Raw genomic sequence first — 72,089 nt, 5'->3', positions numbered from 1 at the left:
AAGGAACAATGGATGATTCTGCGAGGAATGGGGCTTCCTCCTCCCTGCTGTCAGGGTCTGGGGTGCAGGTGAACGGGATTTGGGGCTGTCAAGGCACCAACAGCAAGTTGACCAAGGCCAATTCCGTGAGGAATGAGGCTCCCGCCTCCCTGCTGTCAGGGTCTAGGGTGTGGGTATCTGGCTCCGCCTCCCTGCTGTCAGGGTCTGGGGTGCAGGAATCCAGCTCCCTCCTCTTTCCTGTCAGGGTCAGGGGTGTGGGTGAACAGGATTCAGGGCTGTCAGGGTGCTGACAGCAAGGTCTGGGTCAGTGCTGTTGGTCTGGTGGTCTGGTCATTGGTTATCTGATTGTTATGCCATAATGGTCACTGGGCTTTTATTATATAGGATAGTTAGCAAAATAAAAGGTATCTAGGAATAAATTGCACCAAAGATATGTGGAACCTTCATGGAGAGAATCATAAAACTTTATTGAAAGACATTTAAAAAATGGAGAGTCATATCATTTTCAATGATAGGAATACTCAATAGCATTAAGAAGTAATTTGTCCCCAAATTGATCAATAGATTCAATAAAATTCTGCTAAAAACCCTTAAAGAAGTTTTTGTGAACCTTGAAAAACTTACTATAAAATTAAAATTGAGAAGCAAAGAGCCAAGAATGGCCAATGCATTCCTGAAGAGCAATATGTTGGGGAACGGACCCTCCTGTAAAACTTATTGTACAGTGTATAGTTTTTAGACAGTGTGGCATTGGTGCAGGTAAACAGGTCAATGCAACAGAATGGAGAGTACAGAAACAGATCCATCCACATATGAAAAGATATGATAGGAAGGTATATTTCAGAACAGTGGTGAAAAATGGGGCATTCAATAAAAAGTGCTGGGAAAATTGGCTGTTTTATAGCAAAAAAAAAAAAGATTACTACTCATACTATACACAAAAATCAACTCTAGAAAGATTAAAGACTGAAATGTTAAAGGTGAAAGCTTACAACTTCAAGAAGAACCTATTGGAGAATATCTCTATGACAGCTCTGGAGGGGGTGGGTGTTGGGTGGGAGTGGAGTGACAAAAAAGGAAAGACTTTTAAAACAAGAGACAAAGATAAAGCCTGATAAATTCAACTACTTTAAAAATAACTTCTGTTCATCAAAAGGGATACAATTAACAAGAATAGATAATCCACAACCTGGCAGAAGATAATATCAACTCTATATACCTGACATAGGCTGAATTTCCAGAATATACACAGAATATCTAAAGCCAATAAGAAAAAGATAAACATACAGTCCAGCTCATTTGGTGGCTTTGGCAGTGTCTGTGGCAGGGCCCTATAGACAAACACTAGTGCAGGCCTTCAGGCTTTCGAGCAAAGCTCTGCCTCCTCTCCAGGAAACCATTCCCTTGATAATGACTTTCTGGATTGCTAATGGACCTTAAAAGAAATTGAACATTGACCATAGGCCACCAAGTTACCATGTGACCTGAGGTGCCAGCATGGACACTATGAGGAAGAGGGCACACTTCTGTTGCTTCCGTTATTTTTTCCTGGCAAGCATGGTCTTGTGGATGTTGTTCCCCCTCAAGGCAGCTGTGGTAGAGACCTCAGTGTCTCTTCCAAACTGTGGGTGTTGGGAAGTAGGTCGTGGTGGCTCAGGTAGGATCAGAGGTACTGTGTTCCTTGAACCCAGCCATTGAGATGATGGCTACCCAAGTCCCTAACTTCCTGAATGTGGCAACTGTGCGCTCTTTGGTGCACAGTTTCATCGTATTGTTCCGGGAGTTGTAATTGGAGGCAACAACGGAGTGAGTCAGTTCAGGTCATCTAGGAAGCAGATGTTAAAATGGAATTAGATGTGTAAGAGATTTTTTTTGGGGGAGGCGGGGGGGAAATGCCAAGAGGGAGGCAGCAGGTGTGGGCAGAGAGAGCTTCAGACCATGATGGAGTTCTGACATCTGGAGGGAAGGAAGGAGAACTGGGTCGGAAGAGCCCTAGACTGCAGTGTGGGTCTGAGAAAATGTTGGCCAGGCTGATGGGACGCTCTGAGCAAACACTTTGTTAGAGGCACCTGGCACCAGGCAGGAGCAGCGCGGTCTAGAACCCTGCTGTGCTCCGGCCCTGGAATGCGTGGCCTCGTGTCCATGCTGCGGTGGACACTGACCGTGGCAGCTGGAGGCTGTCAGCCAACTAACGTTCCTTGGAGCAGTTTCTTTCTCAAGAGAGATCTGAGCAGCACACTCCTGTGGCTGCCTTGTTCAGCCGGGAGGCATCTCCTCCTATGTTTTTCAATGACTTTTTAAATAGAGCATCTAAATTCCGTTTTAAATCACTCTCTACTTAAACTAGCTGGTATGGTTTCTGTTGTCTGCAGTTTAACCCTGACCAATATAACATTCAGAGGTTATATTGGTCAGGATTAAAGCTTAGCAGAGTATTTGGCACATTTTAGATGACCAGTACATATTTCGTGTATGAATGGATTTAAGTGGAGTGGCTAAAAGCCTTTTAAAAATATTTCATCGATTTTTAGAGTGAGAGGATGGGAGAGAGATAGAGAGATAGAAACATTGATGAGAGAGAAAGTCATCAGTTGGCTGCCTTCTGCACCCCACCCCTGCACTAGGGATCGAGCCTGCAACCTGGGCATACGCCCTGATCAGGAATCAACCAGGGGCCTCTTGGTTCCTGGGTCGACACTCAACTGCTGAGCCACATCAGCCGTGTGTAAAAGCCTTTTAAGAACAGGATATTTAATGTTTAATTGCTGATGGTTTGCTTTGCTGAAAATAATCCTTTGAGCAAAATCTCGTAGTCTCTCTGTACTAGGTTTAGGGATGATGTGAGGAAATAAAGGAGTGGGTAGCAAAGGGAAATGGTGCTGTGTTGAGGCAGCAGGAGGGGTCCCGGTCCCAGGGTTCCAGGCCGTGGTGGCAGTGAACAACAATCTGCCTTGGTGCAGAGAAGCAGCTGCGGCTTGAGTTCCATGCAGGGGCTGATCAAAGGAAAATACGCCGGAAGGAAGTCACCTTACAATGGGTTATGGGTGGCAGGCAGACGCTGATATCTGGGCTTATATGCAAACCCATGAATTCTATATATGTCTGTATAGCTCTTCTTAAAAAACCAACCATAGCAGACACCTCCTTTTTTCTCTTTTGCTGTCGTCCCAAGGGATCTTCAGTTATTTTTTTTTCAGTTGAGCAGTCCCCTAAAACGGAAGGATTAGGGCAAACACCCCAATTCAGTCCACCCTTGGGGAGGCTTGGTGTGTTTATAAAATCTCAGCTGTTTTCTGAGAACTATGTCTAAAACACTATGAACTCTACTCTCAAATTTCAAAGGACATTGAATATAATAAAGACAAATATTCCTGAAAGAGGCAGATCTCAATGAAGTTTTGCTGAACAATTCCAGAGCAAAGGTGAAAACACACTTAACATATCAAGACTTCTAAAATTAAAATTTAGTCAGCTCTTCTCTGAAAAACACTCTTCTGTTTGCTGAGAAAACTGCCGGAAAAGTAGGTGGAAGTGGTCATTTGTCCAGATAACAAACACTTAAGAACAAGTGCAGTACTCAAAGGTTCTCCTCCACGTATCCCAGGCTAATGCAGCCGTGTTTCCTAGTCAGGCATTCGTCACTCCGGGTGAGGAACCACCCAGGCCGAAGAAACGGATCTAGTGTTTACCTTTGCCAAGCAGTGTTTAATATGTCAACTGAAGGGCTGTGGAATCTCACTTGAAAAGGAGGACAAATTTAAACCAGTGTCTAATTCTCAACCTTCCTTTTTTCTTTCCCTCACAGTGGACCGGTATTTCCTGCAGGCCAGTGCTTTGGTTCATTATCATGTCTAATTACAACTAATTCTGACAATGAATGGAGGGACTGCAGCCTCCATATATATATAATTTAGGCTAAATTATTTATTTGTTATAAAGTTAATTCTTTAATATTTAATATAGCCAATGAGTGTTAAAATTCCAATTATCTCTTAAATGTTATAGGACTTTTTTAGCCATACAGTTTGTTCGAAACAAGATCTAAACAAGGTCCTTGCATTATAGTTGGTATGTATACAGGGTGTCCCCCCAAAATACATACACACTTTGAATAATTTATTAAGGCAGTGTTCATTAAAAATATATTTCATTTTCAAAATGTAATAGAAACCAGCTGTTAAAGTGAGTATACATTCTTTTGGACAACCTGTATATATTTAATCCTCTTTTTATCTACAGATTCTTCTATATCCATTTGTCTCTGTCTCTGTCCCTCTTCCTCTGTGTCTCTTTGCAGTTTATTTGTTTAAGAAGTGAAACAATTTGTTCTGTAGAGTTTTCATAGTCTTGCTGATGGCATCCTTGCAAGGTCTCTTAACACATCCTTCTGCTCTTTGTATTGCCTATAAATTGGTCAGTGGTTGGAGGGTTGATTACACTCACATTTGCCTTTTGGCGAAACGCCTTCATGGATGGTGCTATGTGCTTCCAGCAGGAGGAGCATCCTATCTAGTTGCCTCTTTTTCTTGTCAGCTATTGGGGGTCACTGACTAGATTCAACAATTTATGAGATGGCCTCTGATTTTTTTATTTTAAAATAATTATGAACTCATAGGAAGTTACAAAAATAGTACAGAGAGTCACATGTACCCTTCATCCAGCTTCCCTCTGCTATCAAAGTAACTTCTTATATAACCCCAGTTCAATATCAAAACTAGGAAATTGACACCAGTACCATAGTAATTGGTTTTTAAAAGTTTTCTGATAAGAACCCTTTTCCTTTACAAGTCCAGTGAAAGAATTAAAATAAAAACTGTTCATGATTTGATTAATTAGATGTGAGTTTCACAATTCGGTTCCACCTCAAAATAAAGATTTTTCTCTGAAAGTTAAAGTATGAAGCTAGGTTAAAAATACATCAAAGCTAGCTTTACTGTGGTCTGAAGACAGCATTGGCACCGTGTGATCCTGTCCCAGTAGATTTATTTGTAAGTCAATGGCATGAATTTGGGTCCTGGGTGTCCAGAAAAAACATGCCCAAGGCCCGCTTTCTCTTTGTCAGATGCCAAAGAAACAGCCTTTCAGCGGCGAGGTCACCTCTCCTTTCCTTGAAATCCAGGGAATGCACTTATATCATGACATCATGGAGAAGCAGCACATCTACAGTTACAGGAAGGACAGGAGCATTTTTAGTGCTTTCTAAATTACCAAATACCGTAGTTAAATACAACTACACCTGCAATAGGGTGTTGGAGCTTAAGTCAATGGAGGGCATATTTTTCTTGGAATGTAAATCCTTTCTTTTGTTGTAGAAGAAAACTTGGCAGTTTGGACATGTTAATAGTGCTGCTTGTGGTAGTTTAAACATCACTACTTGCTGAGACATGTATGGAGACTCTTTCTTGTCTAGTTTTAAAATTTAAACTTATTCTTTAAGATTTATAAGTTGCAAAAGTCAGAAGAAATTATAGGGATGATGTGGGCTACCTAGTCAGAAGGACTGAAGCTCGGAGAGGTGAAGTGATTTGCTCAGGGCCATTCAGCGACCAGTGGCTGGGCCAGTGAGGTTGTGGTTCTGACAAGCCAGGACTGGGGGCAGGTGAGGCAGCAAGTGGCAAGGTCCTGAGGCCCAAGAGACTATGCTATCTTCAATGACCTGCCAGGGCCCTCTATGTTCCAGGAGGGCCGGAGCCGTGTCTTCCTGTTCACTGTTGTATCTCTAGTGCTTACTGTATACAGCATGTGACCCAGAGAAGGCGTGTGGGGCATTCATGAGTTGACGAATGTGGCTAGGATAGGATTTGTATGGAGGAGTGACAGGAGAGGAGACTGAAATTGCTGGTAGGGACAGATCATCACGTACTTTGTACACCATGTTAAAAAGGGTTTGAACTTTGTGATGGTGAATGATAGCCCTGAGGAATTTTAATGCAGCATAATCAAATGACCATTTTAGAAAGGTCAGTTGACAACAGTAGAAAGATGAGCAGCTAGAGGCTGATGAGACTGGAGCAGAGATCCCACATAGAGAGCTATTGATGGGAGGAAGGAGCAACGATAGAATCTGAACTAAGGCAGTGACATGGAGCATGGAGCTTACAGAGTTGCATTTGGAAGGTGCTTGGTAGGTAGAATTGGTCCAAGAGTGACTCACTGTAGAGGGGGAGGCTGAGAGGAGAGAAGGCTGGTGCCTGTTTCTGGTTTGGGTGTGGCTGATGGTGTTTGACCTGCTAAGATAAGGAAGGCAGGCTTGCTGGGGGAAGATGAGGAGTTTAAATGTGGAGGTGACGGATGTAGGTCTGGAGCTCAGGGAAATGCCAGCCTCTCAGGGATGAGATAGTAGAGTGGAAGTTTATATATTTAAATGCATTTTAAAAGAATTTCCTCTACACAATATAGATTTCAGTATGCTTCGCACATTGCCAACAAACTCAACCACGAGCCACGCCGGCTGGGCTCTCTCTCCCTCTTTATAAAAACTCTGCCTGCACTAAGGAGGGGAGATGGGCTTTGGACAAGAGTCCCCCATCTTCTCAGGTGGTTGACATGTGAATAAACCTCTTTCCTTTTTTTTTTTTTTTTTAAACCAGCACCTGTGTCACGAGGTTGGCTTTTGTGGTGGCAGGCAGTTGAACCTTGGTTTAGGTTACAAAAGTTCTCAGAAAGGCTTCTGGGAAATCTCTTTATTCCTTGATAAAAAAGAGTCACAAGGAAGTTTTTCTCCACCTTGGTTGCTCTCCTCACATCCCCAACTTTCTGCCTTTGAAGACAATTACTGATTTTTGGAGCTTGTGACCACTTTGAGACCATAAGGCTACAGGCATAAGGATGGGAAGTCAACATGCAAAGTATATCAGTCAATTTTTCTTTCTAAGAAACCTTGAAATCTCAGTGCATTACAACAATAAACATTTATTTTCTTGCTCAAAAGTGTGCAAGTCATCTCTGGCTCTGCTGGACTTGGCTCCAAGCTGTGAGTTTCGGCTCAAGTCTATTCTATGCATTTCCTCAGTCTTCTGTGTCAGCGGCTTCCAAGTTCTTCTTATGATGGATCACAGTAGTGCGTGAGATATCTCTTAAGACCTTGGCTTAGAACTAGTACACACAGTTCCTCCCACATACATTCAATTGACTAATGTATATTGCAAGTCCAAGTCCAACATCAACCCATTCTAGCACGCTGCAAGGTTACACTGCAGAGAGTGAACCGCTGAGAACAATAATCCACGATAAAGGAGCAGAAGGATAAACAGACCCTGGGTCCTTGATGACAACGTGGAACAGCTGAACCAACACTGGCACCAGTCTTATCCAGACTTTAGTTCAGTGGTTCTCAACCTTGGCTGCACACTAGAATCACCTGGGAATCTTTTTAAAATCCTGATTTCTGGGCCTCATCCTCTGGAAATTATTTCTTTGTTACTATTGTTGTGGCCCCACCCCATAACAAAGAAATAGAATTCCCGGAGGATGAGGCCCAGAAATCAGGATTTTAAAAAGATTCCCAGGTGATTCTAATGTGCAGCCAAGGTTGAGAACCACTGCTTTAGTTACTGGTATGTGATAAAAATGAGGCCCTATTTATTTAAGGCACAATTTCTACTTGCAGCTGAAAACATTTCAAATGAAACAATGCAGCTGTGTTCCAATTTAACTACTTATTGATGGGCATTTAAGTGGTTTCTAATTTCCCATTATTACAAATAATGCTACAATAAACATTTGACATAAAACTTGACCAAATGTGTTTGTATTTCTGTCAGATAGATCCCTAGATATGGAACTGCTTGGTGAAAGCATATTTACATCTTAAATTTTGGTAGATAATATCAAATTGCTCACTAGAGGATTTTGTCAGTTCATTCTTTATACCCTTACTAATCCTGATAGCATCACATTAAAAAAATAGTTACAATCTGATGGGTGAAATACACTTCTGATTCATTTGCATTATTATGCCTGGTGAAGTTGAATGGCTTTTCATATATTTATTGGCCAATTGTATTTCTTATTGTGTGACCTGCATGTTTATATTCTTTGCTCATTTTTCTATTGTGTTTTTTGTCTCTTAGTAATTGATAGGGGATATTTTTATTTTATACCTTTAATCCTTTGTTTTAAATATGTGATAAACATTTTCTGTCTTTTATTTGTCTTTCCTTTAAACATTTATAAATTAAATATTACAGCTACAAAAGAGTATATATGAAATGTGATTAAGTGCTGAAGAATGACAATACAATAAATTCCCAGGAATTCATGACCCTGCTAAAGAACTTGTACTTTCTCATTACCTTTGAAGTCCCCTGTGTGTCCCTCCTGTCACAACCTCTTCTCTCCACATTCAGAGTAATATGAATTACTCTGTGTGTGTAATGAATTTTGACTTTCTTATGTCCTTGCTTTTCTTTATAGTTTTACTACATGTATCTGTCTCCACAAACAATATATTATTTTATTTACATGTTTTTGACCTTTATAGTAATGGAATCATATTATAAGTATTCTTTGGTGAGTTGTTTGACATAAAACTTGCTTCTAAGATTCATCCACTTTGTTGCATGTAGCTATAATTCACAGCAGCAAAGAATTCCATGATATGAAATAGCATAATTGATTTATCCAGTTCTCTATTAATGACCATTGAGTTAGTTCTGCTTTTCTCCCCTAGAAAACAGTGGTGCTCTGCACACTCTCATACTTGGTTCCCATGGGTAGGCAGTTCTCTAGTTTGTCTAGGAGTGGAGCTAACACACACCTTCAGCCTCACTACATGATGACAAAGTGAATCTACCAGTTTACACTCCTTCCAGCAGATAGAACTGTTTCTGTTATTCCACATCCTAGCCAGTGCTTGATAATGTGATTAAACATTTTTTTTTTTTTTTTTTTTTGCAAATCTGGCCAGAGTACAGTCATATCTTACTATGGCTTTAAAAAAATCCTCACATGAGGATGTATTCTTTAATATTTTTTAGAGAGGGAGGGAGGGAAAGAAAGAGAGAGAGACATTGATGTGAAAGTTGCCTCCCATACATGCCCCGACTGGGGATCGAACCTGTAACCTAAGTTTGTGCCCTGACCGGTGTTTATTGTACGCCAGGAACTTTTGTGCGTTGTTAACTCTGACCTTCATGACAATCTACTAGAAATACATTGTGTAAAAGTATATATCGGTAAGATGGCGGTCACCACTGTTGTGATCTCCATTTTACAGATAAGAAAGTTGAGGCAGAGTCAGGTTACGTAATTCCTCACAACAGTGGTGAGACAAGATTTGAACCCAGGAGGACTGTCTCTAGGTCCGTGGTCTTAAGTTTTACTGCCTCAACTTTGCTTTTCAATCACAACAGTAGGAACATCCACACTTCCCATCTTGTCTTCCATAATATTTTTGCTCTACTTATGCACTTAGCAAATCTTTTTTCATAGAGACTGAAAATGCCACCCAACACACTGCCCAACATATCAAAAGTTGAGATCAGTGGCATCTAAATTTACAAATTGAAAGACAGGCTTGTTTGTTATTGATGGTGGTTTGAATCCTGAAATAGTTATATGTATGCATATATCTAAAAAGTATTATTTAAAAAAGCAAGCGAGAGAGATAGAGGGCCTCACATATACATAAACTCCGCAGTGATAAACTGGAAAATTCACAGTGATGTCTAATTCTCTTAAGGAATGGATTATGTTCTTTAGTCTTTGAATGTTCATACTGATATTTAGAGTAGTGTATCCTCATGAACCTGTTCTATTAGATGCTGGTTTACAATTATGCTTCCGTTGTGCTTCTGTCCTCCCTGGGGAAGGGAGAGATGATGGATTCAGCATAAAGCTGGACCTCACTGTATAAGTAAGTAGTCTGACCGCTGTGCACATCAGGATAGCTTTCATGATACACAGAGGTAACACAATGGAAATCACAGTTCAGAAATCCAATTTATCTCGCTGTGAATAGAATTGCCTCCAATACAGACAACAATTAGTTTTGTTCCATAACACTGTTATAGAAATGTGACATTGAAAAACTGCTTGCCATCTATTAAAGCATTCATCTACCACGAGTTCATGCCACGAAGGGGAAAATGTTAATTCTACTTAAGTGAACACACATAAAAGCGTTTTTGTACAAAGAGCAGCCAAAAGGTCAGGATACAACTGCTGAGGTAATGAAGTGAAGGCTTCCCTGAAACTTCTAGTTGCTTATACATTCTATTAAAATTACAAAATTCTGCTGATTCTTGTTTCTCAAAACCCCTGGGGTTGCGGCTCAGTCGCATTATGGATTGAGCAGGGAGTGAATGCCAGCCTTTAATGTTCCCTCGAATTGCACCAGAGCCTGCCTGCCGCTGGCGCTCCTGCCAGCCTTGGCTCTCCTTTTTGGCTCCAGCATCCTCTTCTACTTCTCTCGACCTCACCAGTCAAGTCACTTCACTGCTGACACTATAATATAGAAAGTGCCTGACATGCACCTTCACATTCATGTGAGAATAAAAAGAGCCTCTGCTCTGGAGTACTTTAGGAAATTAAAAACAAAACAAAACAAAAACCAGCACCCCTGAAATATGGGTAGCATCTATAGGTAAGCATAGATCAAAAGAAAAAATCCATAGTTTAATAAGATTGGACTCAGACATCTTGCAACTCAACTGAATATGAGTTTATTGCAGGCACTATCCGGGGAGAACATGATATAGTGGGAGCATGAGACCTAGGGGTGGGGCAAACTGGGGTGGGGATCCAAACTCCACCATTTACCAGCTGTGTGAGCCTGGGGATATACCGAATATGTCCTCATTCTAAATGGGGACAATAGCTATCTTGTATGGTTATTGTGAGGATTAGACAGTATGTGTATAGCATGATTGGCACATGTTAAGTATTAAGTGCTTGCTAATATTATTAGGCTATGTGAAGCAAATAAAGATGAGACTTAGTTCCCATCCTTAAGGAGCCTGTTCTAGAAGAAGAGGGAAAATGTGCACAAATATCTATGCTTCAAGGTGGGAGGAATAAAGGCCATGAGGAGCTTCAAAATGCCTTGATGTGGGTGCTATGGAGATAAACTATTGGCTGGGATATTGTAACAACCTCTTACCCTGGCTGCTTGACTTGTCTTGCCCCCTCCAATGTACTCCTCACACAACAGCCAACATGTTCTTTCTCAAATGCAAATCTGACTATGCTTAAAAATCTCATGGATTCTCATTTTCTTTGGGATAAAGTATTCAGTATATGAATTTCTGCTTAATTCTCCAATTTCATCTCTTTCCCCCTACTTCTCTCATTCCCAAACATGTACTTCATGTGTGCTAGTCCTGCTGAACAGTTTTTAGATCTGTGTCAGTCAGGGTTCTCCAGAGAAACAGAACCAAAAGTGTGTGTATATGTTTTATAACAGTAAATTATTATTATCTATACTAATAAAAGGGTAATATGCTAATTTTCTGGTGTGTGTTTCTTGGCATCTAGAAGGGTTTCAGGAATCTGGAGAAGGGGCTGCTATAAATAAATAAAGAGTCTAGAGGTGAAACATAATTTTGGAAGGTATTTTGGGGAGCCAGAGAAGACTTAGCTAAAGGAACCAAGTTCTTCTGTCTCTCTGGACCCCTTGCTTTTTATTAACACAAATTGTCCTAAAGCAAGGTAGATATACATATCAAAGGCAAGGTTTAGTATACAGAATCCATTGTCAGATTGGGGGAACTGCCTACAGCTGTTCAGGTGTTTGCCCAGTAGGAGGCAATAATACCTTGATTGAAATGCCCTCAGCTGTCTGGCAGCAAGCAATATCTATGCAAAACTTTAGGTGTGGGGAAATGCCCTTAGCCATTTCCAGCAGGCAATCCTCAAGGTTCCATCAACCTTTTGATGAAACTTCTTGCATTTATGACATGCTGGAATTAGCTTCTGGCATTAATTAGACCAGATAGACCAGACATCTTCCGGTCCTCCGGTCCTTCTTCAGGACAGAGCCATGGTGGTGAGGGCTGAGGCAGAGGCAGTTAAGGGCAATCAGGATGGCAGGGGAGGGTGGTTAGGGGCTATCAGGCCAGCAGGGGAAGGAGGTTAGGGGTGATCAGGCCAGCAGACAGAGGGGTTAGGGGCAATCAGGCAGGCATGCAGAGTGGTTAGGGGCAATCAGTCAGGCAGGCAGGTGAGCGGTTAGGAGCCAGCAGTCCCGGATTGCGAGAGGGTGCAGGCCGGGCTGAGGGACCCCTCCCGTGCATGAATTTTGTGCACTGGGCCTCTAGTCTATATAATAAAAGCCTAAGTGACCATTACAGCAGAAAGACCAGAATGACTGGTCACTATGATGTGCACTGACCACCAGTGGGAGGATGCTCAATGCAGGAGCTGCCCCCTGGTGGTTAGTGTGCTCCCACAGGGGGAGCGCTGCTTAGCCAGAAGCCTGGCTCACAGCTGGCGAGCGCAGTGGTGGTGGTGGGAGCCTCTCCTGCCTCTGTGGCAGTGCTAAGGAGCACTGAGCTGAGCAGTAAAGAACAGTGAGCAGGCAGGCAGTAAGGAGCGAGGGGTCCCAGACTGCGAGAGGGATGTCCGACTGCTGGCTTAGGCCTGATCCCCATGGGAAGTAGGCCTAAGCCAGCAGGTGGACATCCCCCGAGTGGTTCTGGACTGCGAGAGGGCGCAGGCCGGGCTGAGGGACTCTCTCCCACCCCAGTGAACAAAATTCTAGTTATTATTATAAGAATTGGCTCCCATGATGTGGAGACGGACAAGTCCTAAGATCTGCAGTCAGAAAGCTGGAGATCTAGGAGAGCCAGTGTGTAGTTCTAGTCTGAATCTGAAGGCCTGAGAAACAGGATAGCTGATGGTGCAAGTTCCAGTCTGAAATGGCCAGGCAGGTGAAATTCTCTCTTAGTCAGCCTTTTGTTCTATTCAGGTCTTCAAATGATTGGATAAGGCCCATCCCATGAGGATGGTAGTCTGCTTTACTCAGTCAACAGTTCAAATATTAATCTCATTCAGAAACACCCTCACAGGCACACCCACAATAATGTTTGATCAAATGTCTGGGCACCTCATGACCCAGTCAAATGGACACATGAGATTAACCATCACAATTTTCAAGAACATGCCTTGTTCTCATTTATGTCTGGTTTTTTTGCACATGCTGTTTCTTATGCCTAGACTACTCTTGGTCTCTTGACCCCTGGCTCACTCCTATAGGTTCTCTAGGTCTCAGTGCACAAATCTCTCCTTCTAGATTGAGTTAGGTCTCTTTCTTATATCTTCTGGTTCCCCTATCATAGCATGCTTCTTTGTGCACTATAATTTCCTCTTTGCTTGTCTCTGTCACATAGAGTGTCAGCTCAGAGAGAATCAAGAACTTGTCTTTATTGCTTCCACAATATCTTCTGTGTGTAGCACATTGAGGTCATCCAACAGTTATTTGTTAAATGAATGAATGAATAGACTTAGTGGAACAGATGGCAGTTGATATAGTATTTAGAGAAAAGATTTCAGAAGAAATATAATACCTAATTTGGGGAAAACAGTAACAGGGAGTACTAAAATATTCACCATGGATTTAAGACTTCAGATGCTTATAGAGAGATTCTGAAAGCCAAAGGTCATTTTCCTAAAATGAAAGTAACTATAGCCATCCCGAGGTAGTCTCCAGGAGGCAAGGGGCTTTAAAAAAATAACATTTGAAAAACCTTTTCTTTTAAACTTTTGTTATTAAAAAATTCAAACATATAGAGGTTGAAAAATATCACAATCATATTTTTTTCCTTAAATATTTCAACAAATTTCTATATCTTTACAAATAAGGAAATTTTCTACTTAACCACTATACCATTATAATATCCAACAAAATTAGCAATATTTCCTCATTATTTAATACCCAGTCCATTTTTGAATTTCCTTGGTGTTCTTTTTTATTTTAACAATTGGTTTGTTTAAGTCAGAATACAAATAAGGTGCACACATTTGAATATTGTGCCTCTGGAGACTTTTTTTAATATTTAAAAGTATCCTTAACCCCCTTTTCACTTATGCCATTTACTTGTTGAGAAGACCAGGTTAGTTGTCATGGAGAATACCTTTCATTCTGATTTGTCTGATTGCTTCTGAATGATGGCATTTAACATGGTTTTATTCTCTTAAATTTCTCATAAACTGAAAGTTAGAGCTATAGACTTGATTGAGTTTAGGTTCAACATTTTTGAAAAGAATACTTCATAGGTATATATGGGTACTTCATATTACACCATATCAGGAGGCAAATGTTGTCTTCTAGTTTTAAGGATGCAAAGAATGACCATCTGATCCTACTATTGTAAAGTTGCATTTCCTCCCTTAAGCTCAGCAAATAACCAGTGGGGTGTTACTTGATAGCCTATGAATATCACTTATCATTATCCTTTCACTTAATTGTCTTAGCAACACTTGATGGTAGCCTGAATAATTATTCCACTAGGGGTTGTAAAATGGTGATTTTTCTAGTGTTGAAATTCCTACTACATTTATTAGTTAAGATTCTTTTGTAAAGAAGAACTTTCTTAGCAGTATGGAAGTTCCTCAAAAAATTAAAAATGGACTAAAAAAAATTAAAACTTGGAACTGTCTTATAACCCAATGATTCCACTTCTAGGTATATATCAGAAGAAATCCAAAACACTAACTTGAAAGAATATATGTACCCCTATGCTCATTGCAGCATTATTTACAATAGCCAAGATATGGAAGCAACCCAAGTGCCCATCAAAAGTGGTGGTACATATATACAATGAAATATTACTCAGCCATAAAAAATAAAATCTTACCATATGCGATAGCATGGATGGACCTAGAGGGTATTATGTTAGTGAAATGTCAAATAGAGAAAGAAAAATACCATATGATTTCACTTATATATGGAAACTAAAGAGCAAAATAAATGAACAAACAAAATAGAAGTAGACTCATAGATACAGAGAATAGACTGATGGTTGCCAGAGGGGAGGGAGATTGGGCAATTGGGTGAAAAAGGTGAAGGGATTAAGATGTACTAAATCGGCCTGGCTGGCATGGCTCAGCGGTTGAGCATCGACCTATGAACCAGGAGGTCACGGTTTGATTCCTGGTCAGGGCACATGCCTGGGTTGCGGGCTCAAACCCCAGTGTGGGGCATGCAGCAGGCAGCCAATCAATTATTCTCTCTCATCACTGATGTTTCTACATCTCTCTCCCTTTCCTTTCCTCCCTGAAATTAAAAAAAATCCTAATAATAAAAGCCTAAAATGCTAAGTGTCTGGTCATCTGGTCATCTGTTCAACCAATCAAAGCATAATATGCTAATGATATGCTAAGGCCTCTCAACCGCTCGCTATGATGTGCACTGACCACAAGGGGGCAGACGCTCTGACCGGTAGGTTAGCTTGCTGCTGGGGTCTGCCGATCAGGATGTGTGAGATGGGCCGGACATGTCCTGGAGCCCTCTCCAGCTGGCCAACCTCCCCTGCACCCTCTCTCAATCCAGGACCCCTCGGGGGGTGTCGGAGAACTGGTTTCAGCCCTCTCGCAGTCCAGGGCTCTCCCAGTCTGGGACCACTTGCTCCTTCTGCCCGCCTGCAGCAGAGGCGGGAGAGGCTCCCACCACTGCCGCTGCGCTCACCAGCTTCTGGTTGAGTGGCACTCCCCCTGTGGGAGCGTCTGCCCCCTGGTGGTCAGTATGCATCATAGCAACAGGTAGTTTTGCTGTTAGGTCAATTTGCACATTATGCTTTTTTAATATAGGATATATATATGTACTAATTGGTAGTTATAATATAGTCAAGGGCATATAATGTACATTATAGGGAATATAGTCAATAATGTAGTAACTATGAATGGGGCCAGGTGGGTACTTGAAATATAGGGGGAACACTTTGTAAAGTACATGATTGCCTAGTTACTATGCTATACACCTGAAACTAATACAAAATAATATTGAATGTAAACTGTAATTGAAAAATAAAATAAAAAATATAAAAGATATGAGTAGGAAAAAAGAAGAGCTTTCTCTTATCAACTGGAGCCATTTGGTATACTGAAATAAAGTTGTTTTGTTTTTTTTTTGAGAGAAGGGGAAGGTAAATTCTAAGTTCATTCTCTTCAAAGGTTTTTCTGTCTCTAAAAAATATTTCATTATGGATTTTGATATATTCAGTGTATTTCAACCAATTGCAATCATTATTCATTTCGATGCTCAGATTGTCCCATCTTTGGCCAGTGGGAGTCCTCTGAAGGTGGTTTCTGTGACCTGTTGAGTACCTTTAAACTTGATGGCTTCCTTGCTTTCCAGAGCAACACAATACTCCAAGCTCATCTTATATAATTTCCTGCTGCAGATCTGTAATCAGCTTTCCCCCAAGGAGTCCTGCTTCCTTTTTGTGGTTTATAATATTTGAGTCCCAAATCTGTTCAGCAGGGGTGCTCATTACTGGGCCATTACTGCTTTCAAGCTCTAGAGTTTTTACTTTAAAAAATTTACACATTTGCCTTTTTTCTCTTACACTGAAAATCTTAATTTCCAATAACAACAGTATATTTTTCATATCATTATCATACTATATATTTAAATACTTAAAAATACTAATACCTATATTACTGCTAGCGATTAGACTACTGGATAAAGTTTAAGTTTTTTTTTTGTCCTTAGACTATATCTCATTAAATAAGTATGGCTCAACTATTGTGTTTTAAAAATATTTGAATGATTTCTTTTCTCTGTGTGGTAAATTATCTTTTCTAATGACTTATAAACCACCACTAATGAGCCTTCATTGTACTTGAAAAGCAAGTTACCAAAGGTTCTTATTCTAAAAGACTTAGTTCCTGGTGTGGAGGGGTGCTAGAGATTAGAATTGCATTCTAAATTAATTAGTTGGAGCAACAGCACTAACGACGACAACAAAAAACCAAAGAAAAATTTGTTTTGTAAAATGTGGTCACAAAACAGATTCTCTCGTATGAGCCTTGTCAAAGAGTGGAGAATGACAGATGTAGACTTTTCTGCCTGTGTGACTTATTGGGCTTCTTGGTTAATACAGGGACTTCTGTGAGTTTCTTAATACACAGAAACCTATTGATTATACAGATTTTCTATCACCTGCTTGGTTTCCAGGTCATTTTGGAATAAGCATGTGCTGAGTAGAGGGTAGGAAGTGGTCGGGTTAGAACCAAAGAAGGCAGTTGTCTTTTACAGTGTTGAGAGCCAGGATGGAGACGCCTGGTGATTCTATTGCTTCACTAGTGTAACCTCTGAGTACAGCGTGGTTAGGAGTGAGAGAGAAGTCAGATTAATCCCAGGGGAAGGAGGTGGAAAGAGAAAGGAGGGATAGGAACATAAAAATTATTACAGCTCTTTCCTTCTATACCAGACACTGAGCTCAGCAATTTTGTTAATGTAAATAGGTATTAGAACTCAAATCACTTTCACACTATCTCTTAAGAACACACTGGAGGACATGTATTATCAATACAGTCATTTTAACAAAAGATTTTAGCTTCTTATTGAGTCTTGTATAATATAGTCATCTGTTAAGTTAAACATTTTCTTAGGTTAGATGTGTACTTTGGGTTGAGGCTGAGATGTGTACAAGTATCCACTCAATGATTTTGTAAAGAAATAATTAGTTGCCCTAACTGGTTTGGCTCAGTGGATAGAGTGTCGGCCTGCAGACTCAAGGGTCCCAGGTTCGATTCTGGTCAAGGGCATGTACCTTGGTTGCGGGCACATCCCCAGTGGGGAGTGTGCAGGAGGCAGCTGACGATGTTTCTCTCTCATCGATGTTTCTAACTCTCTATCCCTCTCCCTTCCTCTCTGTAAAAAAATCAATAAAATATATTAAAAAAAAAAGGAAATAATTAGTTACATCAGTATTGTAATCACGTTCATTTTATTTTCTCAAGCACCTAGCTTAAGGCCTGGCACATAATAAGTGCTCAATAAATGTTTGTTGATGGATCAAATGACCTAATTACTTTTCAAATCCTTCCAATTTCAAGATGGAATAGGAAACAAAAAATATTTATAACAATTTTATACAGGTGTACTTTTTTTCAGGTGTACAATTTAATTAAGAGAACGTACTCATTGGAAACACCATAAATGTTGATATACAGATGGTACTGGACTTATGATGGTTCAACTTAGGATTTTTTTACTTTATGATGGTGCCAAAGCTATACTCATTTAGTAGAAACTGCACTTGGAGTTTTGAATTTTTATTTTTTCCTGGGCTAGTGCTGTGTGGAATGATAATCTCTCCTGATGCTGGGCAGTAGCAGCAAGCCACAGCTCTCATTCAGCCACATGATCGCAAGGGCAAACAACCTTTAGTTACTCTACAGTGTAGTATTAAATGCATTTTCAATTTATGATATTTTCAATTTATGATGGGTTTATCAAGATGTAACCCCTTCTTAAGTAAAGGAGCATCTGTATTCACTACAGTAAAAGAAAATATCACAAAAATCTATGGGTAATTTAATAGGCTTTCAGTGCTAAAAAGAGCCTTAGAAATCATCCAAATCCTCAGTAGATAAGGAATCTCAGGATCACACATGATTGTGACTTGTGCAAGGCCATATTCCTGGTTAGGGACAGAGTCAGCTGGATCTAGTTTTCTGATTCCTGAATCCTGACACATACTGCACCCTATGCCCATGCCCAACCAAGGACAGAGAGAAGGAACTTACTTCCATGTTCACTGAACCGCATGCAATTACTTTCAGAACCGGGGAGAAATCAGGCCATTCCCTGGGATGAGAACAAAGTACATTGAGTCATGCATTTCAGAAAACAAATGAGAAAATTCAGCAGATCAAAATAAGCCTTTAAAAACTGAGAATCAGATACAGAATAGTTTCTCAAGAGACCAGATAGATGCTGCAATATTAGGGACATTTCTGCAGGGATATAAAACGATTGGGATATCTGGGTGAGAGTTAGTCTTCCATCCTACCAAGAGCTTGGATAGAATTACTGTTTTCAATTTCCGTCATTTTCATTATCTGTGTTTAGGATGGACAATCACAATCTTAATTATTTCTGTTTGGGATAAGGGTGGAGGACAGTACTAATTATGTCAGCAGCGGAAGCACACAGAGAGAATTTACCATCCTGGAGATCAGTCAACTGAAAATTTTGCTAGCACATCACTCTTAGGGCGATGAATTCAGTGGGAGCTGAGAGTAGCAATGAGTTGTGCCAGCAACCCACTGAGGGTGACAGTTTAAAAACAATGGACTGAAAAATGTCATAAATTTGAAAAACAATGAACTGCCTGGTGTCAGGGTTTAGAGATTGATGGGTCTGGTGCCGGAAAAGCCAGAGAGGAGTATAGAAATTCACACCATTTTAACATTCAAAATGTCCCTTGCAATGATTCATTAAGAGCCATATAGATATAAATACATATCTATGTGTATATGTGTATATACACACAAACACACACATAAATTATTTATGTTATTTTCTATCCGTATTTAAAGCATTCAGGAGCTGAAACTCTTTGGATAGTGTTTAGTCAAAGAAAATGGTTCCTTTTGCAATATGCAGTTAGTCCTGGCAGCTCGTGCTGCCTTTAACTTTCATTTCCCTGTCTCCCTGTGTAATTAAAGGTGAAGGGCAAGCAGGAGAGAGAAAGTTCTGCTTATTCTGGTGCTCTCCCAGCAGTGCTTCTGCACATGGAATATAGGCTCTGCATCACACAGCCAGATGGGGATGTGGGGTTTAGAAGTGTATCCGTCAGCTATTGCTGCTGAATACTTCCTAAACCAGTGGTTCTCAACCTGTGGGTCGCGACCCCTTTGGGGGTCGAACGACCCTTTCACAGGGGTCGCGTAAGACCATCGGAAAAGACATATAATTACATATTGTTTTTGTGATTAATCACTATGCTTTAATTATGTTCTATTTGTAACAATGAAAATACATCCTGCATATCAGATATTTACATTACGATTCATAACAGTAGCAAAATGACAGTTATGAAGTAGCAACGAAAATAATTTTATGGTTGGGGGTCACCACAACACGAGGAACTGTATTAAAGGGTCGCGGCATTAGGAAGCTTGAGAACCACTTTCCTAACCCTTGTGGTTTAGCACAATCACTGATTATTATATCTCATGAGTTAAAGGGTCAGCTGCGTGGTTCTGCTGATTTTGACTAGGGTTCATCACACATCTGCGTGGTCAGCTGGTGGGTAGGCTGGTGGCTGGTGGGTCTAGGATGAGCTTGACAGGGACAGTTCACCTGTCCTCCATGTGTTTCTCACATGCCTCCTGCAGACTAGCTCAGGCTTGTTCTCATGTGAGTGGCAGTTAATATGCAAGTGTTTTTTCAAGCTTCTGCTTAGTCAAATTTGCTTCTTTCCTATTGGCCAAAGCAAATCACATGGCCAAGTCCAAAGTCAATGTGAGAAGGCACTACCAAAAGGTGTGGATTCAGGGTGGTGTGAAAAATGGGAACTCTTAATGCAACCAGTCTAACACAGAGTGAGCTAGCAAACAAAAGGCTCAGAGTGACTATTATGAATGCCATGCTCATTGCTGTTCAGGTCTGTGAATGTTCCCCACGTCCCGCGTGGTTCAAGGTTCAGAATCTGGAGGAGGGGCCGCACGCAAATGAAAGAGATGAGACAAGAAATCATAATTTGGAAATATTGGGGGCCAGGCAGGCAAGCCCAATGCAAGAGAAAGGACTTCCACTGTTGTCCAGGCCTCGCCAGCCTTTTATTAAATATTGGATACACATCTAGCTCTTAGTCAGGCAGGTAATTGTGGTAACAGACAGGCTGTCTTAAAGGTCAGTCAATATTAGAAGGATTTACTCTGAGACTATTTGATCAGGAAATAACTTGAGCCCCCATTGTCTGGACTAGACAATCGGTGCACAACTCTGGCCCTTGCCATGGGTTCAAGGTTCACCAGCATTCCGGGATCCTTGTTTGCACTTCTCTGATAGTGAAGACATTGGGTGGCTTCCTGGACAGGTCAGCCATGTTTTCCTCTGGAGTTTGTGTTTATTCTTTTATTCATCCACGTTTAGACTCTGTTCTAGAGGCTGAGACAAACTTTGTGCTTAACACAGTTACCTGGCAAGACAGGATTTTCTTTGTTCCTGACAGCTTCTACTTGTTCTCTCATCGCAGGTATGAAGGGAATCTTTTGTAAATTGGAATAAAGAGGTAGAGGTTTAGTTAGCATAATAATAAATCAAAAGGAGAGATTGAGCAAAAAAGAAAAAAAGAGAGAACTCATGAACGTGGACAGTGTGATGATTGCCAGGGGAAGGGGAGCGGGTGGTTCATGGGCCAACTTTAAGAAACACTGCTCTAAATGATACTCATCGTACATACCACATACCAATTTATATTACATATATATTACTTTATTTTTTGCACATCTATACTTCTCTACTAAAATAAAAACTCTTTGTGTACAGGAACTTCAATAGTATAGGCAGCCCTTTAAAAAGTATGCTGAATGAATCAATAAGTAAGAGCATCATTTTCATGGACAATAACTTCTCAATTCCAAACTGTGACTGACCAAGTAGAATTTTTGATAAATTGAACATTGCAGCAATTGCTTTCTTAATTAAGAAGGCAGTGAATTTTGTTGATATTTGAACTTGGACAAATCACATCAATTGTTTTCACAAATGATTTTCTTGAGAAGTGCTAAGTAGTCAAACTCTAGTAAAATGTGTAAATGAAACTTTCACCTCAGATGTTTCGGGAGAAAGGAGGGAAAACAGCTGCAAAAAGACATGAAGTTTTAGATTTTAGGTTAAATGTCAGCAGTTTTATCATCATGGATCTTTTTAGTCTCAAAGCTGATAACCTACAGACGTCTCTACTTTCTCTGCCATATGGCCATTTGCCTCTTGTGCATAAAATAGGTGTGGGTTGCCAGGACTGGTGAGTATGGTTCAGACACAGATGGTGATGTTATCTCTTGTCTCAGATGGCCTCTGAGTTCCTGTGGTGTGAGATGGTTTCCCGGTTGGTAAATTAACGTTCTCTTGCCCAGAGGAACTGTGAGATGCTAAAACAATCTTGTGGAAGAGAAAGGCATAATAGGAAGAGTAGGCCATGTGGGCACCATTCCAGTTTTTTGCCAGAACTAATAGATTAAGTTGTAAGCTCAGCAAGTCTCTAGTAGAATTTAGTTAATTGTCCTGTACCAAATGAAAGGAGATCATTAGACATTAGTTAGTAATCATAGGTTCTGTTTTCCAGTCCATTGTATCAATAGGTATTAGTTTTGAAATACACCATAATATTTCTGAGCTGTATTTATACCAAATACATTTATTAGAAATAGTGGAACTTGATTGCAGCATTCAGGAAACAGAGAGTGACATCATGAAAAAGTTTGTTTGTTTGTTTATTTATTTATACAACGTTTTATTTAGGTACTAGAGGCCTGAGCACAAAATTCATGCACGGGGTGGGGGTGAGGGGAGGTAGAGGAGGGATCCCCTTCAGCCCAGCCTGCACCATCTCCAATCCAGGACACCTTGGGGGATTTCCGACTGCTGGGATCGGGCCTTTACCAGCGGTCGGTCATCCCTCTCACAATCCGGGACCGTGGGCTCCTAACTGCTCACCTGCCTGTCTGCCTGATTGCCCCTAACTCTCCCCCCTGCCAGCCTGATCACCCCTAACTGCCTCTCTGCCTGTCGGCCTGGTTGCCCTCAATTGCCCACCCCTTGCTGGCTTGGTTGCCTCTCACTGCCCCCCTCTGCTGGCCTGGTCACCCCCAACTGCCCCCCCACCAGCCTGGTCACCCCCAATTATCCTCCCTGCTGGCCTGGTCACCCCATGCAGCCTGCTGTTCAGTTGTTTGGTTGTCCCTCACTAACACCCCTGCCGGCTTTGTCACCCCACGCAGCCTGCTGTTCTGTTTGGTTGTTACTGTTACAGTAATGGCATCCTGGACAATTTGCATATTCCTTTGTTATTAGTATAGATAATTGATATGTAATAAACTTCATGCTTTTAAAGTATACAGTATGATGTCTTCACATATGATTATATCAAGGAAACTACCACTGCAGTCAAGATAATGAACACATCTATTTCCCCTAAAATTTTCCTATAACCTTTTGTGATTTTTCCCAGCTATCCCCCTGCCCTCCCACCCCAGGAAATCACTGATCTGCTTTATGTCAATATAATTAGTTTGCATTATCTAGAATTTTACATAAATGAAATCAGTGTTCATTTTTTTTGGGGGGGGGTTTTCCTGGATTCTTTTATTAAATATAATTCTTTTTAGATTCATTATGTTGTAGAGTTTACAAATATCTCATTCCCTTTTATTGCTGAATAGTATTCCACTGTATGGATATACCATAGTTTGATTATCCAATAGCCTTCTGGTGGACATTTGGGTTGTTTTCAGTCTTTGGCTATTACAAACAAAGATTCTAAGAACATTCATTTTCTTTCATGAATGTTTGTGTACTTTCATTTTCTTGGGTAAATATATAGGGGTAGAATGGCTGGATCACAGGGTTCATATATGTTTAACCCCCCCCCCCTTTTTTTTTTCTCTTGCAATCTTTTATTTAATAAACATAACCTTTATACTTCTGTGGTTGGTTGTGTTTTTTTCTTTTTTTTTAGATTTAATTTAATTTTTTTATTGTCTAGAGTTTTACATATGTCTCCTTTTCCCCCAATTGGCCCCCTATGTTTAACTTTTTAAGAAATTGCTGAACTGTTTTCTTAAGGGCACGTACATTTTACATCCCAGCAGCAGTAAGTGTTCCAATTGCTCCACATCCTTGTGAACACTTCATGTAACTGGCCTTTAAAATTTTAGCCATTCAATTAGAAAGTAGGTCTAAGATTTACTATATCTAAAAGAGATGCCAAGGATTATAACACACAATAAGTTGCTCACATAACTCTTTCTCGTCTGTAAATTACAGCACCAGAAAGGAGGAATTCTCTAGGGAAGTCCATCTGTTTTCAACAGCTGCTCATCATGGCAGTCCTGGTTTCCTGACCATCCCTCTCCATTTTCCTCTACCTGCCACTCTCGAGTAAGGATGGATTCCTGGGCAGTCTAGAGTTTGCACGTGGTGCATTAGGAGGCAGATAACTCTCTGTAAAGGAAGGGATAGGAACTCTATATAAGGAGGTTTAACAAAGAGAAAGATAGCCTCTTTCCCCCTCAGATTTGTGGCACACACTGGCAGAAATACATGGATAAATGTGCAAAATTGTTTTGGGAAATATTTTTATGTAGAAAATTTGCCTGGTGACCGATTTTTTTTCTAAAGTGATTTCTGAGAAACACCATTTCATTCTTTTTTTTTCAAGTGCCGATGGATGATCTATGAAAAAACGTTGTTTTGTTGTCAAATGTTTGTGCATCTTGGCGTTAATCAGGTACATTTACTGCAGAGCTTCTCAGAGCCTTGCTATGCTTATATGCACGTGGTTCTCCAAGAGGGTTACACAGTATGAGGCTTTTTCCAACCTTGTTTAACTCCAGGACCATGTTTACTTGGAGCATCTCTTGGAGTTGGTGCTCCACAGAATACATGTTAAGAAATGCTGTATTAGAATGGCTATCATCAACAAATCAACAAACAACAAGTGCTGGAGAGGATGTGGAGAAAAAGGAACACTTGTGCACTGCTGGTGGGAATGTAGACTGGTGCAGCCACTATGGAAGACAGTATGGAGTTTCCTCAAAAAACTGGAAATGGAACTCCCATTTGACCCTGTGATCCCACTTCTAGGAATTTATCCCAAGAAACCAGAAACACCAATCAGAAAGGATATATGCACCTATATGTTCATAGCAGCACAATTCACCATAGCTAAGATCTGGAAACAGCCTAAATGCCCATCAGTAGATGAATGGATTAGAAAACTGTGGTACATCTACACGATGGAATACTATGCTGCTGTAAGAAAGAAGGTACTCTTACCATTTGCAACGGCATGGATGGAGCTGGAGAGCATTATGCTAAGTGAAATAAGCCAGTCAATGAAGGAAAAATACCACATGATCTCACTCATTCATGGATAATAGAGACCATTATAAACTTTTGAACAATAATAGATACAGAGGCAGAGCTGCCTCACACAGATTGTCAAACTGCAGCGGGAAGGCCGGGGAGGGTTGGGGGGCAGGAGGGAGGGGGTTAAGAGATCAACTGAAGGGCTTGTATGCATGCATATGAGCATAACCAATGGACATAAGACACTGGGGGGTAGGGGAAGCCGGGGTATTGTCAAGGGCGGGGGAAAAAAAGGACACATATGTAATACCCTTTGTAATGCTTTAAGCAATAAAAAATAAATAAATAAATAAATAAATAAATAAATAAATAAATGCTGTATTAGAGATGCATGAACAATTAAATTTTAGATTGTTTTCTAGAACATTCCACCAAAAGCCTTTCAAGTCAGGAGCCAGAAAAAGTTTTCCCACGCTTTACTTACTTTTCTAATTTTCTTTTCTAATCATTCTTCAAGTCGTTGTCAAACAGAAATCCTGAATCAAGCACTTGCTATGTACTATGATAGTTCAAGGGAAGTAAGATAAATTATTTGTTTGGTATAGGTCTCAGTTTATTTATCTGTGAAATGAGAAGGTTAAATAATGACTGCTAATGTCTCTTTCAACTCTTTAGTTCTATGCTTTTTTGATTCATAAAGCACAATCACTGGCCCCAAGATGCTAACTGTCCAGCTTGGGGTACAAGACTAATGCAAATGACATAACTAGCAAGCAATTCAAAATGGCACATATCTCTGTGCCAAATTGTGTGGTGCAGATTAAAGGGGCTATCCAAGTGCAGAGAGGGGAAGCCAATGAGGCTGGAACACTTCTAGCTCTCTATGTTTTTTCTTGCTGCATTAGGCACTCAACAGAGCCCTTAAGACAATCATTAATGCGAATGTATTTGGCTATAGAGATATAAAATGCATTTACTACATGGAAAGACTTAGTTCCATGTCTAGTTAAGCTCACTTAATAACAGTGCAGAAGTTAGTTTCAATGTGAGATTAATGAAAACACCTCTGTCAATGTAAGCATTTAATACTTATTAAACTAATCATTAAGTCACTAATGCCTTTTGCAGAACTTGAAGACTTAACCCAGTGATTTTCAACCTGTGTGCCTCAAGAATTTTTAAAACATGCAATATCTGACTACTTAGTCAGGGGCATTATCTCTTTCCCATTAGATTGTCAAATAAAAAAATGGCAACAGCCAACACAACAATAGCCATCTGATGTGAATGAATGAAAATTATTCCTATTTTTTTGTCAGATCTGCAAAAAATATATTTTTGGTGTGCTGCAGAATTTTAGTAATTAGTTTATGTGTGCCATCAGATGAAAAAGGTTGAAAATCTCTGACTTAAGCTAAAAGATATTTTAGGCTGAAGGCATGAATAGGATCTTAGAATATTAGAACTAGAAGAGTCTTAAGGGATCTTCTAGGTAAGCAGTCAGCAAATTTTTTCTGTAAAGGGCCAGATAGTAAATATTTCAGGCTTTGCAAGTCATTAGATCACTGCTGCAACCACACCACTCTGCCCTTGTAGTACAAAAGCAGCCATAGGCAATGTGTAATAATTGGGCATGGCTGTGTTCCAATAAAACTTTATACATAAAAATAAGAAGCCAGCTGGATTTGGCCTTTGAGTTATAGTTGCCAAACCTTAATCTGGATGATGACCAGAGTAATAAAGTGGTTTGATCAAGATCTTGTAGGGCTATGGGAGAGAAACCAAGATGGCGGCATAGGTAAACACCGGAGTTTGCTGCCTCGAACAACCGCTTCAAAAATACAACTAAAAGACGGAACGGACATCATCCAGAACCACAGGAAGACTGGCTGAGTGGAAGTTCTACAACTAGGAGGAAAGAGAAAAGCATACCGAGGCTCAGAGGAGGCGCAGTGCTGAAGTAAAATACTAAGGTTCGGAGTGCATGCAGAGCAGGCTGGAGGCTGAGGGCGCGGTTGTCGTTTTCAATCAGGAGGGAGTCTCAGGCTCTGAGATCCAGTTCCGGGCGAGTCTCTAAGGACCCACACTCATACGGGAGAAGCGGGACTGTCTGGCATCGCTCAGAACCCTAGGGCAGCTTTCTCTCCGTGGGGCTTGCAGCGACTACTGGGACACAGAGAAGCAGAGCCTCTGAGGGCAAGACTGAGAGCAGCCATAATTGCTAACCCCGCCCTGTGATCCGTGGGACCCGCCCCACTCAAGCCCTGCAGGGAGGCTTTTGCTGGATAGCCTCAGGCAAAGGCTAGATTAGCACCTCCCTAGAGATCCAGGAGCCAGGAAGCCCAGAGGTCAGAGTGGGACCATCCAGCTTTAAGCTCCGTGGAACCATAAAAGACACACTCAGGGGCCAGACTCAGTGAGCACCAAAGCCCCATCAAAACAAGTCTAGCCCCAGAGGGGTGTCTCCAGCACAGAAGTCCTCCCACCGCAGACACAGCTGATTCTCTCAGCCATTTGGCCTGGAGGTCAATTCCTCACAGTGATAACTACAACAATCAAGGCTTAACCACAACAAGACTGTGCACAAAGCCCACAAGGGGGTGCACCAAGAGTGTCTACCTCGGGTAATTGGGACACTTAGCACAGAAAGGCACTCTATCGACACAGTGAAGCATAAAAAAATGCTGAGACAAAGAAACAGGACACAAACGACAGAATTGGAGGAAAGCAAACTGTTGGATATAGAGTTCAAAACCACACTTTTAAGGTCTTTAAAGAACTGTTTAGAAGCCGCCGATAAATTGAGTAAGGCCCTCGAAAAGACTGGTGAGACCGCCGATAAATGTAGTGAGATTCTCGAAAAGACTGGTAAGACCGCCGATAAATGTAGTGAGATCCTCAAGAAATCTAATGAGACCCTCGATGTTGTGATAAAGGACCAACTAGAAATTAAGTATAGGGCTATGGACTGAACTGTGTGCCCCTGTCCCAAAATTCATATGTTGAAGCCAATGTAACTGTATTTGGAGACAGAGCCTATGGAAGATAATTAAGGTTAAGTGAGGTCAAGGGGTGGGGCCCTATGCCCAAGTCTTCCGATGACATTCCAAGCAGCTTTGGGCAGGAGAAGAATGAACATATTGGCTTAAGTTTGAAAAAAAAAATGCATACTTTTTTCCCATTTCACCTTTTTATACTTTTGTTCAACATACAGATTACTAGATCAAAGAATTAGATTTTTATTTTGGAAAGCCGAAGTGTTGAGTAGGATATAAAATATAATTTGTTAGGAAACTGAAGAAATGCGTAGATAAAAGTTGGGAATTTAGATCACCTTTCTTAACCTTGCCCCCTTCTCCTTTGGGGAATTCATCTCTTCCTTTTCTGGCAACTTCTATTACTCACGTACTTCTCATATCTTGTCTGTTACTACATATCTGCTTTCATCTCTAAAGCTTCTGGAATGTAAGATCACATTTTGTTACTTTACATTAACCATAGCACCTAGCTTGTGCCATGCATTGTGAGTGAATGGAATGAGTAATATGGATGTTACAACTCATTCACTCAGTTAACAAATATTTGTTGAGCATTTCTTAGGTGCCCAGCTCTGTATTAACTGCTGAAAATAATGGTGAACCATGGAGCTCATAGACTGGTAGGGAAAACTGATCCAATAATGTAATCATTCAATTTAACAGACATTTATAAATTTTGATAAATGATATAAAAGAAAGCTATAGAGGTAATGAAGCCATAAGCAAGGAAACTCAAGAAAGCTTTCCGAAGGAAATGATGTTTGTGGTGAGACCTAAAAAATGAGTAGGCATTAACCAGGTGAAGGAAAGGTGGGCTGGATGAACATGGGCAGAGACCTAGAGATGAAAGAAAGCATGACGCATTTGAGGAATTGATAAGAGCCAGGATGGCTGGAGCACAGATACACAGATGAGTCTGGAGAATGACAAAGGCCTGGCAGTTCAGAACCTTGTAACCTTGATTAGTGGTTGTCCTAAGCATGTTTAGAAGCCATTAAAGAGCCTTAAGGGGGAGTGGGGGGGGCAATGGGGGGATAAGGACACATATCTAATACCTTAATCAATAAAGAAAAAAAAAGATCCTTAAGCATGTTTAAGATCATTCAGCCTGCAGTGCATTGCAGGAGAACAAAGGTGACTGAGAAGGCAAGTTCAGACTCGCTTGCTGTCTAATGGTGGTTTGAATGAAAGATCTCAGTGGTGGTTGAGCTGGAGAGAAGCAGATGGAATTGAGAGAGTCTTAGGAGCACCTGGTGAAGATTGAATATAGGGGTGAGGGAGTACAAGGTGTTGGATAATTCCCAAATACCTGGCTTGTAAAACTGGAGAGGTGAGGGTGTTATTCCTTGGGTGGGGCACTAGAAGAGAGCTGGGTTTCAGAGAAGGACGGGTGGGAGTGTGCTGCGGTTGACTTTGACGTACCCGTGGGGATGATGAATAGGCAGTTGGGTATGTGGACCTGGGGTAGGCGCTACCTTAACTGCAATTAAATTTTGTGATGTTTTCAAAAGGAAACGGAAAAGCAAAAGTATTTTGGATGAGAAATTAATACAGAAAGAGTGGCTTGCTTGCCTCTGATTCATGATCTTAGGGAGGTACCCTGGAGCTGTGTCTGATCGGAAATCTCAGCACTTGGCTTGAAGTAAATGATATATACGAGGACTTTCCAATGTCTCTCATATCCAAGGAGGGATCATCTTCCTTAAGTCCTACAGAACAGATGGTAACTTTATTCCAGGCATTTTCTCATCCACACTTAAATGAAATCTGAACTTCCTTCTTACAAGATCTTGCATGATTTGGCTTCAGTCTACCTACCCAATGTCATTTGGGACTCCTTGCCCTAGATTTTAACCAGGCTGGCTCCCTGCTTGTTACGTTCACAAACCAAACTTGCTCTCTCTCAGTCTTTTTGAACTTGCAGTTCTCTTAGTGTGCTCCTCCCTTGCTTTCTTAATGGCAGCTTCTTTTCTGAATGAGGCTCAAATTTCTCCTTCTCAGTGGAGCCATCCCTGTTTACCCAATCTAAGTACTCACCCCCATTGCTTTCTATTCTATTGCCCTGTTTTATTTTCTGCATTGATCTTACACTATCGGAAACTGGGTTAATGTATTTACCTTGTTTTTCTCTATCAAATGGAAGTTTTTTAAAAACATATTTTATTGACTTTTTACAGAGAGGAAGGGAGAGGGACAGAGAGTCAGAAACATCAATGAGAGAGAAACATCGACCAGCTGCCTCCTGCACACCCCCCACTGGGGATGTGCCCGCAACCAAGGCACATGCCCCTGACCGGAATCGAACCCGAGACCCTTCAGTCCGCAGGCCAACGCTCTAGCCACTGAGCCAAACCGGTCAGGGCTCAACTGGAAGTTTTATGAGAATAGGAGTTGTGCCTGTCTTGTTCAGTGCCTTATCACCAGCACCTATTACAGTGCCCGTTAAATGTGCTCAGTAAGCTTCTGTTGAGTATGTTCTGTTAGGCATTGAGAAAACACAGGTGGATATTGAGGAAAAATCTAAATCTCGAAGGCTGCATGTGTCAGACTTTGGAGAACTGTTGATGCTTTGGTGAAGAGTAGGGTGTAGGGACAAGCACTGTGCAGAGATACTTAGGCCAAATAGTTCCATAAAGTCCAGTAGAAGCATCCTTAACACCCCTAAACCCTATTGAGCTACTATATTAACCCAAACTCCCTTACTATGTAAAACACATTCCCAGATGCCCCCAGTACCTAAACACACAGATGGAAGGCTAATGTCTAATACCTGGGTACTGCTGATGCCAACTGGTAAACTGTATGTAGAAACAATATAAACTCATTCTTTGATAAAGTAAATATAAAATCAGAAGCATGAGTCTCCTTTAAGAAGGAAATCATTTTTAATTAAAGGAAAACTAGTAAACAACCTACTTGCACTAAAATTGATTAGTTTTTCTGTGCTGTTAAATTGGATTTATGATCTAATAAACCAAATGAAGAGCTTTGGATAGCTGAACAAAATCAATCAAGATGGAGACTTTTGAGAAAGATTAAAATTTGATTATACTCTCTGTCCTCTACCATCCAGGAACAGATTTCTTCACTAGATTTTTCTTCCATGAATTATCAAGAGATAAGGACCGACTTGCTGTCAAACTATCTTGTTACAAGACTAACCTATGCTTGAAAAGCCTATTTTAATCATCACAGAAATCATAAAATGTGGCCAGAGTAAGAGATAATTGCAGGTAGTATATTTTACCTACTTCAATAAGTTCAGATACAACTGAACCTCTAATTAACTTTCTTTTTTTTATTTTATTGCTAAAAGTATTACAAAGGGTATTACATATGTGTCCTCCCCCCCCCCCCCCGCCCTCTAATTAACTTTCTAGCAACAATGTAGAGAATTAACAAAACAAAAACAAACCAAAGTGAAATGAGGAATTAGTTATAATCTGAAATCTTAATAACATCAGACAGTGTCAGCCTACTGCACTTGTCCCTACTACCAGCCAGGGTCCTCTCCAGGATCATACCTCAGATGCTACTTGGAAGTTCATGCCAATGTTTGCCCCTTTGGCCCTTTAACTCATCTTTTTATATACTTCAATCCATGACCAATCCTCTTATGATTGTGATATTCTTTAATAAAAAAACTATAATTTTTCTGAATATAAAGGTTATATGTGTGTATTAGAGAAAATACAGAAAAATGTAAAGAGGATAAAAATCCTTGTATCATAGCGTCAAGGGAAAAAAAAGGTTATCATTTTGGGGTATTTTTACCAGGCTAAGTTGTTTTACATTTAGAAAAGTTTGTTTTATAATGTATTATTTCCTGTTCCCTTCATTTGATATTATATCATGAACATTTCCTCATGACATAAAATATTTTTTCTTTTTGTGAAAATAATTTTTCATAAAATAAATACAAAAATAAATATTTTTCATAAAATACATATTACATTGTATAGATTACTATTCCCTATTTTTAGACAGAGTTGTTTCTAATTTCTTCTCTTCTTCTCTCCCTCTCTTGAATTTTGTAAACCTCAATTCATATGTTAATTTTTTCTAGGATGTCAGATTGAATTATACATTTAAACCATAACTTGATACTTTTAATAACATAACACATTTTATTAAAAGTGATCTATTTATAAGTGATCATGAAAAATTGAAAAAATGTAAGGGGGGGAGACACATGCAAGGTCCTGGACTCCAGGTTTAGGATGAAGCTGGAAGAAATCTTCAGGGGTCTGTCACAAAGATCTTTCCTTCCATGTTCAGAAAGAGGTGACAAATGGGAAAGCGTGACAGCCCTTGGTCTCCTTTTCCCATTTTCCAGGGAGAGCTGCATTCTTCAGAGAAGTTGCTGCAGTAACAGTGGCAGAAAGTGCCACATGGGAGCAAACAGTGAGTCTGGGCAGTGTGTGGCCTCGGTGCACCTGTGGCCTGGAGGGAGAAGTAGGCAGCTGTGGCGTTCAGAAGGTGGCTTCTAATTTTTTATCAGTAATTTTCATGAACATTTTTGTTAGGTTAGAGCTCTAGAAGTATTCAGGAAGACAAAAATGCCCCATCTACTTTTCATATGAAAACTCGGCTTCTTTGCCTCTGTTTCCTTTTTGAACTGTGTTGGCAGAAGTCATACTGTCAGTGGTTGGGCAGAGTCTTGGTAAGGTCAGGCCAGTGGCCAGACCTCACAGAGCCCGTGGGGAGGCCCTAGGGTCCAGGCCGCTTCTCCTCATCAGCAGTGACATGCTAGGCCAGTGATGGCGAACCTATGGCACGCGTGTCAGAGGTGACACGCGAACTCATTTTTTTGGTTGATTTTTCTTTGTTAAATGGCATTTAACTATATAAAATAAATATCAAAAATATAAGTCTTTGTTTTACTATGGTTGCAAAGATCAAAAAATTTCTATATGTGACACGGCACCAGAGTTAAGTTAGGGTTTTTCAAAACGCTGACACGCCGAGCTCAAAAGGTTCGCCATCACTGTAGGCTGAGGGGGCTGTTTGTAGCTGATGTTTCCCTTTGGAAAACATTGTTCCCTGCTCAGGATCTCAGGTCTCATGTCTCCACTCGGCCGCGAGTTCAAACAAAGGCAATGTAATCAGAATGGAAACAAGTACTTGGGGCCTGTGTCAGGAGCGAGCAGGAGAAAGTGTGTGTACAATTACAGGTGGTGGCAGCCTCACAAGATTGACTTTGTGTATTGATGGAAGACCTTGCTGACCATGTTACTATTCATGCCAACAATGTTAGGTAGTTAATTATTTATTGCATTTCCCCCCCAATAGATGTAATGGGGCAAGAATTTTTATACAAGGACTATACAAATGTTATCCGTCAACCTCATACAATGGAAAGCACTTTTGCCAGTTATAGATAATTGCTATCATTAAATATTGATAGAGCATTTAAAAAAATTTCTAGAACTAAAAATGATAGGACCAACTCTGGGAAATAAAATCAATGTGCCCTGGACTTTTCATCCAATGAGTACCAGGCTTCAAGGAGGAAGAAAATCATCTAGGAGGAAGATGCCTCCTCTTTGTTTTTCAATAACAGACTCCCCAGGTGCTAATTACTGTCTGAGATGTGAGGGAAAGGAGGTGTTTTTCAAGGCAGAAATGAAGAAAGAACTAACACTTTTAAATATGCAGCCTCACTACAAGGGTTGTGTTCTCTAACCGGGGCACGCTGCCCAGAGGTGCAGAGGGAACGTGGAAGTCAGCTTCTGTGATTGGAGCGAAGCTAATTAGAAGAAGGCAAAGGTCTCTGACGTCCTCCCTATAATGGCCTCAGGCTTGAACAACTAAGTTTGACACAGTGGCAGGCCCCAGCCAGATGAAAGCAAAGGAGATTGTGAGCGGGAGTCAACCTTGACTACAGCAGGGGAAGGCGCAGAGACGTCAAATCATGGGGCCTCCTCCTGCAGGGCCGTGGCCTGCCTGGCGAAAGGCACGCCTCTGCCCTCTTCCTCCTGTCCCAGGTTAATCGGAATGGTTTTTATTTTTATAAAGAAGAAAAAATGATTTTATTTATTCACTTTCTCTCCACAAAAAGGACTTGAAGGGGTTAATGGAACACCAAAGGTGAGCTTGAGTGAAGGAAAATCACAGAAGTGTGAAGTCTCAAGCAGGATATTGTGCACGTGGAGCAAGGGAAGGGACGGGTTTGCCTGCTTGCCTTGGTGGTAGCATACTATGGTGGTGGTGGGGAGCTGTTTAACAGGTGATTGCTGTGTGTGTGTGTGTGTGTGTGTGTGTGTGTGTGTGTGTGTAGTGGCAGGTCAGTCTGCAGCTACTGTTCAAGGCTCCAGAGATTTGGAGGTGATGTGTGTTTCATTTAGGACCAACAGGATAGGGAAATTTAAAGGCCTCCTTTACATTTAGATGCCCGTGGAGCCCCCCAATCTGGTTATGAATGTTTCAGCGATGAATGTCAGAGCCCCTTGGCCCCAGAGTGTGGAAACACACACACACACACACACACACACACACACGCACTTTTTTCCTTCCTCTGATTGTGCTCTAAAGACAATGTAACCCTTGGACCTCATGGCTGGATGTCTGTCTTTCCAATGGTTTTGTGAGGGCAATGTTGGGACTTGGGGGGTATCTTTTTCTAGCTCTCAAAATTTCCCCATTATATCTTGATGAGATGAGACCCAGTAGAAAGAAGGAACTCTTATGTTCAGATTGACAAAAACCCCAAACATTTGAAATAAATCGAGTATCTCAGAATTGGGTGGTGAAAAGCAGAGCTTAGGACTGTGGATAGTGGTCTGATAAATTCACTTGTTTCACACAGATGTGCAAAGCAAATGGAGTTTCCTAAAACTGATGCGATCTTCCTCACCTGGGTGGTGGTAGTTAGGGGCAGATGTCAAAACTAACTTTAGTTCTCAATTTACATAATCCCAATACCTTCAGGTTTAAATAATCTCTCTTGGATGATTCAGTCCTTTTTTGGTAAATGCTTAGTCTTATTGATTCCCACCCCCCTCTAATGTGGCACCTGGATAGATGAGGGTGTGGGGCATGTGTGACCTCATGTTAGCAGGGGAGAGATGGAAGTTTCGACCCATAGAGTGTCCTTTGGCTCCTCACTGCCCTTCACTGTGCTGGGGCTGATCTAGTCTGTTCCTGTGCTAATGTTGGAGATAGGCTTATCTGGCCACTTGGAGGTCAGGTCTGCAAATGGAGTTCATGCTTTTGCCTTTGATCACGAAGTCCTTGAATGCTGCAACCATTTTATCCTGATTGTAGATCTCCATAGGCCGCCTTGGGTCTCTGAATCCCTGCTCTAGAGCAGGTGGGAGGTCCTAGATTTCTTGCATGCCTTGCCAGGAGAGCTGCCAGGGCTCCTCTGGTTAGTCTCCTTCCTCCACCAGTGCAGTGCTTTTGTTCCCATGCTACTGAGGATGAGGCTTGGCCTGTGGCCTCCCAGCTTCCCAAGCTATGCCCAGGTTAGCACACTATTCACAAATCCTAATGAGAGCTCTTGTGCTTCCCCATATCTGCCGGTCCAGATGTTTCCATCACGCTTCCTATTTCCAGAGTTCCACTTTAAAGGGGGCAAGTGAAGTCATAGGCATTTGACCTCTTCTCCCCACATTCCACCGGAATTTGGAAGAAGGTTTCCCATTTTCTCTTCCTGTCTGGGAGGGCCTTCCTAAACAGCTTATTTTCCTCCTCCTTGGGGTGGCATTGACGTTCCCTGCCCCTCACAATGTAATGATAGAATGGCTGGCTGTCAGGAACCATGAACCATACTGCAGCAATAGTTTCACAAATATTCTCCCAATTATGTGTGTATATCAGGGGACAGTAGGGAGCTGCTTTTGCCCTTATAATTGTAGAAGTCTTCTGTTGTAATAATTGTTGGAGAATGGAAGAGGACGGGTGACTGGTTCTATCCTATTTATGATTTACTATTTAAACATTAAAATACTGGTAATGAATGTGGGAATTGGCAACCTTTGCTTTTGCAAATTGAGCATCTACAGTTTTTGTGTGTCAGAACCTACTATTAGCACTCCTTGTTTGCAGGACCTGAGATGCTGTAAAGGTCCTGAAAAAAAAAATTGTAATTTGGCTCGAAATGATCATGCTTGGTTTCAACACATTCATAGAACACTCACAGGATATAATTGCAAGTTCACACAATATGCTCCATGGGTGTGATTCAGATAAACTCTCAAGAGCACAGAATGAAGGCTCTCAGCCATTTATACGAGGAAACATTATAATAATGATGAAAGTACCCCAGTGTGATTGGGGGAGTGGAAAATAATTAGGTATTGAGGCACAGGTCCTTATCTTTTTTGGGATCAAAAGCTACTGGTCACACCAATGGATTTGAACTTCTATTGAGAAGTATTTTTAGGGTTTTAAGGATTTGAGTCATGTTAGTTTTGTTTGCTGAATCCTGGTCATAATAAAATTTTATTTTGTGGGGGAATAAAAGGAGGCAGGAACAATGAAGGAGCACAGAATGGGACCACTCTTTATAAGAAAACAAGTACTAAAGATTTGAGACTTTACTCTTGCCAAGTAGGGAAGAAATTTCTTCTATGCAGGCAGTCTTGTCTCCTGAGGGTCCTCTGAGTACTGAAACTCGATCTAAACACTGTGAGGGCCAATGCAAGAGAGACACTCACCTTAAGAATCATATAAGCTATTTTGGGAGGTAGAACGTGCTTATGTGGAATGACAACTTCACAAAACTAAATACAAGTTACCACAAATGAAGGTGTACCAGCCCAAGAAACAGAAATCTGAAAACTGGAACCTGGAAGACTAAAACTATAGAGTGTATAGAACAGCTCACCTCTGCTACCATGAGGTCACGCATGCCCCACATCCTGATCTATCCAGGTGGCATATTAGAGAAGGGTGGGAATCAATAAGATGATGAAATGTAAGATAAATTAAAGATGTAACTATATAGTCTAATTTAACGATAATTAGAGCTCATATCTACATTGCACCTGACACCTGACAGTTTTCACAGCATTTTCACTACTCTTGACTTATTTACCCATTTTTTTTCTGACAGGCTAATATCAGGCAATTATTAGAATTTCATACAATTATTACATTGTAGAATCACCACCATTGTTTCTGCCGTTAGAATAATACCTCACATGTAGTGGGCTCCCAATTCTTTTTAACTACTTAAAACAACATTTATCATCTCACACAAATTCTGTGTGAGATGCCTCGTGACATAGCAGCTAGCTTTGTCCAGGGTGAGCAATCCAAAAGAGAGAAGTGATTATTTGTTGAATAAATAAATTATAGAATTTAAAAGAGCCTCAGAGATATTCTGTATCTTCCTTCAACTCAGGAAGGTCCCTTCACTGATTATGTGTAAACATCTCCAGTGATGGTGAGCTCATGGCCTCATGAAGTGGCCCATTCCATTGTCAGTAATGAAATTAGCTGGCTCTTGTTGGGTGTTGTACTAGGTGATCTTCCTACCACACTGTGCTTCGCTTTGCCAAATAGCTTTAATTATCAGAAAGCTCTTTTTTTTACTTTGAATTGCAATCTGCCCCTTACCGCCTTCCTTTAAGTGTATTAATTTTGTTCTAAGCTTTAGGTGGGGGTGCCCATCAGGACACTTTTGAGGAAAATTAAAACAGTTTGCAGAGTGAAAAGGAGTGAAAGGAACTGCAAGTAATTAGAATGCATACTTTTTTGAAGTATTTTCTAACCGATAGGCAATGCTGAATATATCTCCCACACCTGAGATGGAATGGTGTTTTTCCTAAGTATTTGCATATGGGTATCTTTTGTCATATGCGCAAGTACCTTGCATTTTGTTCCTGAAAAGGAAACATTAGTCACATTGCCTCTGGAAAAGGTTGGGAAAAGAGAGATAAGTTGTTTATCATCTTTCAGTTAGAAACTATGTCTTAAAGTTAGATCTCTGTTCACTACATATGGGTCTTACATAAAGCTAAATGAGAATTGTGACAGAAGCTGGAAAACCATGTCCTAAGGAAAATGAGAGTTATGATCACTCTAGTTAAGGAGAAGTGACTGCTTTTCTTCACGAGGTCTTAGCCCTTTACATATTTGAATTGTCTTTGCCACAAATTGATCTATTCTATAAGCTAAGCTGCCTCATTTCCTTCCTTTTTTCATCATATGAAAGGAATCTCCGTATTGTGTGGCAAAGTGTGGGCCTATTCAGTGTCCTTCATGTTTGATGAGCTGCTCAACCAGTTGTTTCTACCGATGTGGATCAGCTTCTCTGGCTCTGCTGTTGGATCTGATGGGCTATATGGGGTTTATAGGAAAAAAGAATTCAAGGACAAGATGGGCAGCCATTTAATGCTCCCAATGCTGCCTGGAGAACAGATGCAATCTCCCCAGCCCAGCCCTGTTTGTTTTACTTCTATCCTGTACTCTCTTCTCTGCCAGTCTCCTCCAGGCACTTCAGGAGCTCTACTGTGCATCTGACTCTGTCCCAAGTCATCTAAAAGCTGGTGGGGAGCATGATGCACCACCTTCCTCTATCTCATCACTAAGGTCTAGCTATTCTCCACTCTTCCTTTAACCTATGGCATGGATATGCTTACCACACCCTGAAGTTCTTACGAAACTGTGTGTACATAACCTGTTACTGTAAATGAGTACCTTCGTAATGGCAGAGAAAGAAGAGGCACACATTATCCTGGAAACAGAGTTGAAATAATTTTTCAGACTTTGTCTATAGCCTATTTCCACAAAGCATGCTATGTGTTCTTATAGGACTGCTGGTTCCTCTTTAATTTAGATGCCTGTTGTATGAACCATCAGGCATGAGGAATACAGTATCTACTCTCTTGTTGGAGATGTTTCACTAGACCTCCTTTCCTGATCTCACCCGTGCTCATTACATTCCTGCCCACACTGCTCCAGGCAGAGGGTGAAAACATTGGAGGGAGATATTAAGAGGGGAGTACAAGCCTGGACAACTTTGCAAAGTGATCAGACAGAGCAGATGACTGTAAGTGATCCTGTCCCAATTTTCACCCATAAAAATGGTGTAGAGTTTAGATTTGCAAATAGAACCATGAATGCTATTGCTGGTCAGAATCTCTGCAATCGTATGTTTCCAATCCCTTCATTTTATAGAAGATAAATCAGAAGTCCAGGGAGGTGTCAGTCTGGAAATAGAATATGTGTTTCTTGACTCAGTCACAGTGTCTTCTTATTAATGGGTACCTGGCATAGGAAAAGTTGGGTTATTACAGAATTTACCAGGCGACCGGAAAATACACACAGGAGTACTCAGAGAATCAGGAGAAACCCATTTATTTTCAGATGTACTAGTACAGTGACTCAGGGGGTCAGTTCTCCAAATCCTGAGTGAGTGAATATGGAGGAAACTTTCCCTTTAAACCCTTTGGTTTCTTTGTTTTCTGTTTCCTAACTACCAGGCTTTTGTGGTGGGCTTCCACAGCCGCTCCCGAGTCAGTTAGAATGGGGAAGCTAGGCTGTATCTAAAGGCCTGGTCTGGGTGGTGCCGATGACCTCCCCTCTAGCTAAGCTGTTACACTCCTTGTTTCTGGCCCCTTTGTAAAGTGGGAGTATCCTGGGAAACAGGTTCTGCAAGACAGGACAGGCATCAATGGAGTTAGTTATCGGCTAGCAAGAGTGTGCGTTAGAAGGCAGGTGACTGGCACAGATTCAGATTGCTAGCCGCACCCCCTGTCCCCCCAAATGTCTTATATTCCCCATCAGGGTTACTTACAGAAGAGAAAAAAGCAACAATGTCAGAAAGAACATTGGTTTGGGAGTTAGGAAATCTGTGTTCTAGTACCAGTTCTGCCATCAAATATCTGTGAGATTTTTAGGAAGTCATTTCCCTCTCTAAGCATCAGTGTCCTTATCTATCAATGAATAACCTCTGAGGGCTTTTCTATCTCTGAGGTTCTGTATGGTTGCTTTTCTTCCAGCAGTTGTTGAGAATTCTGATGAGCTAGATTCTGTGCCAAACACATAATCATGTTTGATTATGTAAGTGATTCTGAGGTACATTCTATTATTATCCAATTTTACAGATGAGAAATCTGGAGAACAGGGAGGTTAAGTAACTTGCTAGTAAGTGGCAAGTGGGAGAGTTTAGAACATAACTCTAAAGCCCATTGGGTAAAGGATAAATGTGTGTGTGCAAATGATGGAGCTACTGAATCGGCAATATTCATCAGGCCATTGGAGAGGATGTCTAGAAATAAAGAGCTGAGTAACATTGATTTGAGTTCCACGAGCAGATATAAGATACCGATTTTGGATAAATTTGTTGATCGTTGATGCCAATTGAAGTATTTGTGCAGATTGTTGAAAATGAAATTATTTTGTTATAGAGCGAAATGCTGTGCAGCTTTTAATTCATAGATCTCAAAGCACTACCAAATCACTTCTGCTTCATAAAATGCCTTTGTTCATTGTCACTTGCAGTGACATTTCCCCAATCTCCCCTTCAAGTTAAAATATTTTTCTGTACCCTCATAAAAAAAGAGGCTAAAAATAATGGGTAATATTATAATAGGCAATTCATAATCAGAGAATTGATTTAAGGTCTATTATGACAGGCAAGCAAAAGTAAATTTTAATGCAGTCTTTTGAACAACAATTTTTCCTCTTTGGAATGCTCAACAAACTGACAATTTGTCATTTTTAAAGGTTTTATATTTTGGATTGTCATTATGCTAGGTAATATGCCATATATTCTCTTCTATGAGGTAATGTTTCAAGTAGAACTTACTTGAGGTTTTCCATCTCCCGAGGAAAAATGCTTATTATATTACTTCTTGAAGTGCATTGTTCTTAAAAATAGTAATTATCAAACTTTGTTTTTTATTGAGGAATAATTTATATACAGTAAAATAGATTTTAAATTCAATGACTTTTGATAAATAAATTATATATATATATAATGATATATATATATATATATATGTTATCATCATTCAAATTAAGATAAGACACATTTTTAGAATCTTCACAGGTTTCTAAGTGCCCCTTTTTAGTCAAGTTCTCCCATCTAAGACTATCACTGTAGATACGTTGGTTTTTTTAGCCTATTCTTTAACTTCATATAAATGAAATAATTAATTGACATATTGTTTTGAGATTCATCTGTATATTTGCAAGTTTTTCCTTTTTATTGCTGGCTAGAGGCCTGGTGCATAAAATTTGTGCACAGCGGGGCGGGGGTGCTCAGCCCAGCCTGCATCCTCTCCAATCTGGGTCCCTTCGGGGGATGTCTGACTGTTGGTTTAGGACAAAGAAGAAGCAAAGGGTGTATTCATGTGCTTCTTCTTAAGGATGGTGAACGAAAACTACAATTTGATACTGCTGTCTGCTTCCCATTGGCCATAATGTAGTCATATGCCTACACTTAACTTCAAGAGAGTCTGGGAAATGTAGTACTTATTTCAGGTAGCCAAGAACCTAGGTAAAAATTGGGAGGCCTCATAGCAATCTCTGCCACATATACATTATTTTATTTGATCCTTATAGTGACACAGATGGGTGTTGACCCATTTTTACACAAGGAAAGCAAACACGAGAAAGGCTACAGAGGTGAAGGTGCCAGAATCAGATCCCAGGTTGTCCGATTACTGATACTGTGTCTCTCCCAATATGTTACATTGCCCCTAATGTTTATCACATGCTTCACACATAGTAAGTACTCAGTAAATGACAATTATTTCTTTGGATTCTTTTGGGCCTCCTTTTAGTTCCTAGAGTCCCAGTTTTCTGCACTGTGCACCCTTTCTAGTACTGCAGGATGATTTTGGCCTTATGGCAAGACCATTTCCCTCCCAGGGAGAAGGGTCTACTTAAATATTTGAAGTTCTTGGATTTACATTGCTTTCCAAAGTGAATCAAGCCAGTGGTGTATGAAGGGCAATGGATACACTCAATTCTTCATAATTGGATGGGTTTTTCTCATTTTGGTCTTATTAGTCAATTCAGTGCAGTACAATTAAGTCAGGAGAGAGGGGCCATTCAGTGAAACAGCTCCTCTACCAGCCTCCAGCCTCTCTCCTTTGTACTGGTTCATTGTTAGATCAGAAATTTCCTTTTTTTCTGCCTGAGGTAGTCCATGTGCAGTGGCTTAATTGATTTGTATGAGTTTCATTTCTATGGGGCCAAAGGTTATGAGATTTTATTAGATAAAGGGTTAATACAGGTGTTGGAATTAATTTACTGATTAACTCTTGTAAACCTGGCCCTAGAAGCGGCTCACAGCAATCGAGTGCTATCTCCTTAGTTTGTTTTTGAAAACCACCTTGTCATGTGCCTGAGAATGTACCATGGACATCAAATTAAATACTAATTCTCTGCAATTCAAGTGCATTGTCTTACATGTGTTACTCTTCCTCTAGCCGGTTAGATATTACCTGACTAAAAGAAAGCTCTTGGAGTCTCTACATCTTTAAAAAGCCATTTTATTATGGTCAAAACATTTTTCCCAATATCAGGTTTTCTCTCCTCTTTATTTCCCCGTTAGGTCTTAGCAAAGAAAATACAAGTCCAGAGTGTTTTATGCAAAAAGTACTTGAGCATACAAACAGAATATCTACTTATTGAACTGAATAATTTATCTTTATATTCCCAAACACTTTGCAAAGAAGTGTGTTATTTCCAAACCTCAAATAGTAGAGCTGCTTCCGAAAGCCTTGGTCATTGCTTTACGCAGAGACAGAGCGGAATGTGAAGAGAGCTGCACTGTAGGCATGTGACTACATTATGGTCAATGGAGGGTGGTGCTGGGTGCCCTGGCCTTTGGCACCAGCCTGTTTGCCTTTGAATCTCATCTCAGCTTTTCTACTTGCCAGTCATGTCCCTTAGGCAATTAATTTCTTTATGTCACAAATTATTATCTATAAATTAGGGCTGGCAGTAATACTAACTAGTAGGGTATTGAGGATTAAAATAAATATGTATTATATTTAGACAGTGCCTGATGTAAGTTGTACTACATCAAGTGCATGCTATAATTATTTGGTCTTTGTCTCCAAGACATAGTTTTTACTCAACATTGATAAAAGACACCCAGCATTCCTAAGATGGCCTGAAAGATACCACCACTCCAAATGGCCTGATTGCTGATTGAGCCATTTTTTCTCAGAATGGCTCTGGGTTCATGTGAGTTGAAGCCAGAGAGCAATTGTCAGGAGTGAGGGCTTTGGAGTAAAACTGGTTAGGGATTAAATCTTGGCTCTTCCACTTGTAAGCTGGGTGACCTTAGGCAGGTCACTTACTCCTTCTGAGGTGTGGTTTCTTCACCTGCAAAGGATCATTGGGGAAAGAATCAAAAGAGACAAAGTGTGGAAAGCACTGCATAGTACCTGGTCCATGGTAAGGGCTCAATAAAAGGTAGATTTTTATTGTTGTGATTAAGTCCTAGAGGGAGAAAATCCAATAGCTCAGACCAGGAAGCATGGGGCATTTTCTCCCTTCATGTCTGCATTTCCCTGGGTGTGAGGATAAAAAAGTCCTTTGCTGAAATAATGTCTCAAAAAGCTACGAATGTTAACTTTATGTTGGCTAGTTAAATTCAATTATTCAGAGCAGGTGCAAAATCTTTTGACAAATTAGATCAAATTACAGCTGAAGTATAAGAACATATTCCCGTTTCCAGCAAGCATGAAATTCCACTGTAGGGCTGTGTCTATGCACATACAATTAAAAAACCTACACTTTTTTAAATCAACATTTTGATGGAATTTAAACACTCTCCAAACAGTTGTGTGTGTGTGTGTGTTTTTTCTTCCTTTTTTGCTACGTTATAAGCTGAGGTACAAATTAAGCTATGTAGACATTTAAAGGTAAAATCACTATTGTTGATAATTTGCCTCCAATTTTGTACAATACACTTGCAGCTATTGTGATGTGGGAGCATAATTACATTAGTGTTGAATACAGCTGTCCTATAGCTGTCACATCACACTGTATGTTATTTTGGTTGTCTTATATTTTTCATAACACATGATGTCAACAAATATTTATTGCAATTAATATGCAAAGTAGCATGATAAACTTGAAGGAAACTTAAAATAATGCCTTAGAAACTTGCCTTACATAAGTGACTTTTTATTTTAACCAGTTCAAATAATTACCTAATAGTGGAAGAAATTCTCTAATGGGTCATGATGTGAAAAGTGATGGAGAAAGTAATTGAACTCCAGCAGCCTGGGAACCAAGCTCTGGTCCTCTCCTCTCCTTTGCTTCCCTCGGTACCATCCATTTGTCCCAGAAGGTACATCAGCTTCTTGCAGAAACCATCTGGTCACTCTCACAGGCTCCCTGTGGGCTGCTGGTCATGTGAGACAGGCATTAGTGGCAAAATTTTTCAGTCCACTTATGCTATTCATTGAATAGCAACTAATGATCAGAAGATTTTATTAAGGAGTTCCCAGGTTTCAATATTGACTTCATTGTAGATCTTTTTATTTTCAAAAATATCTATATGAAAACGATTGAAATAAAACATTAAAAAGACTGATCAACTTGTATGCATGCATATAAGCATAAGTGATGGATGTGGACAACAGGGGGTGAGGGTGAGGGCAGGGTTGGGGGGATGAGGGGACATTGGGGCGATAAGGACACATTTATAATATCTTATTCAATAAAGGGGGGAAAACCACCCCCCAAAAAAGACTGATAATAAAGAATTAGAAAATTTTATAAATACAAGAAGGTAAATAAGGCCTACGATCACAAATTGATTTGGAAATATTATTAATGTCACCATGTTACAATATCTTATTGTAAGGACTTTAAAAATATATGGCCTGGGAACTAAGAAAACTGGGAATGGCATCATATTATTTAAGTGAAAAGTGCTGAAACTTTTAACTGAAAAGTGCTCAGCATTAACTGGTCTCCGCTTCAGCCTTTTCTGTACCTTGATTCCCGTCTATTCACACCACACTGCACATGTTTCATTCCTCATCTCACTGGCTCCCACTCAAACACTTTAAGTTTAAATCTAACTTGCTATCGTGACACAATAAGAATAGCATTAATAATACTGATTATTTATTGTTAGCCAACTATATACCAGGCACCATGTAGGTTTTCTAACCATCCATCCTCACAACAACTACATAAGGCAGGCACCCTCATTTCACAGATTAAAAGAAAGATAAAATGCAGTAAAGTGATTATCTTGTCCACAGTCACATGTTAAGTAGCAGACTGGGAGAATAAAAGCCCCAACTGAGATTTCAGGCCTTCTTCCAAAAAGACCCTCCTTCTGTTCAGAATCCCTACACTCTGGCCCAATAGGTCTACTAGTATTTACTGTTCTTTAAACTCTCCATTAGGATTCTGTGTACTACTATTCCATTATATAAAATTCAGTTAAGTCCCATCTTCATTTATCCATCCATTCATTCATTTAACATTTATGGCACACCTCTCTATGCCAGGCAATGTGCCAGGTGCCACTGTGGGTCATTTCTCAGCCTATGCTTACTGTTCCCTGATTGTCAGATTATTTTGGGTATATTTTGTTTCCCTGGCTACAGTGTAAAATTGTACATCCTGAAAAATCAAGGTTTCTCAACTAGTGGTGGTGCCATACCTTTAAGGAATATTGGAAAACATGTGACAATCTTTTTTTTTTTAAAGGCACATTTAATTTAATATCAAGAGTGTGATACAAAAGGCCCAACATACAATGAAGGAACACATTCCCCAATTAACACCAATGACAATGCTCTTTCAACATGTGCCTGTTGAATGAAATGGGGATTTAATAAATTTCACTACTAAAAAATAACTCAGTGAGTCTCATCACAGCCAATATCCTTATACAATCTGGTTGTGAAATGCATGTTTATAATGCTTCAAACAGTTTAAACCTGAAGTTTGATACCACACCTTCATGTTTGTACAGTCCTCAGTAAGATTATCTACAGTATTAGCAACCATTTAAAGAACAAACCATTGATTCAAACCACATTGATTTAAGGCTCAATCAAGTAATAGAGAGCCCCCAATGAAATGGTTAAATATATGAACTACTGTACTGATATCTATTAAATAGTTTCTTAGCAAATAAACACTTGAAATGCAAAATTCACCTCATTTAAGTTTTGATCAAGAAGTTCAACAACAATCATGAAGTCCACAATCTTAAAAGCAAAACTGATATACAGTGTCTCTAAGTCACTATACTGAAGGTTAAGAGTGATGCATATTCCATTTTTACATTTTACTGGAATTTTACATGTTCAATTCATGATTTTAAATCTCTAGGTCTTCATTCCTCTAAACTGTCTGAAGACACAGTGTGCCACAGACTTAAGACTTCTGTTTCTCCCTCTATTTTTTTCAAACAGAAACATTTCTCAAGTGTCTACATGTCCTGGAAGGGGAATTTTTCGGAGGTGGCCACTTCTTCGGAATAGTCCCACGCCATCAGGCCTCTGAAGCAAGGGGTGGGGAAGAGGAAAAAGCTGAAACACAAGGTTTATCTGGTTAAGTTTTACATTAACCATTACAAGCTGGATAGTATAAGAATGTGGATTTTTTGGCTCAAAAAGTCTGAATCTTGGTGTGGAAAGGAGTACTTGGCTGTCCCACCACAGCTTTCTCGTAGTGGGACTGTCAGGGAAGTCTTGACTGGGGAGTATGATTTGTTTACCTGTCAGGCGTAAACTTCCAGGCACTCAGTTCATTTTGGGCTTGTTCCAGTTTGTCTGTAGTCTGCTCCAGTTCACCTTTCATTTTTAGGAAAAACAAGTTGATGGCGGGGTCTACCATTGTTGATCTCAGTTGGGCGACCCTGGGCTGCTAGACTTGCCTGAGGTACTGGATTTGAGTGGTACACTCTTGCACCTCTTACTCCTTGGTTGCTAGTTGCATTACAAAGATGTTTCCCCTTCGTGCAGACTCTTGCTGTTGTTGCTTTAGTTTTTCTTCTGACTCCCGTAAGCCAGTTACATCATTTGAGTTCAGATCTGTGTACTTGCCCTCCAAAGCTTGCACATATGCTTCATACTGTTTCCATCTTACAATGAACTCATCTCGTGCCATAAGCTTGAAGTCTGTCTCACTCAGTCGGACCTTTTTGAGAAGAGGTTCCTCATTGGTCATCTTGAATCCTTAATGGTGAAGAGCATTAAATCAAGGACTGTCATTAGAAGAAAAAAAATTCCTAGTCTTAGACTTAAAGTCTATGACTTGATATGTTATCTGCCTTGGTTACTTGTCACATTGATTAGTTCAGGGATAGGCACAGCGTTAACAACAATGAGAGGTAAGGAGATGTTTCTGGAATTTCCTGGAAAGGGAGCTTTCCTGAGTTTCTGTGGGAGGTACCTAGAAGGCTGCCCTTTGCCTATGAGCTTGGATAAGGAAGCAGCATGTAGCCTTGGGAGGTACTTATGAGTATGAGAGAGCTGGCGCCTGAAAGAAATTGGGTATTTCCTCCCATAGTTGGGTGGTCTGTCAAGCCTGACCAAAAGCTCTCTTTATCTATGGCCTGTTTAGGTAACTGAGCTAATAAATCACTTTGCTATTTAATCCAGGCCAAACTGAATTTTCTCTTAGTTGCAACAGAAATTATCATAAGTAATATATCTTTTTCTCAGTCACCTGACTTAGAAGCTTGGTCTCTTTTATCAATGGAGAGTTTGCAAGGTCTATACTAATATCACCAACCCTGGCTTATGATAAGTCTTGCCAATGAGAGATTCTTGTAAGTGCTGAATATCTAACACTAGGTTCAACCTCCCCCCAAGAACTTAATATCATCTCATTCAGGCCTGAATGGTTCTTGCAGATATTGCTAAAACCCTAGCACATTCTCTTCGACCTTTGTAGTTATCCCAGTCAATTTTGTCAATAACATTCCAATTTGAGGTGCTTCCTGGGGCAGAGCATTTCCCAGAGTTGCCGTCAGTCTTTCCACCTGCAATGAGAACTGTCATCATTTCGTCTAGGAGCCCTTAGTGAAGTCACCAAAACAATCAGATATTTAATGTTTGTCTTAATTTTCCATGGGAAAGATTTGAAACTAACAAATTGTTTTTATGTAAATATCACCAAAACTGATATGCACTTTCCTCAGAAGACAAAGTTTATGTTATTGCACCAAATAGAATATTTATACTTGCAAAATCGCTGTAAAACATCTTGTTCCAAAAATGGTGCCAGATTGCTCTTTAATGTGGTTGGTAAAGATTGCAAAGAACCTGCTCATATAAAAATCCTCTAAGGGCTAATTGAGTTATGACTGGATTTCATTTTTTATGTCCGAAGAGATTATAAGTGGTACCGGGTCATTTCCTGCCTGGGAGCCAAAACCTCTGTATTTACTTATCAGAGTGAGAGATCCTAATATGCTTGTTAACATGAAGAAAGAATCCACCTCATATATAGGGCTCAGACAAGAGCAGTAACACCAGGATGCTATGTAGGGTTATTTCGAGTACAGAAATAAGGCCAGCATAACTGTTGACTCATCTCTATGTCTTTGTTCAGTTCTGAAATTTCTACCTATTGCTTACATTAAAAAAATACATTAAACTAGGGCCAACCTAAAGAAGGGAACCACTGCAAGTTGTGGCACATGCCTGTCACACTAGTGAACGTTCTCCAGCAGGGAGGTCATACGCCTTCCTAACCCCGTGAAATAAAAGGAACCACCAACAATGCTATTGACTCTCTTTTTGGGATTCAACAAAGTTAGTATTTATTCAGTGATTTAAAAATGACATGATGAGGTTACACTTTGGAGTAAGTCATTTGTTTGCATAAAGAAGATGCATTTTTGCTTTGACACCTCTTCTGTTCAGAAATTATGATCTGTGCCCTGGGCTATCAAACATCATGCACAGAATTATTCACAAAGGGTTTATGGTTCAAGTGGTAAATCCAGGCATTTGCAAAATGTTGACCCAAGTGAGTCAGCACAGAAAGCCTGATCTTTCAGTTTGATGAAAATGTAATTTTATGGATGTCAAGTTGAAGTTCAAAAGTGATATATCGTGTCACGCAGATAAATAGTTTTGCCAAAAGCAATGCCACAATTCATAAGCACTTGTCTGGCCAATAGCAACTATCAGGCTGATTAAGCCAAATGCTTGCTAATAAATGCAGTCTTTATCCCAGATTATGCATTAGTCTTTTCTGACTAATAAAGATTGCCCTATTTAAGCACTGAAATTAGATCTACAAGTCAGTATCCAACATAGAAATAGTTAGAGATGTGCTTCTTTTGCCCTCACAAAACAATTCCAAACAATGAAGTATGAGTATCTGATATGCTTTCTCCCCTCAGCTCCTCACAGACCCAATGGGATAGCAATGCTGGGGGCAAAATAAATGTGAAGAAAATCATAAAAAATTAGCTGTTTTTTTAAAATGTGTTTTTAATGCTGAGGAGGAAAGAGTACATAAATAAACTTCTTTACAGCCCAACCCCCCAGTGGCTTCCTATCAGACCTCCCATGGTCCCCAGACATTTTTCTGGCCCTGAGGCCCAGCAGCCAGCTTAGTCACTTGGGACTTCCTGCAGGTTTGGAAGCCCCATGTGCTTTTCTACCTCTGTGGCCTGCAAACTTTGCATGGCTGCTATGCCTGGGGTGGCCTTCTCTTTATGGAACTTCTGTTCCTCTCCCAACTCTCAACTCAGTTTCTAACTTTTGAGAACATCTCCCACTTGCCAGGCAAAGCAGCACCATTTGTCTCTTGTAACTTGATGACACTGTTACCACTGGCATCACTTTGAATCAGGATTCAGGTATTTCATTTTTGTGTGTGTTTGTGGTGCCCTGCACAGTGACTGACAGACACATTCTAAGTAGTGAATGAACAATTGAGGCTTAATTTAACTTGCTCCAAAATCTTTCCCAGAATAACAATCTGTCTGCTTTCTAATTTGACAGCAACCGTTCCTTTATTTGTTATTCTCCTAGCTGTTAGACACACTCTTTGTAGCAACTAATTTTGCCCTTGGAGACATACTTTTGCATTTTAATGTCCTCTTATTAAGAATTTTGCCTTCTGAGGCAAATTCTTGGGCCCCCTTAATAAAAAATTTGTCTTATACTGAATTCCTTATTTTATTATTTTTTTCTAACTCTCCTCCCTCATATTCCTGCTCATAGGAGGAACTGCATACGTACTGTTGAAGAGATGAAATTAAAGAGATTTCCTGGTATATTGAAATTCTATTTTTTATTTTCTTCTCTCATCTCATTATTCAACAAGAAATAAAAATGGTAGTCAGTACATCTTTAATTTTAAAAAGTTGATTTATAGTAAAAACATAGTATGGTCATTATCTTGAATTTATAAGGAAAGCTGCTCTTTGAATTTCGGTGGAAAGTAAAGGTCAAACCATAAATAATTAAGCGTATTAAAATTGGCTATTTCTGTCGGTCAGGAAACATAGTGGGAATGTGTATATTTTCTCTGGAGAGAACTTTTGATCACAAATCACTCTTTTTTTCAGACATCCTTGACAAATTGATAGTAAGGACATTTAAAAATATGGATTTGCCAATTTTTGTTTTAAGGGTTTTTTTTTTTTTTGGCAGGTTTCTTTTTCTTTTTTCTTTTTCCCCTACTCTTTATTGATTAAAGTATTACATATGTCTCCTCCCCACCCCCTTTGACTTCTCCCTGGCCACTCCCACCCCCCTAGCAGCACATGCCCTCACCTCCCTAGGGTCTGTGTCCATTGGTTATGCTTATATGCATGCATACAAGTCCTTTGGCACGTTTATTGAAGAGATACAGGTGAATTTCTTACTTCCTAAATGATTTGACCTTTGAAGGTATGCAGTAGCTGGTGAAAAAGGACAGGGTCATCGTAATGTCAGTATCGAGAAAGTTCTTTCTTTGAATTTAGGCAATTTGACATTATTACATTTCCCTGCAACCTGAAAATGCTTATTTCTGCATTAATAACAGCAGAGTTGGTGCACATCTGAGGCTTTCTTACTAACAACAGTAGAGACACTCCTGGAATCCCAAATTTACATTGTGGGGGAAGTTACCCATTGACAACACAGGCTGTGTAATTGATAGTGAAAAAGTTTCAAAAGGTTTCACTTCGTGGCTTAATACATTTCTTATGTAGTTCTTATCTTCTGACCTTGTTTTCAACCCTTGGAAGCTCCTAAAAATATTTATTTTTTGAGGGGGAGGGATAATAGTTCAAAGAGAGCATATAGAAGTTTTTCCACTTTAAGAGAATGCATACTAGTATTTCTGTTATACTGTCTTTACTAATTAACTCAACCACATGTGCTTCAGATACTCCACTGGATCACTAAGGTTTAGACTGGGCTATTTTGATTATGGCTGTAACATATTTACTATTTGAGATAGATCTAGCTTCTTGCTAGTTTCATTTGTTTTTCAGAAGAATATTATTTAATACTTTACTGTGAATGTGTATGTACTTAGAAGGACCTTCAGTTTCAAGTGTTTTATCCTACCTGTAACCTGAATTTTTCTTTCAGTTGAACACAATTTATATTTTGATTAATGGTCAACAGGCTGACCTTGCCTCATTCTTATTTCCAAAGGATATTATGACGGGATTGAACTTTTTTCTTTGCAAAATTTGTCTTCAATCAATTTTCTTCAATCAATGTCATTTGAAAAGCCCCACATGTAGATTTTTATTATCCAACAAATCACTTGAGTAGGATGTAGATTATGCAAAAAGTGGAATTGAAATAGCTCAATTTGTCATTTTTTTGTTGTTGGTGGGGATTTTTAAAAGTGGTTTTAATTCTATTTGTATTCAGCATCATTTTCCCTGACATGTCTCCTTTCTTTATGTGTTTCAGTAAATTGCTCTTTCTCACAAAATAAGTAGCCACTCAGTTTCATTCCAGCATTATATTTTATTTTAAAAACATTTATATTGATTTCAGAGAGGAAGGGAGAGGGATAGAAACATCAATGATGAGAGAGAATTATCGATCAACTGCCTCCTGCATACCCTCTACTGGGGATCAAGCCTGCAACCATGGCATGTGCCCTTGACTGGAATCAAACCTGGGACCCTTCAGTTTGTAGGCCAACACTCTAACCACTGAGAAAAACCAGCTAGGGCCAGCATTATATTTTATATTATTAACTTTATCCCATGCTGAGAGCATGAATTCAGGGCTCTCTAGGCTGATCCATGACCCAGCCCTGTGTGCTGCTATGAAATTAATGCCTCTCTTCATGTGCTGGTCTCTCCCAGTGTCACCTCTAAATTAAGCCTGTCCCAAGTCTTCAATGACCTGCTGTAGATCCTACTAGTAAAAAGGTAGTGACTCAGCAGATTGCTTCTAGTGGGATTATGATGATATTACCAATCACTCAAATCTACCTAAAGATAGTTATGGGGTCTCAATTCCCCTATCAGGATCTTGATCTTCTTGGACCCCAGGTATTCGATAGATGAAGCCATGAGAAGTTGTGGGTATATAAGAGTCTTTATTGTAGAAGCCAGTGGCCATGTAGCCCTTGCTATGACTGGGGCTATTAGACAAAGCAGTTCTTCAAAGTAAAGTCTCATCCTGTAGCCATACAACACCTGGGTAACAATACATCTTTCCTACAAAGTAGCAATGGCCTGCATCATAGGAGCTATACCGGAGCCATCCTCAGAGCAATAGCCTCACTAAACAGCAGACTCAGAGCCCGCTGTCTGCTGGTCAGAAATAGACTTTAATACTAACTTAGACAAAAGAGGCTTCTTGCCAAATAGTGACCTCAGTCTTTTGAGTAATAGAAGGGCACACTTGTGCAGTGTACATACAATAAGATAGCAGTGCCCTTGCTTCTTGCACCTGCGTATAGCAAAGTAAACTTGAATACCCTGATTAAGATTCCCACACTCAGAGTGGCCTTGAACATCTGGCACCCTAGACAAAGCCCCCACATAATAAACTATCTTTTGCATGATCTCTCCCCCTTTCAAAAGAAAATCAAAGTAAATGAAATAAAAAGGAAATTTATGCACAGGTACCAAAAAGCCAAGTAAAGCTGACGCTTAAAGAAGTAAAGGAACTTGTTTGCTCAGTTTAATCCCCATCACCAAAGAGTGCCTACTTGAATTTGGCACCTTAGAGAGCAAGTTCAAAGATATAGTTTCTGTTGTTTGGGGGTTTTAACAGACATGTAAAATTTTCCAAAAATTAAATAATGAACATTGAACAAATAGAGTAATAAATATTCACATTTTACAAATAATGGTGAATAATGGAACAGCATGATTAACATCTACAGCATAAAAGTGCTTTAGAAAATTTTTTTCTCCAGTTTGGTTTTAGGATTCTGTTTGTCAGCTTTAACCAGAGCATGATGAAAATTCATTATGCCACTGTTCCATGGTTTACATCTGGCTTTATCATGTGCTATGCACTATTCTTAGCCCATTATAGGTACAAATTCGTTTAATCCTCAGAACAACTCTAGAGGTAAGTACTATTATTATCCCCCTTCCCCTACACAGGGAAAATGAGACACACAGCAATTAAGCAGGTTGCTTAGGTCACTTACCTTGTTAAGGGCAGAGCCAAGATGGAACCCAGACACTCTGGGGTTCAGGAGACGAAAAAATTAACTAAATGGTGTCCTACCTCCTGAGGCCTCAGAGGCATTCCCAGAAGATGAGTTTGAAAGCTGATGTGGTTGACATCATATACATCAATGACATTGATGTCAATGACATAACCATGTGGACGCCTAAAAGGACCACACTTCTTTTTGCTGTTTCCCTGTCATTGAAAAAACACCCCCCCCCCCCATTTTATTCTTATTTGGATATAGCTCCTATTTGCATTCAATTATTATAGAAACTATTTGAGATATTGACAACCTTACTTGTTAATATAAAATACGAGCCAAATAAAATTCTTGTTAAATTGAAATACATTTTTTACATGATAATGATAAAAAGAAAATATTATTATTGGCAATAATGATTGTCCTGGGTGCTCCCAAGTTCTATGACCAGAGGCAAGACCCTCCATCTCCTCATGTGCAAAATGTGGTTATTGGATAGGTGATCTCTAAACTGTCCTTTTCAGAGCTAATACTACACTAGTTTATAATTCTACATGCAAACAGTAATTTGCAAATCAGTTTTCTATACTGTCAACCTAAAGGGACAGTCGTTAGCTGCTACATATATTTACCAGTAGAATTCCTATCCACATCTACACTAATAAAAGACAAAGATGCTAATTGACTGTACCTTTGCTATGCCCTAAGCCATGCCCACCAGCCAATCAAAGCAACTATATGCAAATTAACCCAACCAAGATGGCGGCCAGGAGCCATGGAGCTGGAGCAAGCAGGAGGCTTGGTTGCCCAGGCAATGGAGGAAGCCAAGCTTCCCGCCAGCCCTGAGCAGGCTGAGGCCTCAGCTCATGGCAACAAAGTTTCAATTATAGAAGACAAATAAATCCCAGACACCTTCTTCCAGCCAGCTTCCACTGGGAGCTTGGGTGGCTGGGGGCTGTGGCCAGCCTGCATACAGCCATCAGCCCCTCACCCAGGCTGGCCAGGCACCCCAGCAGGACCCCCCCACCCTGAAAGGGCTGTGGCCAGCCTGAAAACGGCCTTCAGCCTCTCACCCAGGCTGGCCAAGCACCCCAGCAGGGATCCCCACCCTGATGGGGCTGTGGCCAGCCTGCAAACAGCCATCAGCCCCTCACCCAGGCTGGCCATACCCTCATGGGGTGAGGGTCCCCCCTGGGGGGCTTGGCCAGCCTGAAAACTGCCATCAATCATTCACCCAGACTGGCCAGGCACCCCAGCAGGACCCGCCCCCCCCCTCCCCCCCGAAAGTGCTGTGGCCAGCCTGCAAATAGCCATCAGCCCCTCACCCAGGCTGGCCAGGCACTCCTATATAATAAAAGGGTCATATGCAAATTGATCCTAACAGCAGAATGACTGGGAATGACTGGTCACTATGACACACACTGACCACCAGGGGGGCAGATGCTGAATGCAGGAGCTGCCCCCTGGTGGTCAGTGCGCTCCCACAGAGGGAGCTCTGCTCAGCCACAAGCCAGGCTGACGGCTGCCAGTACTACAGCGGTGTGGTGGGAGCCTCTCCTGCCTCTTCAGCAGCGCTAAGGATGTCCAACTGCAGCTTAGGCCTGCTCCCCGCTTGCAAGTGGACATCCCCCGAGGGCTCCCGGGCTGCCAGAGGGATGTCTGACTGCCAGTTTAGGCCCAATCCCCCCCAGGGAGTGGGCCTAAGCCAGCAGGTGGTCATCCCCCGAGGGGTCCCAGACTGTGAGAGGGCACAAGCTGGGCTGAGGGGCTCCCCTCCTAGTGCACAAATTTTTGTGCACAGAGCCTCTAGCATATTTATAATTTATAAACACACACACACCCACACCCCTCACCCCCCCCCCCCCCCCCCACACACCCTTTGCTCTTTAATGGTTCCAATTATTTCAGGATCAAGTTGAAGCTCCTTGGTAGCACGAAGGTCCTCCATGATCTACCCGTTCCCACCTCTCCAGTCTCTTCTCTTCCCAAACCTCCTGCTCTTATGCTCTAAAAATCACTTATTATTCCATCAAAATGGGTATTTTGATACAGGCCTCTGCCTTTTCACATTATTCTCTCTTCCTAGAAACATTTTTCATATTCTCCCCTTTATGTAAACTTATATCTCCAGAGTCAATTAACTTCTCCGGGAGGTATTCTTTGGCTTCCCTCTGCCCCTCCCACCCATAGAATGAATCAGGGGTCCATCTTCTGTGCCCCGTTAGGACCTTGTGTGCCCCTTTCATTGCAGCTGCCCCATTCCCTGACAACCACTAGCTTTCTTGCTTATCTTCCCCATTGGAATGTGGTCGGAACACAGTCAGAATATTTCAGCTGACTCCACCAGTGCCTAAAACTGTGACCTCCTGTCAGTGCGTTAATCTCACTGAGAATCAATTTTTCCATTTTTAAAAAGGAATAATACTACTGGCTTTATCTACCTTGCTGGTTATAGTAGGATAAATGAGATTTGTGTAGATATTCCTGTTTGACTGTCACAAAGTCCTATGTACTTTTATTGGCTCTTTTAAAAAAGAAAAATCCTTACTGCTGAATATGTTTTTATTGATTTTAGAGAGAGAGAGGAAGAGAGAGAGAGAGAAACATCGATGTGAGAGAGAAACATTGATCAGTTGCTTCTCTACACACCCCAAACAGGGATCAAGCCCCCAACCTAAGTATGTGCCCTGACCAGAAATCAAACCCGCAACCTTTTTGGTGTGTGGGACCATGCTCCAAACAACCGAGCCACCCAGCCAGGGCTATTGGCTCTTTTATATTTACCACTGCAGAAGATTGTTGTGGAATTTACCTGCTGTGCTATTACATAAAGAATATTGCTTAATTTTAAGACTTAAAGATATCCGGTAAACCAATCGAAAAGATTAAATTTGCCTCTAGTATCAGGCTGTCAAACTAAAAAAAATTAAAGATTTAAATCAAAACTAAGTCCAAGCTTAGTCCTGTAACAGGCTGTAGGATTTTAGTGATAAGACTACTGCAGCTATTTTTCTTGCACTGAATTTGCTAAAAGCAATTTCCTGTTTTTAACCCAAATAGATAGCCCTGGTCCCCCAGGGGTTCATTAGCTTGGTGCTCTGAGGCAGTTTCTTTCCTGTTATTTGTCTGCAGCATGAAGGCACAACAGATGGCAAAGGTTCAGCCTCACCTTTGTGGTTAATACTTACAATCTCATTAAAGGCTGAAGAAATACATGATCAGCTACCTCCGTGTATCACTAAAAGCTGATTTACCAGCATCACATCAAATATTTACCTTGCCCTAAGCTACCAGTAATTACAAGCTGATTTTGTTCAGGCTCAAACAAACACAGAGTAATGAATTTCTGCTAATTATTAGGCACTGATGAAATATGTGACTGGCCCACTCCCAGAGTTCTCCTGGGCATCTCATCTTTCTACACGAGGGAAAACGTCAATTGTTATGAATATACTCAGTGCTGCTGGAAAGCGCTTACAGTGGTGTCAACCAGAAGTCATTACTGGCGTGTCTGGGAAAGTGATTAAAATGGCTTAAAATTAAGGTTTTGGTTTGCTATGGCTATTTTTATGCAAATATGCCACAGTTTTCAACTGACACAGGTGTCTTAATTAAAAACAGGTTAAAGTTTTAACAAGAGATGTTCAAATTCTGCCAAACCTCACACTGTAAAAATAGTGATGCCAGCCTTAGCTTGCAAATGAAAGCGATCTTTCTCCTTGTTGTAGATCCTATTGGGCTTTTTAAAGTTACACTGCAGACTGTTACTGAACCATGCATTTCCTGGTGGAATACTCAGATATTTCAGACACTTTACCTTGGGGTTCCTCTGTTCAAAGACAGGGGGAACAGAGAGTCTCGGGTCTGCCTGCCCCCCAGGGAGAGTCAGATGGTACCTTCTAGTATTTCTCCTACATTTGGCACCAGCAAGGGACCTCCAGAGATGACTGATTTCTTTTCACTTCTAAGTTGAAGGGCGAGAGGAAAGAGTACAGAAACCTACAGTGGACTCAGTCCCCAGACCCAAACTGGCCCTCGTTTTTTATTTTTTTGCATTTCTTGTTTCTGTTTCTCTTACCTGTCTAATTGAATCAGATCTGGGGTGTACCTGCTGTGCTATTACATAAAGAATATTGCTTAATTTTAAGACATATCAGGGTTCCCTGAATGTTCTGTAATTCTTTCAGGCCCAATCTGGGAAATCCTATATAATAAAAGGGTAGTATGCAAATTGTCCCCTCAACCAGGAGTTCACCCCAGAGTTTGACCTGGGGACGGGGCAAGCTGGGGGAAGGGAGGGAGTACCTGGCCGGCAGCCGGCAGCTGCTAGGGACAGTACCAGTGCACGAATTTCATGCACTGGGCCTCTAGTCAATTATAAACAAAAGTTTATTAAGGTGGTCACAAACCCAACAGGTAGTACCTGTTTTCTTGTTTCATGCTCCACCCCCTTTGAAGTTCTGTGTTCTATGTTCTCTCGGTGGTTATCTTAGCTATGCTAACTTGTATACTTAAAGTCTAACGTTATATAGATAGCATTTGTATTACATCAAAATGCTTTCAGTGACTTGATCCAAGGTCAGAGTAATGTGAAAATTTTAGGAGTTAAAAAAATCCTAGGAATTATTGTAAGATCAATGGGAAAGGTATTATAGAGCCAGGGTTAATTAAAAAAAAATTACACTAGAGAGAACTAATGATATCAATTCCATCCTCAGTCTTTTCTCCTTCCTCTGTACACACCTCCTGGGAAAACTTGGTAATTCCCAGGATTTCAACTATGCTAATACCTTCCAATGTCACTTCTTCAGTACAGACCTCTTGTGTGAGATTCAGATCTTGGTGTCTGCTGGATATTGCCACTGCAATGTTATATGTCTAGAATTGCATTTCTTCCTCACCCTGGCTTCCCCTGGGCCAATCACTGACCTGCTTATACCCTGAGTTCTTCATCTTGCTTCTTGTGCTATCATCTAACCAGCTGCTAGAGTCAGAAACCAGAGAACTATCCCTGACTATTTAATATTTCTAATTTCTCCAAATTCTATGCTTCCTGTTTCTAACTACCTTTAAGTTTTTGTTTCCCATCTCTCATATACCCCCTCCCCTGGTCCTACCTGGCCTTAATTTTTGTCCATGTTTTATTGTGTCTTGCTTAGGCTAATAGTTTAACTCCTATCCCTGAATTTCCTTCCTCCAAACACTTCATTACTTCTTTCCATCCATTGTCTTTATGCCTCTTGCCTGATTAAGATTCTTCTATGATTATTTATTGCCTACAGATGAAGTTGAAACTTCTAGCTATAATGGGGTGGGTGTCACATTGTGCCCTCCCTACCCCTGTTATCCATTCACTCCTCTAGTATTGGTAGCTCTGTTACTGATTCTGTCTTTATTTAAAATTAGAGTTGCCTGACTGGCATAGCTCAGTGGTTGACCATCAATCTATGAACCAGGAGATCACGATTCAATTCCCAGTCAGGGCATATGCCCAGGTTGCAGGCTCGATCTTCATTGTGGGGCATGCAGAGGCAACCAATCAATGATTCTTTCTCATCATTGATGTTTCTATCTCTCTCTCCCTCTTCCTTCCTCTCTGAAATCAATAAAAAATATATTTAAAATTAGAGCAAAAAATGTCAGTAATACTGATCTTGTTTTTATTTAAAATTTTGGTATGTTGATCACAGATTTCTTTGTTTTCACTTTGAATTCTTAAAATATTGCATTAAAATATTATTTATCTTGATTACTGAGTTTTTGGGTATCCCCTTAAATTTTGTGCCTCCCTTGCCTTACTCTAGTCTGGGCCCTGGGGTGTGATCCTGGTTCTGGAAATTTCCATGTGGAATTGGAGAATGAAGCCAACCCAGCAGAAGGCTGGGGAGAACCTGAGCCCTAATGACCTCATTTGAACCTTGAACCCAGCTGTGCCTAAAGCCTACACCCGGATTGTTCAGTTTTGTGAAACAATAAATTCCCTCTTTCTTTGTTTAAGCCAGCTGGAAATGGCTCTTTTTTTCATGTGCACAGGAAAGTTGTTGAATGATAAATGAGGCATACATGTTCCTTATGACATGGCCCCTCCTTTTACTTGTCCAGCTTCATCCCCTTGCTAACATCTGTCACACTGCACAGGGTGCCAGCCCCTGAAAACACTCAGCCTTTTTGTGAATGAGGTTCCCTCTTCCTGGAACATTCTTCCCTGCCTGGTTTATCTGCTGAAAATTCACTCATTCTATAATACAAAGTTGAAATGTCACCTCAGGTGTGTCTGAATAACATCTATGATTATTTTCTTTGTTCCAGGCTTTTCTTTTCTTTAAATTTTCAAATATATGAGATGATAACTCATCCATTTGCAATGATGTCAAATTCTCTACTTGATCTATTTTGCTTTGCTGAATTAGAATTTTCATCCTAAGATGATCTACACTAATAAAAGAGAAAGATGGTAATTAGCGTACAACCGCTACCCTTCCCATTGGCTAATCAGCATATCCTTATGCAAATTAACTGTCAGCCAAGATGGCTGCCGGCAGCCAGGCAGCTGGAAGCGAACATGAGGCTTGCTTGCTCCAGGGACTGCAGACTCCAACGTTCCCCGCCTGCCTTGCAGGCCTCTGAACTGGCAGTTTGAAACTTTGTAACAAATATAGAAGGCCGGGATCTCAGAGCTGGAGTTATACATTGTTTTGATTATAGAACGGCAAACAAACCAGCAGCGGAAGCCTCAGAGCTAGAGCCAGAGCTAAAGCTGGCCCAGAAGAAAAAAAAAAAAAAGGAGCGGTTGGGAGCTTCAGTCAACAACCACCAGCCTGAAAGCAGCCCTCAGCCCCTCACCCAGACTGGCCAGGCACCCCAGTGGGGACCCCCACCCTGATCCAGGACACCCTCCAGGGCAAACCAGCCGGCCCCCAGGCCTCTATCCTATATAGTAAAAGGGTAATATGCCTCCCAGCACCGGGATCAGCGGAGCCGAGAGGTCTCCTGGCACCGGATCAGCATGACAGGGTGCAGCGCCCAAACCCCCTGATGGGCCCTGCTCTGTGTGTGACAGGGGGTGGCGCCCCCCCCCCCCCCCACTTCCACGGGCCCTGCTCTGTCTGTGAAGGGGTAGAGCCATAACCTCCCCATCGGCCCTGCCCTGAGTGTGACAGTGGCGGTGCCCCAACCCCCTGATCCGCCCTGCTCTGTGTGTGACAGGGGGCGGTGCCCTAACTCCCCTATCGGCCCTACTCTGTGCGTGATGGGGGAGCTCCCCAACCCCCTGATGGGCCCTGCTCTGTGCATGAGAGGGGGGAGCTCCCCAACCCCCTGATGGGCCCTGCTCTGTGCATGATGGGGGGGAGGGGGCAGTGCCCCAACCCCCTGATTGGCCCTGCTCTGTGAGTGACAGGGGGCAGCGCCTCAAACCCCTGATTGGCCCTGCTCTGTGCATCACAGGGGGTGGTGCTGCAACCTCCCCATTGACCCTGCCTTGAGTGTGATAGGGAGCAGTGCCCCAACCCCCCAATTGGCCCTACCCTGAGTATGACTGAGGATGGCATCACAACCTCCCAATCTGCCCTGCTCTGTGCATGTCAGGGGGCGGCGCCCCAACTCCTCAATCAGCCCTGCTCTGAGCCCGACCAGGGGCTGCACCTAGGGATTGGGCCTGCCCTCTGCCACCCAGGAGCAGGCCTAAGCCAGCAGGTCGTTATCTCCCCAGGGGTCCCAGACTGCGAGAGGGCACAGGCCGGGCTGAGGGACCAGCCCTTCCCCCCGAGTGCACAAATTTTTGTGCACTGGGCCTCTAGTATTCTATAAAATACTAGAGGCCCAGTGCATGAAATTCGTGCACTTGTCGGGGGGGGGGGGCGTCCCTCAGCCCAGCTTGCACCCTCTCACAGTCTGGGAGCCCTCAGGGGATGTCTGATTGGGGATAGGAAGAGACACAGGAGGTTGGCCAGCCAGGGATGGACAGTGGGAGGGCTCCAGGGTGTATCTGGCTCATCTCACTCAGCAGTAATTTACCAGTAGAAGCATCTGACCCCTGGTGGTCAGTGCACGTCATAGTGAGCAGTTGAGCATCCTTAGCATATCATTAGCATATTATACTTTGATTGGCTGAACAGATGACCAGACACTTAGCATATTAGGCTTCTATTATATAGGATTAGAGGCCTGTTGCATGAAGAGATTCGTGCAATAGGCCTTCCTTTCCCCTGGCTGCTGGCACTGGTTTTCCTCCGGCAGCCGGCACCCGGCACCCGGCACCCAGGCCTTCACTCTGGCCAGGCTCCAGCCGGAGCTGGCACCCTGGCTATGAGGCTTCGCTCCACCACTTGGAGCCTATGTATGCAAATTAACCGCCATCTTTGTTAGGTTAATTTGCATACTCTCCTGATTGGCTGGTTAGTGTAGTGAAGGTACAGTCAATTTACATGTTTTCCTATTATTAGGTAAGATAATGCAACTTTACTGTGGAAATTAAAAAGTTGGAGTACTGTGATGGTAAGTAGTGCCAAATTCTAGATGTCTCTACATAAAGGGACTTTTACCTGTTCCCTCTCTTAATACACACTGGCCCAATAATGAAAATTTTCTTCTTATAAACTAAATTTGGTATTTAAATAATAAAGATGACAAATGCTGGGTTTCCTATATCTTAGCCAGCCCTAAAAGCCTCATAACTATGAAGAAAAAACAAACGAAGGAAATAGTTTAGCAGACCCTATAGTTCTGAAATTTAAGGATCCTCTTCCATTGTATTTTTTTGGCACATGAAGTCACAATTAAGCACAGACTGTCAACTCCTTGGGATAGCATTTCCCCTTTTATCCTGTTTTATACTGCACTCTCCACAACTTCAGAACCTATGCTGTCTCAGCTGCTATATTGGGAAAATAGTCATCCCTTTACAAGGTTAGAGCCCAATATACCATCCCAAATATAATGAATCCACCTTCTTTTCCACAGTTCTACATTTTGCACTTGGTTTTCTTAAACAATAGAAAGAAGAGTAATGAAAACATAAAAGACAAAAACAAGCCTGACACGTGAAGGTCTCTCCAGTGTTCTCTGAGGCTGAAGTTCGGCATCAGAATTTCTGCTCAATGACGCATATGCTCAATCATTCAAGGCTCCCAGTTCCCAGTGTGGTTCACAGGGTACTGGGCTCTGCTCAGTGAAGACTGTCCTGACCCTTTCCCAGAGCTTTCCATCATCACTTCAGGTAATGAATGTGAGGAAAGGCAGGTTCCATCCCAACTTAATGACATTGGAATTGGCTTCTGGAAAAGTGAGGTAGAGAGAAGGAACAGGGTTCACCAAAGGGAAAATTTGGGAGCAGACCTCTTCCCAGATCCCTCTGTGTCCCTGTTCGTTTGCCACTCTTTCTCACTGGGTACTCTTTGTCCCATCCCCTCCTGCTGTCTCCCACATGTATAAAGACCCCCACTTAGGGTTCCCTCAAACCTGCTTTCCTCAAAGAGGCCCATTATTCACCTCCTTTCTAGAGCAGCCATACCTATTAGCACTGAAGACTTAGGGATCACCTTGCCAATCCACTAATACTTTCCATTTAGGGTAATATTTGCTGTAGGTTTTTGGTTTATTTATCAGGGTAAGAATGTAGATCAATATTAAATTTTGTAAAATCACACGTTGATGTTGAATTTTATAAGATGATTTCTTGCATTTTTAAAGATGGTCATGTGCTATTTCACTTTTAATACATTGATGTTATAGATTATAGTTCTCAATTTTCTAATATGAAACCATCCTTGTATATTGGGAAAATCCAAAGTTGATAATGCTATATTGGAGTTTATATTGAAAATATCATTCTATTGTGTTGTATCCAGTGTTATCCAAATTTTCTTATCCCTTTTTATGTTGATTGCTCTTTCTCTAAGCTTTAGAATTTTTTCTTTGTTCTTGACATTTTTCTTTGACATTCTTAAATGGCACTAAGTGTGAGGTATTTTTTAAAATATCTCCTCATTGGTTCCTTATAGCACTTTAAATATAAGGTCTTCTTTATGTCAGAAAATTTATTTTCATTTTTTCTCAAATATTTCTAATCATCTTAAAATGTTTATCTTTGAAATTTCAAACATACACAAAAATAGAGAGATCCTCTTTCTTCTTTTTTTCTTTGTCTGGAATTTCTACTATCTGGATACTAGCACTTCTACTTCTAGCCTCCATCTTTGTTAGCTTTTATTTTCTATTTCTTTGCCATTTCTTTCTTTTGGGAGTTTTCTATAAGCTTTTCTTTCGATTGTCTGATTTGAACCCTGAAAGTTTCCATCCTACCACTTATTTCTTCTGTTGCATTCTTTATTTCACTGTTGTATATTTTATACTTCATATCTCTTCTTGGTTCGGTGTTTTTTTCTCACCCACAAAACAACTCCCTAGGTCAGAGTTTACCCTTTGCCCCTCCTCCCCAAGTAGAAGCAACCTTGGGACGCTCTCCTTCCCTGATTATTTACCAGCCCTGGAGCTTGGGTGGGGGCAAGGTTGGAGAAACAGCTGCCCAGGCTGGTTTGTCCTCACCTATGTCCCTCAGCTCTTCACTTAAGCACGGTTTTCATTCTGTCCTGATTTCACTCTGGAGAAGACCTGGGCCAGGCGTGGGGCAGCACAACTCAAGCATCTATGCCTACCTGTTTCTCACACACATAAGCCTTTCTCACCATTTGATAGATACTTGACCCACTAGAAACCCATTAGACCAATGGGACACATGCTATGGAACAGTCAAAAGGAAGCTTCGGTTTGTGTTACCAGATATCTGAGTCCTAGACAGAGGGTTTTATTTTTTATTTTATTTTCTTTTATTTATTTTATTTTTTTAATTTATTTATTTTTATTGCTTAAAGCATTACAAAGGGTATTACATATGTGTCCTTTTTTTCCCCCCGCCCTTGACAATACCCCAGCTTTCCCTACCCCCCAGTGTCTTATGTCCATTGGTTATGCTCATATGCATGCATACAAGTCCTTCGGTTGATCTCTTACCCCCCTCCCTCCTGCCCCCCAACCCTCCCCGGCCTTCCTGCTGCAGTTTGACAATCTGTGTGAGGCAGCTCTGCCTCTGTATCTATTATTGTTCAAAAGTTTATAATGGTCTCTATTATCCATGAATGAGTGAGATCATGTGGTATTTTCCCTTCATTGACTGGCTTATTTCACTTAGCATAATGCATGGATGGAGACAGAGGGTTTTAGGAGAGGCCTTGGAGCAGGATTTTTCAATCATCAGCAGCAGTATGTCATTGAGTGCGTCCTATGTGACAGGTGCTATATTAATAAAATCTCTGTTTTTCTCTGGACTCTAGACATTCCACAGCTTTAATATGATATTAAACTTTACTTAGAGTTGTCTTCAGATTATTCAATTTGAGAAAATTCTTCAATCAAAATGGCTAATCACTCTCAGTAAAAGTTGATTTCATGGTCTTAATTCTTAGAGGGAGATCTTATTTTTCTTATTTCTAAATTCTTGGGAGATTGCTTTCTGTAGTCATCAGTATCAATAAGAGATTAAAGAACAAAATGTAAATATAATTATATAAGTTAATTAAGAAAGCATATATACTGTGATGATAATGTCCTATAAATATTAATTCTAGTTTGAAAAACTCTATGTGATTAAAGGCACACGTAAGAAAAAATATCCAAACATTTATTGAGCTTTTATCAGCATTGCTAATTTAGCCCGCATGCTGTGGTATAGTCCTAGGAAAGGTTTATAGTTGGTGTTTGTTCTGATTGGTGGATGACTCTGCCATACTGATGGTCACATGCTTTAAATATCATCCTTGGTTTCTCCCAGGTTTTGGGCGCTGTTCTGGGAGCTTTTACATGTTAGTCAATTAAATCTCAAAGCATTAAATTCTATTTTCTCCTACAGACCTGATGGCTACAACTCTGACACTTTTGAAAGTTTATCATCTACTCAAAAACCTAAAGTAGTTTGAAGACGAAAAATTAGGGATAAATGTGTGCATGCATGGTGTGTGTGTGTGTGTGTGTGTGTGTGTGTGTATTTATAGGAGTACAAAATACATGATATATTTAAATGAAACCCAAAATTTGAAGAGACATTTAGAGATCACCCATGTCATCTCTCTGTCTATAGGAAAAATTTTTGATATATTTTATATTATGTGGTCACCCACCTGTGACATAACGAAATATATACTTGGAGTTTGCTTCCAGTTCCTGACACAGAGTTCTAAAACCCTTGCAATTTCCCAAGTTATAGGCATACTAGGAACTTCCAATATAGAGCTTCTAAATCCCTTGAAAATTCTTGGGTGATAGGAATATCTTTTGTTCTAATGACACTACTCTTGGTGGACTTCTGGATAGCTTCAGGGCGAGGTCTGGTCACCTGAGACCAAGCCGTAATTAGAAGCTTGGAACTTTTAGCCCATTCCCCATCCTCCAGGGAGGGTAGCAGGCTGGAGATTGAGTTAATAACTGATCATGACTATGTGATGAAGCCTCCATCAAAACCCCTGAACTACAAGGTCAGGAGAGCTTCCAGGTTGGCGAAAGTATCCACATGCTGTAAGGGTGTTGCACCCCAACTCCATGGGACAGAAGCTTCCTTCCAGACCTCACCCTACTTTACCTCTTCACCTGGTTGCTCATCTGTATACTTTGTGATATCATTTATAATAATCCAGTGAACATATGTAACATGTCCCAGAGTTCTGTGAGACAGGATAGCCAATTACTGAACCCAAGGAGGGGTTGTGGGTACCCCTGATTTGTAGCTAAGTCAGATAGAAGTGTGGATAATATGGGAACCCACTGCTTGAGACTGATATCTGAAGTGGGGGACAGCCTTATGAGACCGAGCCTTTGACCTGCGGGGTCTGTGGTAGCTCAGGGTGGTTAGTGTCAGAATTTAATTAAATTGTAGGACACCCAGTTGGTGTCTGCAGAGAACGGGATCATATCTTGGTGTAGAACACTCACACATTTGTGTCAGAAGTGTTGTGAGTAGAGAAACAGTTTTCATTAACCACCCTATATTCAAAATACTTGAGGGATTGACAACCTGCCTGGAGACCCATTAAGAAGCATTACTTTGCATCCAGACCCATCTTTCTTGCTGAATTCTTTTATTCCAAGTGCCTTCAAATACATAGTGGAATTTACATTTTGGTCCTAAGCTCTGGAAACAAGATTGGCATTTGGTTGCACAAGCATATTCCCCATCAATTTACAATGCAAAGCCTGTCATCTAACTTAAATACAGTGTTCAAAACAAGAAATCAGATTTTTGGAGACAGGAGGGATGGGTTACACCATTGTAGGATTGCTTGACAGCTTCTCTATTTTCTCTCAAGACAAAACAACCTTCTTACCAGCAAGAAAGTTTCGGGCAGATGCTAATAGCCACGGCTATATTTCAAATGCTAGTTGATGTAGCTAAATACCAAACTGAATTTAAGGTATACACTTGTTGATTGAAAATCGTCCTCTTCCTGTGATTGGAATGGAAGGGTTAGCGCTTATTGATAGCAAAATACAATCTTTATTATGACCGAAGAGCACAAGCAGTGCCAGTGAAGCATCTCTATTAAGCAAAAAGGGCAGCTCCGCATTCTGAAGTGAAATGAGAAATAATTAGTCCCTGAGAGTGCTCAAATTCTCCTCAGAATAGCCTCAACACACGTCTGTCTGCTTCCTGGGATGACATTTCTTCCTTTATCTTTCTGTCAAACTCCTGTTCATCCTTTGAGCACTGGATCAGAAGTCACCTCCTTTGCAAGGACCCTCTTGATCTCCCCAGGCGGTTTGTGCTCCTTTAGCGCTAAGGGCATCTCTCTAACCTTCTCATTCTCTTTATTTTCTTATCCCTTTCCAGACTTCTGGAGCTTCTCAGAGGCAAATACTCAATTTGGTGGTACCCAGTATATTCTTGTTAGAAAAGGACTTATTAAAACTGCTTTTCTTTAAGCATAACATTCAAGATAACTAAAAGCTGGTTATTTACTTTGGAATGGATTGCTTTTATATGTTATCTGAATTGTTAATTACAAGAATTGCAAAAGTATTTACTTTTTACAGTATTTTCCGGAATGCCTATGGCACTGCAGTTTTATCATAATTTAAATACATTTCTATGGGTCGTCTTGATACTAACCTATAATTTCTAATACTGTTTCTATGGGAAAGATATAATTCAAATTCTACCCACTGATTTACAAAGATTTTGAATATAACTTGGTTGTAAACGCAGGGTATTTAGTTAATAGCTAAGCCAGGGTATTGAGCACAGTAAGCTTTTAGTCAAAAAAGCAGCAGCCAGTCCTCCAGTACCTCTCATCCTTCAGTACCAATAGCAAATCGGCGCACAGGGAATGGCATTTATTGAGTGGATTTAATCTGAGGTCACTGTCCTATGGTGGCAAGAGCACTTCTAAGGCGAGCGGTGACCTTGGAAGGTTGCCGATATTCTTTGGATCCCGTCGCCCTCATCTGCACAATGGAAAGATAGGATGCAGTGATTTCAAAGAACTCTTCCAGCCGCAACAGGCTACAGTGTATAAAAGCCCAAACCTCTATGTGAACTTGTGATTTTTCATCCCAAGTTTAAGTTTTTTGTTTTGTTTTAATGATTAAGTCTTCATTCTTCAAACAGAGTAATGAAAACTCTATCAAGGTGAACTGCGACTCCAGCGGAATTGAGGTCAGAGCTGACTACAGGAAGGGGCAGCTGTTGGAGATTCTCCATTTATCCACTAGCGGTGCTTCCTCCAGGTTTATCCTTGAAGTCATTGGGCTGCTGACAAAAGTAATTAAAACCAAGTGCACAATTCACCCAATCTGCTTTTCCATAATAAATAGCAATGGTTCCTTTCCATGGACGGACTACACTGCTATATTTATCTCATCCAGGAAAGCGCACATTAGGGATGTTAACTAAAGAAATCACTGTGTAGCCACAGGCTGGGGTTCTAGACAAGACTGAGAGCTGGGTATCGAATGGGGCCTGGGCTGCCGCTCTTCCCCTGATATGCAGGCGATCCTAGGACCTGTTAGCGGCTTTCCCTTCATTTGTGACCTCAGGAATAGGGGCCTTTGGGAAGTTTTCAGCTGCATGCTGTTTCCCTTTGTTGGAAGGCGAAGGGGATTAGAATGAAGGTAATTTTCTGTTTCGTTACACTGCTAATTGTCATTCTTCCCCTAGGAAGTTTCTGGACTTTGACTTGGCAGCTGACAGTCAATTTTTCAAAATGTTCAGATGGTTCATGTAAACAAGACTAAGGCTCTGTCTGTACACATATAATATTTCTTGAAAAAGATGGCATTCAGTCAAATAGTAGGCTCTTTGGGGAAATACTTGTTAGTGACCATTTGAATTTTGGTTCTTTGACTCAGTGAAACCATGTCTGTAGAGCAGCCTGATTTTTTTTGATTTTTTTTGAATTTTTTTGAATTTTTTTAAATCCTCAGCAGAGGACATGCTTAGAGAGAGGAAGAGAGACAGGAAGAGGGAGAGGGAGAGAGAGAGAGAGAGAGAGAGAGAGAGAGAGGGAGATGGATACGAAAGAAATATCGATTGATTGATTGCCTTCTTTAGGTGTTCCAACTGGGGATTTAACCCCCAATCCAGATATGTGCCCTACTAGGAATGGAACTGACAACCTATTGGTGCACAAGATGACAATTAACCGAGCCACTCCAGCTGGGCTTGAATTTTCATAGGAGGTCATTCTTGGGTCATATTCATTTTCTGGAGTCTTTAACTTGGCACTTTCAGACAAGCCAAGGCACAATGGGATTCTGACTCTAGGGTCTGAACTCCTCAAGTCACTGTCGGAGGAGTTTGGGAGCTTATGGGTTAGATGTTGCCTCATCCACAGCCCTATGGGGCCTCCCACTCACAGGGGCAGGTTCAAATCCCAAGGCCCTGTTGGTTTTAAGCAGAGTTGTTGCCCCTGCTCCTCCAGGTGAATGTCTAGCCCAGATTCTCCTCTGCCCCATATCAACTAATCCCTGTGACTGCTGTATCCCCCTTGGAAGATTTTTTTTTTTTTTTTTTTCGCTTAAAGTATTACAAAGGGTATTACATAAGTATCCTTCCCCCCCCCCTTGACAAACCCCTACCCTCCCTTACCCCCCAGTGTCTTATGTCCATTAGTTATGCTTATATGCATGCATACAAGTCCTTCGGTTGATCTCTTACTCCCCTCCCTCCTGCCCCCCAACTCTCTCTGGCCTTCCCACTGCAGTTTGACAATCAGTTTGAGGCAGCTCTGCCTCTGTATCTATTATTGTTCAAAAGTTTGTAATGGTCTTTATTATCCATGAATGAGTGAGATCATGTGGTATTTTTCCTTCATTGACTGGCTTGTTTCACTTAGCATAATGCTCTCCAGTTCCATCCATGATGTTGCAAATGGTAGGAGTTCCTTCTTTTTAACAGCAGCATAGTATTCCATCGTGTAGATGTACCACAGTTTTCTAATCCATTCATCTACTGATGGGCACTTAGGCTGTTTCCAGATCTTAGCTATGGTGAATTGTGCTGCTATGAACATCTGGGTGCATATATCCTTTCTGATTGGTGTTTCTGGTTTCTTGGGATATATTCCTAGGAGTGGGATCACAGGGTCAAATGGGAGTTCCATTTCCAATTTTTTGAGGAACCTCCATACTGCCTTCCATAGTGGCTGCACCAGTCTGCATTCCCACCAGCAGTGCACAAGTGTTCCTTTTTCTCCACATCCTCTCCAGCACTTGTCGTTTGTTGATTTGTTGATGATGGCCATTCTGACAGGTGTGAGATGGTACCTCATTGTTGTTTTGATTTGCATCTCTCGGATGATTAGTGACTTTGAGCATGTTTTCATATGTCTCTTGGCTTTCTGAATGTCCTCTTTCGAAAGGTGTCTATTTAGATCCTTTGCCCATTTTTTGATTGGATTGTTTATCTTCTTTTTGTTAAGTTGTATGAGTTCCCTATAAATTTTGGAGATTAAGCCCTTATCAGATATGACGTTGGCAAATATGTTTTCCCACGAGGTGGGTTTTCTTGTTGTTTTGTTGATGGTTTCTTTTGCTGTGCAGAAGCTTTTTATTTTGATGTAGTCCCATTTGTTCAGTTTCTCTTTAGTTTCAACTGCCCTAGGAGCTGTATCAGTGAAGAAATTGTTTTGGCATATGTCTGAGATTTTGTTGCCTTTGTATTCTTCTAGAATTTTTATGGTTTCCTGTCGTACATTTAAGTCCTTTATCCATTTTGAGTTTATTCTTGTGTATGGTGTAAGTTGGTGGTCTAGTTTCATTTTCTTGCATATGTCTGTCCAATTTTCCCAACACCATTTATTGAAGAGACTATCTTGGCTCCATTGTATGTTCATGCCTCCTTTGTCAAAAATTAATTGAGCATATTGGTTCGGGCTAATTTCTGGACTCTCTATTCTATTCCACTGATCTATATGCCTGTTCTTGTGCCAGTACCAGGCAGTTTTGAGAACAGTGGCTTTGTAATACAGCTTGATATCTGGCATTGAGATCCCACCTACTTTGTTCTTTCTCAGGATCGTTGCAGCTATTCGGGGTCTTTTTTTATTCCAGATGAATTTTTGGAGAGTTCGTTCTAGATCTGTGAAGAAGGCCATTGGTATTTTAATGGGAAGTGCGTTGAATTTATAGATTGCTTTGGGTAGTATGGACATTTTAATGATGTTGATTCTACCTATCCAAGAACATGGTATGTTCTTCCATCTGTTTATGTCTTCCTCTATCTCTTTTTTCAACGTCCTGTAGTTTTCTGAGTAGAGGTCTTTAACCTCTTTAGTTAAGTTTATTCCTAGGTATCTTAATTTTTTTGGTGCGATGGTAAATGGGATTGTTTTTCTGATCTCCCTTTCTGAAAGTTCACTATTGGTGTATAGAAATGCCTCAGATTTCTTGGGGTTAATTTTGTATCCTGCTACATTGCCAAATTCATGTATTAAGTCTAGTAGCTTTTTGATGGAGTCTCTAGGGTTTTGTATGTATAATATCATGTCATCTGCAAATAAGGACAGTTTTACTTCCTCTTTTCCAATTTGGATGCCTTTTATTTCTTCTTCTTGCCTAATTGCAATGGCTAATACTTCCAGGACTATGTTGAACAGGAGTGGTGAGAGTGGGCATCCCTGTCTTGTTCCTGTTCTTAGGGGAAATGGTGTTAGTTTTTGTCCATTGAGTATGATGTTGGCTGTGGGCCTGTCATATATGGCTTTTATTATGTTGAGGTATGATCCTTCTATCCCCACCTTTCTGAGAGTTTTTATCAAAAATGGGTGTTGGATTTTGTCGAATGCTTTTTCTGCATCAATTGATATGACCATGTGGTTTTTTTCTTTCAATTTGTTTATGTGATGTATCACATTTATTGATTTACGGATGTTGTACCATCCTTGCATCTCTGGGATAAATCCTACTTGGTCATGGTGTATGATCCTTCTGATGTACTGCTGGATCCGATTTGCTAAGATTTTGTTGAGGATTTTGGC

The 72,089-nt window shown here is 40.8% G+C and overlaps 1 pseudogene; it reads right to left on the bottom strand.

Annotated features, from left to right (window-relative positions):
- Positions 1 to 46,686: 46,686 nt before the first annotated feature.
- LOC139005411 (pre-mRNA-splicing regulator WTAP-like) lies at positions 46,687 to 47,142 on the bottom strand (annotated as a pseudogene).
- Positions 47,143 to 72,089: the final 24,947 nt, after the last annotated feature.

This window comes from Myotis yumanensis, unplaced genomic scaffold (assembly GCF_028538775.1).
Source record: "Myotis yumanensis isolate MYYU_CA2020_CCGP unplaced genomic scaffold, mMyoYum1.0.hap1 SCAF_3, whole genome shotgun sequence".
Taxonomy (NCBI): Eukaryota; Metazoa; Chordata; class Mammalia; order Chiroptera; family Vespertilionidae; genus Myotis; species Myotis yumanensis.
The sequence above is the reverse complement of the archived record's forward strand: the minus strand, read 5'-3'. Positions and strand labels throughout refer to the sequence as shown.